Source organism: Theropithecus gelada, chromosome 5 (assembly GCF_003255815.1).
Source record: "Theropithecus gelada isolate Dixy chromosome 5, Tgel_1.0, whole genome shotgun sequence".
Lineage (NCBI taxonomy): Eukaryota > Metazoa > Chordata > Mammalia > Primates > Cercopithecidae > Theropithecus > Theropithecus gelada.
This window is the reverse complement of record NC_037672.1, coordinates 60498078-60570166: the sequence shown is the minus strand read 5'-3', so window position 1 is coordinate 60570166 and position 72089 is coordinate 60498078. Positions and strand designations below refer to the sequence as shown.

The 72089-nt window shown below is 40.9% G+C and overlaps 1 protein-coding gene across 3 annotated transcripts; it reads right to left on the bottom strand.

Annotated features, from left to right (window-relative positions):
- Window positions 1–24392: 24392 nt before the first annotated feature.
- RASGEF1B (RasGEF domain family member 1B) lies at window positions 24393–69654 on the bottom strand. 3 transcript variants are annotated; one of them, XM_025385652.1, is made up of 14 exons: window positions 69502–69654; window positions 57108–57290; window positions 55266–55388; window positions 54398–54535; window positions 45302–45517; window positions 44743–44817; window positions 42648–42743; window positions 42431–42533; window positions 39177–39256; window positions 37702–37797; window positions 32261–32356; window positions 31464–31587; window positions 29917–29989; window positions 24393–25811 (listed from the first exon to the last, which is right to left on the bottom strand). In XM_025385652.1, exons 2-14 carry the CDS (start codon window positions 57282–57284, stop codon window positions 25787–25789), a joined length of 1422 nt encoding a protein of 473 aa, XP_025241437.1. In that variant the 5' UTR covers window positions 57285–57290; window positions 69502–69654; the 3' UTR covers window positions 24393–25786. The 3 variants fall into 3 exon arrangements, with proteins under 3 accessions (XP_025241437.1, XP_025241438.1, XP_025241439.1); XM_025385653.1 differs by having other exon boundaries at window positions 45302–45514; XM_025385654.1 differs by lacking the exon at window positions 55266–55388 and having other exon boundaries at window positions 45302–45514.
- Between the last annotated feature and the right edge of the window lie 2435 nt (window positions 69655–72089).

The following is a 72089-nucleotide window of genomic DNA, read 5'->3' as shown; positions in this document are numbered from 1 at the left end:
AATGAAGAAATTTGTCTAGATAAACATACAGATGAGAGTCACTATCAACTAAAGATCAAACAGATAGTCTGATTAAACATCTCTGAAGTGAGACATTTGTTTTCAATGAGAAAATGTGTTTTCATTCACCAAATTCACTGGCATGACATACAATTTAGTACACATCTGAGTGGGACTGTGGAGACCACATGTGTGTAAAGTTGAACATGCAGGGTTGGTGGCCACTTCCAGGGTTTTGCAGGTTTCTTTTCGGATATGTGCCACCTTCTCCCTTGCTAAGCTTGACCTTCTTCTTTTAATACCACTGCAATGAGTGGGCATATTAATCCTGGAGAACCTGGTAAATGCACTTTTGGAGTCAAGTACAAGAACCCTTAATATCGCTGTATCTCTCTAAGGACATCTTGTCCTCTCATTGCCTGCTTCTCCAGATTGGTAAAAGAGAAAAGACGACATGTTGGAAGTTTACCATAATTTATGTTAAATAAATTACTTGTAAAACAAATGGAACATCCAATCAATTTAGGCTCAAAAAACTTAACTCAGAGAGCGAGACATTGGAAATCAAAGAATCAGATGCCCCGTGTCACAGAAAAAGCCGGCTACAGCAGAAGCACCACAATGTCCATGTGTCGTATAGTGTCGAGAAGATGGGGCGAGCACAGATAAACCAGGGCCCCAGGGCTGCGTTTTCACTTCCTCCATCTTGACTGTTTTGCTATTTATTTATTTATTTATTTATTTATTTATTTATTTATTTATAGATGCAATACAGTTGGGATAAAACTAGCAACACACTTATGTGTGTCAGGTTGTTCTTTTTCTTTTTAAGGGAAGCACAAGGAAGGAAATACTAACAGACAAGTGAGGCCCGGGCTGGGTTTGCCCTACTTAGTACCTTTGCCTCACAGCTTTCAGACACATAAGAGACAGCACAGTCTCCAATTGTCTGTCTTTGTCTTTAGTTCTATACAGGAGAGAGGAGGAAGACAGCAGAAATTAGCCTGAGAGAGAAAGGCAAATAAATGAAGGAGAAATAAAAGGTGTTTATTCTAGGGAGGAAGAGCCCACAGTTGAGTGAATATGCAAAGCAGAAGGAGGGGAGAGAGGACACAAAGAGAAGGGAGATGCCAGGAGTTAAAATTCAGATGCCAAAGGCCCCCAGCAGATGACACAGGATAGCGATGCAGGGGTCAGAGAGGAAGTGGTAAGGACTGCAGGAAACTGGAGAACACATGCCCCACCAACTCAGCCCAACATCCATTTATCAAGAGAGATTGTCGGCTTGGGGTTGCTAGATCTTCTGATTTTTCTTAAAATTAGTTTGAAATCCAAACTTTTATGTGAATTTTTCCAGTTTGTAAATATTAGCAAAACATTTTTCATCACAAAAAAAAAAAAAAATCTGCAGGGCAGAGTTGGCCCAGGGGCCACCAGTGTGTAACTCTGTGGTAAGCCAAGAAAGGGTGAAGGAAGGGGAAGACACCTGTCAGATGGGAATGGATTGATTTGAATTTCACAAAGCAGAAAGGTGGCTTAAGAACAAGAATAAAGAGAGACAGTTGATTAAAGAAAAAGAAAGAGAGGCCAAGCAGGACAAAAGATACTCAGAGTGCTGCGGTGGTGGCTGGGACATGAGTGTTGGAGTCTGGCAATGCTATTTTGAATGCCAGTTTTTGCTGCATGCTACTTGACCTCTGTGGGCTTCCACTTTGTGGTCTGAGAGCAGGGGAATGATGCTTCCTTGCATGGCTGGTTAGATGATTAGACGAGATATGCTATATGGGCATGTCTGGCACATACTCGATGCTGCATAGACGTTGGGCTACATTTCATTTTTTCTCTTGGTAGATGGGATAGCTGGGTCCCAAGAGGACCAAATTCTTACACTCTGGAAAGCCACTTAGTAGACCTCAAACATTTTAAGGGATTACAAATCTCTTTACGATCTCTATGAAACATGTGGACTTTCTCCTCAGAAGTACAGACATAGCAAAACACATGCACAGGCACACACACATACACACAGAGTTTACATACCATTTCAGAAGGCCACAGGTCCTCTGAAACCCAGCCGTGAACTCCAGGTCAGGATCGCTGGTTTACAGGAATTCCGCTCCAGCACACTAGAAAAGAGTAAGCACGCGGCAATTGATCTCTCGTGTTCATGACAACAGATCCTGACCCAGATTATGGGATTAAAATCTGAGGCATGTGTGAGCATATGTGTTATATGTGCCTTGCTCTTGCAGGCTGACTTGTCCCAGCCCCCGCATCCTAGGAAGGAAATTGCTTAAATGATCCCCATCTGATTGAAATGTTTCCGGAAGACAGAAGACCATAGGCTGCAGAGATGGAATGGAGTGGGAGGCAAACGGCATTTGTCACTAAGTGACAGCGATCTGAGGAATGCTTCCCTACGTGACTTGTGAGTGATGGAGACAAGAGGGGTTACTGGGTCCATGGATGGGCACGCTATGATATTTGGAATATCGTGCAGGAAGAAACCAGGAAACTGAGGCACTAATGGAGACCAGGTTTCCCTGAGGAGGAGACCACCTCTCCCTGAAGGCCATGCCCTCTATGTACTAACAAAACACTACCAGGTAACAGGTGAGAAAGCAGGACCACGACATCCACTCGCCTTGCCCAGAGAATGACTTAACCTTTGTGAAGTAATTTTCTGAGACTTCAGATATCCCACCAAAACACATTCCTTACTTCACAGAAATTGCTATACTTAATACAGAAATGGTTTTAACATATAATTGCTTTTTCTTCTGTATTTACCTAAAACTCAAGACTAAGGCTTTCTACTTTCTACATGTTCCATATACATATGAAAAGTCTACGATTGTATAGTTCTTAGATGTTGTCAGTTGAAGAGAAGCAAGGCCATGAATCACAAGGAGGAAAGATACTGTGAAAATGGAAGTGGGGGTGGGTCTAGGGAGATCCCAGGCTGACGGAAGGACTGGCCTCCTCTGCTGGATGTTTGGGTGAGGTGGAGAGGGGACATCTCCCCAGAACCTCCAGAGCCCTTCAGTACCCTCCAGACAGGGCTGATGTGGGGAACGGTGTTTCTACTTAACTGCCTAACGATGAAAGAAGGCAGCACTTGAGACCTGTGGGAAATGAGGGCAACCTTTTGGGAAAGTTCAGTCCTGGAGGGATTTCTAGGTTTTCAGTTCAGGGGTTATCATCTTTAGAGGTGTTAACTTTATAAAATTGAAATCAATGGCCCTGTTTCTTTTTTTCTTTTTTTTTTTTTTTTTTTTGAGATGGAGTCTGGCTCTGTCGCCCAGGCTGGAGTGCAGTGGCCGGATCTCAGCTCACTGCAAGCTCCGCCTCCCGGGTTTATGCCATTCTCCTGCCTCAGCCTCCGGAGTAGCTGGGACTACAGTCACCCGCCACCTCGCCTGGCTAGTTTTTTCGTATTTTTAGTAGAGACGGGGTTTCACCGTGTTCGCCAGGATGGTCTCGATCTGCTGACCTCGTGATCCGCCCGTCTCGGCCTCCCAAAGTGCTGGGATTACAGGCTTGAGCCACCGCGCCCGGCCTCTGTTTCTTATTCATTGTCAAAAACTAAAATTTCATGTGAGATATTTTTTCTGGTTTGACAATCTATTGCTCCCTTTACCACTGTAAAGAAAGAGGAGGAAAAGTAATATGTGTAAGCAGGGGTTCCATATTCTTCTTAAGTAGATCAGATTTGGACTGCGTCCTTGGCCTCTTTATGGGAAATCTGTGTTTTGTGGATATCGTGGCCTCACCTGCATTCAGGATCTGCCTTGTGTGTATGAGGAACACCAAAGGAAGTGGTGACCTACAAAACACAGCCAGCAGGGAGGAAGTAGAAGTGGAGGCTTTAAACGGGAGCTGAGTTAGATGAATCTTCAATTTGACCAGACTTCTAAATTGGGCTCAAAAAACTAGAAATTGTCAGAGAGAGGGATGAGAAGGATTCAAGGTCTAAAAAACTATGTTCCTTTACAAAAATTAAAATGGGAAATTTTTGCTGCTCTGCATTTTATGGACTGCCATGACTATGAAACAGCACAAGTCCAGGTACGGTGGGTCACACCTATAATCTTAGCACTTGGGAGGCCAAGGTGGGCGGTTTGTCTGAGCCCAGGAGTTTGAGACCAACCTGGGTAACATGGCAAAAACCTGTCTTTACGAAAAATACAAAAAAAATTAGCTGTACATGGTGGCATGCACCTGTAGTCCCAGCTGCTCTGGAGGCTGAGGTGGGAGGATCGCTTGTGCCTGAGGAGGTTGAGGCTGCAGTGAGCTGAGATCACACCACTGCACTCCAGCCTGGGTGATAGAGTGAGACCCCTTCTTAAAAAAAAGAAAAAAAAAAGAAAGAAAGAAAAGAAAGAGAGAAAGAAAGAGAAAGAGAAAAAGAAAGAAAGAAGGAAACAAAGGAAAGAAAAAGAAGAGAAAAAGAAAAACAGCACAGCAGTCACACACGCTTTAGTGTTAAAAAAAAAGAGGCAAATAATAAAGGAAAATAATACTTCTTTTGTTCTATACGTGTTATTATGCCAATTTGCACATTTTCCAGATAAGCAAACTGAGACTAACAAATTACCCAAAGTCACACAGAAGTGAACAAAGAACAATTGAAAAGTAATGTATGCCCTTTGCCTACAAAAAAAGAGGACAGAAATAATAAACAGTAATCCTGCTGGCTTGGCAATTTTGCTCAGGGATAAATTCCTACTTTACAGAGTCCAAGTTTCTCTTCACGAAGTTAATACATATTTCTCACGTGCTCTCGGGACTTCTTTTCACATCTCCCACAAGGTGGCAGCATTTCTCCAATGATATAGATGATCAACTAAGGCTACAGGGATTGGACAATAGAGCCAGGAGCAGAAATCAGGAGAGTAATTAATATAGAACTTATAAATACAGAAAAGGTTACAAAATTGTGATAACCTTATTAAATAAAGACTTTTAAACCTAGTAATTACTTTGAAGTTTAGTATCTTCCAGCCTCCCTACCGTTTAGAAAAAAATTTATATTAAATTCTTTTAGAGCTATCCTTGTTTCCACCACTTGATGGCAATAAAGACCCCTTAAATAGCGAATGTTCATTTTCTTTTTGGAAAGTTGGAAGGTCTGTTTGAAAAATTCAGCAGTCTAGTCCTTTATCCATACTTTCCAGTTTCATCCTGTTCAAGATGCTGTGTGTTCTTCTGGAAGCAGAATGCCCCAACCATTCCCTGGGTCCATTGCCTTCGCAGGAATTCACAGAATGATACTTTCTCCTTGGTTGTTCTAATACATTTAGTAATTTTCTACCTCCAATCCCCACCCTTCTGCAATAAACTAAACCTTCTTGGATTTTTTCTTAAAATAACTCTGAACTACCAACTCATTGCTGTTTGGCTCTATCCCATCCACACAGGTAACTCCTATGATCTGTCTCTATAGTCCACCGCAGGGCTTGAGACATTGATACTTTGTAAACTACAGCGCCAGCTGGGCGCGATGGCTCATGCCTATAATCCCAGCACTTCAGGAGGCCGAGGCAGGCAGATCACGTAAGGTCAGGAGGTCGAGACCTGACCTACATGGCAAAACCCCGTATCTACTAAAAATACAAAAATTAGCTGGGCATGGTGGTGGGCACCTGTAATCCCAACTACCTGGGAGGCTGAGGCAGGAGAATCACTTGAACCCGGGAGGCGAAGGTTGCAGTGAGCTGAGATCATGCCATTGCTCTCCAGCCTGGGCAACAGAGCAAGACTCTGTCTCAAAAATAAATAAACAAAATACAACTCCAAATTGATTGTCTCTAGGGGTGCAAGCAGCACCCAAACGATTCCTTGAAGATGAGACTGTGTCTTGGCACTCTGCATGACACCAGCTTTTAGACTGCAGCTAAGAACCTAGCACGAAGCCATAACTAGATGTGAGTTTATTGAATAAATGCGTGATTGTGAAATTATTATTTAATCCTTAGCATCAGTGATGTTGATGGTAAATTTCCTGAGAAAAGGGACACTTTCAGTACCTCTGCTTAGAAATGGGCTTACAACTGCCCTGGTGATCTGTGAAGATGATGATAGGAGGGGTGAGTCAGCATCATATTGGAGAAAGGGAGAATTTGTAAGGGATGGGGAGTCAATGACACAACCCTTGGTGTGCTTTTAGAGTAGTGGTGATGGACTGCACCGAACCACGCTTACTCTCTAGGCTGGTATACCTCCTCCAGGATCAACAGTAGCCTTGAATGCAATGTCAAGGCTGCTGTGGATTTTTTTTTCCTGAGTTAACTTATACATCAAGATGCTATTGTTTTAGCTTTTTTAGCAATAATTTTTTGGTTATTGTTGGAAAGTAACAATAAAGATGCTTCAGGAAGGCCACTCAGGCAGTGAAGGAAAGGAAAGGATAGAGGCTGGGGCCCCTGAGGTGTGAATGGGGAAAGCCGAAGAGCTGGTTCCTTTATAGCTGCTTAAGTACTTAAAGTTTACTGAAGAAAGGGATGGAGGATGGATGGATGGATGGATGGATGGGAGTTGTCCTAAAAATTGAAGTAGTCTTCATTAAATCATTTCGATATCTACTTATTTGGGGGGATTTTCTGTGACAGTAATTCAGGATGCTCTATTTATTTTGTCTGCTGTGTTACTGTGCAGATTGTATCTTTGTGCCGAGTGAAGCAATTTGACTTTTTGGCATTCACATCATACACGCTTGGTGTTTGTAGACAGTTATCATATCATTAGTCATTGCCTAGTTAATTCTGCTTTCCTGTTTCCACATAAATGAATCCCTCCCACTCCCTCAGTCATGTCTGTCCTTACTCTCTGATCTTCTTCCAGTATTTCTATCTCCTACAGGCCCCTGAGCATCTCACTGACAACTTAGTGTTTCAGGTAAAATACCAGAGTTACCCAGAAGAAAAAAAATATGTGCTGTGTGGATTCAGGGAAGAGTTAACACTTTTCATATAGTTCCAAAATCAGAATCAGAAACAAAGAAATTTCATAACTGGCTCCCGTATTTGTATAAGATGTTCAAACTGTTTTCTAAGTACTTGACTATTTGCTAGTTACATCCATAACAGAAATTTTGGAAGTATGCCTCTACAATATATTACAGTTCATTTAATGCCTTTGTCCCCTGTAATACTGAAACAGGGACCATAACTTTTTGTAAAAGGAGTTGGAGCAAGATCCAAGGAGACAGGAGGAAATGAGATGGCGATCACAGGAAGAGGCCTTAAGCTTGAACAGGAAGAGACTGCCCTCTGAGAGCCCTGGAAAATAGTCACAGTGGGGGCGGACAGAGATAAGGTGGAAAGAAGGGCAGGGAGTAAATGGAGGCAGATGGAAGATGAGTTGATTTACCATTGTTGACGTCAATTTTCTTCATGAATAAGGAAGCGAGATTGTTGGCTGAGAGTGAGTAGCAATGAGGTTGGGAAGAGTTGAAGAAAGTGAATGCTGGAACAGCCATGGGCAGAGGGAAGAATTTAAGACCTAACTGAAACTGGAAGCCCTCCCTTTGGGGTGGATTAAATCTGAAATTCTAGTGGTTTTTTGGTTTTTTTTCCAGCATGCCGACTATATTATCAATATGTATTCATTCTGTTAAATATTCTTGGTCATCCTCTCTTCTCCATCCTACTACTCTCTTGTTATAGATTTCATTATTTTTTGTCTGCACCTGATTTGTCATTACCTCCAGTCTCACCTTGCCAGTCTTTCTTCCTCTAGCTACTGGAGTGACAATTTTCACGAACAAATATTGCAGCCAATGCCATCATCCACCAGTTAAACCCAGCTGAGCACAGACACATGAACAAGCCTAGTATAGACCAGGAAATGAGGCTGGAGAAGCCGCAGAGTTAGTTTACAGGGCCTTAGATTTCACTGGGAGTGAGAAGAACTGACCAGGTGAGTTCATCCCAAAGTACTAACTCACAGGTCCATGAGCTAAACTATTAAGTTTTGAGGCTGAGACTATATTGAGGGAGGTGAAGCACCTAGGGTGCAAAATTCAAGGAGGCCTCATTTGCACTTCCATGGCATAAGAGTAAATGTCTCTTTAAATTGTATGCCCCTGTTGCCACACTCACCTCACTGGCCTCACCCTACTCACTTACCACTTGCATGGCCCTATGAAGTTGGTTCCACAGCCATGGATGACTGATACAAGGATTTTTTTGACCTGGCTCCAGAAAAGCTTATTCTGGTCAATCATGGCATATGGACTATGGCCACTACTCCCTTTCTCCCTTTAATGTCCCTGTTATATCCAATAACATATTAATCTGTATTCCCAGTAAGAGCTGATGGCCCACAGCCCCATAGTTTTCCAGCAAATTAAGAAATGTGCTGATACAAAATGTTCTGCTCAGACTAGGTCAGTGATGGTTTGCTAGGTCAACCTCAGATTTTGAATCAGAAAATGTGGGAAAAAAATCTTCCAGAGAACTAAAATGATAACCCATTGGTCCTCTCATGAGATACCTACAGCACCTAGACCCTGAATCACCATCCAGAAAAGCCTCCACGAAGTATCAGTGTACCATAGATTTTTTCCATAAGATTTCCATGGGATTCCTGTCTCTCTTGAGACAGCCTGTTGAAGGAGTTTTTCCTGGGTACCACAAAAGTCAATCACTTTAGCTCTTTAGCCTTTTTCTTCCTATTCACCGTATTATTCCAGTAAAATTGCACCTATCCCTCTAAGCACACATCATATTCCACACCCTTGCTTGGCTGGTTCTTTTGCTAGAAAACCTGTCTCTTTCTCTTCTTTCTCTTCCTTTTTTTTTCTTTCTCTTTCTCTTCTTTCTTTCTCTCTTCCTTCATTCCTTTTTCTTTCCTTCCTTTTCTTTCTTCTTTTCTTTTCTCTTTCCTTTTCTTTTCCTTTCTTTTCTTTTTCTTTCAAGACAGGGTTTTGCTTTGCCACCCAGGCTGGAGTACAGTGGTGTAATAATAGCTCACTGCCTCCTGGGCTGAAGAGATTCCCCCACTCCCTCAGATTCCCGAGTAGCTGGGACCACAGTTGCATGCCCCTACACCTGCCTAATTTTTGTATTTTTTTTTAAGAGACAGAGTCTTGTCATATTGCCCAGGCTAGTCTTCGGCTCCTGGCTCAATCAATCCTCCCACCTTAGCCTCTCAAAGTGCTGAGATTACAGGCATGCACCACGACACCCAGCTAAGGCTCTCTTTTTCATGTCCCCAGTAAAGGACACTGATATGGTGCTTTCACCAGATCTCTTTAAGCATATCATGTATTCATCCTCCACCTTCTTCATGCCTTGCTGCTAATGCCTCCTCACATCCTACACCTAAGACCTTCAGAGCATTGCTCTGGAGATGCCCTGCCCCTCATATGCCTGGGCGTTTTGTATTCCAGTCCTCCTCCATCAGGGTAGCTCATAACCATGAACAGACTGGTGTGGGAGTACAAAAGTTCAGCTCCTTTGCTTCAAGGGGAACAAACTCTGAGGTGTAAATTATGCTACAGATTTCCCCAGGGGATCAGGCTGAGTCTGGGACTTCATCTGAAATTGTACCCTGATAGAGTTTGGGTCTGTGTCCCCACCAAAATCTCATGTCAAATTGTAATCCCCAGTGTTGGAGGTGGGGCCTGGTGAGAAGTGATTGGCTCATGGGGGTGGATTTCCCTTGGGTGATGTTCTTGTGACAGTGAGTGAGTTATCATGAGATCGGTTGTTTAAAAGTGTCTAGCAATTCCGTGCGCTCTCTCTCTCTTCCTCCTGCTCTAGCCATGTAAGACGTGCCTGCTTCCCCTTTGCATTCTGCTGCGATTGAAAGTTTCCTGAGGCCTCCCTGGCCATGCTTCCTGTGCAGCCTGCAGAACTGTGAGCGAATTAAACCTTTTTTCTTTATAAATTAGCCAATTCCAGGTATTTCTTTATAGCAGTGTGAAAACAGACTAACACACCCTTACTTGGCTTCTTCACATCCTTATAAGATATCCTTAACTATTTTACTAGTTTCTCCAGGGAGCATTTTTCTACCACTTATCCCCCTTAAAAACTCTTACTATGCTTCTAAGTTATGCTTAATTATCACTTTTGTGAAATATCCCTGACCACCCAGGGAGAGAGAATTAATCACTCCTTCCTCTGTGCAACTACAGACTCTTACAGCTACTTCAATGATTGCATTTAAACAGATCGACATTTATAATTGAGCTGTCTCTCTCACTGGTCAGAGAGTACTTTGAAAGTAGGGGCATGGTTTTGCAACTATTCACTGGAATATCTTCTGTAATCATTAGGGATGCAGGACATAATTGCTGATTAGAAAATATTTACATTGACTTGAAATCTGCTTCCTTGTAATTTTCACATATTGGCCTCAATTGTTCCATTTTACACAGTAGAGTAAGCCTAAATAAGACAATGATTAATTTTCCAACATCCTTCCTTCAGACTTAACAACTCTGGAGCCAGGAAGAGGCTTTCATATGGCTTTAGTTCCTCCAATTCACCACCCTTATCACTGTCTTCTTTGTGCTCTTGAGTTTGTCAGTGTTCCCTTTAAAGCTTGTTATTCATAACTGAAAGCAATAGGATGACAAAACAATGGGATTAAATAAAAGAGATAGGGTTTAGCAGCCCAGTTCACCTCTATTCTTCCTCAATCTGGATAAGGAGTTTTTCTTAATGAGACTAAGATCGTTCCTAAAAACACCTGTGTGGTGTCACACTCTGGGTCCACATGAAGAGAAGGGTCAGTGAAAATCACTAGGTTTCTTTACATGAACTTTTGTAAGAAATGTTTTTTTCCTGGCCAGGTACAGTGGCTCATGCCTGTAATATCAGCACTTTGGGAAGCCAAGACTGACCAATCACCTGACATCAGGAGTTCGAGACCAGCCTGGACAACATAGCAAAACCCCATCTCTACAAAAAAATGCAAAAATTAGCCAGGGATGGTGGTGCACACCTGTAGTCCCAGCTACTCCAGAGGTTGAGGTGGGAGGATCACTTGAACCTGGAAGGCAGAGGCTGCAGTGAGCTGAGATAGCGCCACTGCACTCCAGCCTGGGTGACAGAGCGAGACTCTGTCTCAAAAAAAAAAAAAAAAAAAAAAAAAAGAAATGTTTTCTCCCCACTGAATTTACAAGATTGAGTTTTGAACCTAAATGCAAAGTTTAACTTCAGTCTGCCAAGCTTTATCTGGTTTGATTTAATTCATTATTGCATCAGAATATTTTTTGAATATTGATGCCACATCAGTTTTTTGGCCTCGCCAGTCTTCATCCTGGTCAATAACAGGAGTGAGAGCAAGACCAGGCCAGAGCCAGAACACTGCCACACCATTACAGACCTGTATGGAACTGGGTACTGACTCTGTGGGAGCTGTTGCTCAGCAAGCTCTGAATTCTCCTAACTGTGCTCTCATACCGTCCGAATTTGTTTGTCAATAGGATGATACAAATAATTATTATTAAAAATTGTGAAAATCAAGTTTTACTATGTCTTTGGAATCTTCCTAATCTATGGAGCAGACTTACATAGCAATTAAGAGGATAGCTTAAGAGTCTGGCAGACGGATTCATCTGAGTTCTGCCGCTTACCAGCTTTGTGAACTTAAGCTCATTTTAATATCCCTAAGCTGCAGTTACTGTACTCTTTAAATAAGAATAATAGTTCCCATTTCATGGGATAGTTGTAAGTAAATGAGGTTATTTATTATATATCAAGAGTTCAACAGAGAACCTAACATGTAATAGTAACATTTTCTCTTATTATTCCAAACTAATGGGAATATTGGAAAGAGAGTAGCTGATTTAGAGGAGACCAGAGGCCTCATGAAGAAGGAAACATACGAGCAGAGAGATGAAGGAGAGGGAATGAGCCACAGAGCTGCCTTGGACAGATGTTCTAGGCCAAGGGAATGGCAAGGGCAAGGTCGAGCATGTGCACGATCTAGCAAGGGGAGTGTGGCTACACCTGAATTATCACAAAGCAGGATCACAGGGGATGAGGCTGGAGAGGCAGCAGGGTTGGATCTTACAGAGCCTTGGGTTTTACTTGGAGAAACCATTATAGAAATATGAGTAATGGGATGAGTGACACAAGTGGACTTGTGTTCTGAACAGCTGTCCTAGCTGACATGTGACAACTAGACCATAAGGAAGGCAAGGCTTTAGAAGACTGTTGCAATAATCCAGCAGAAGATGACAGTGTCTTTACATGGAAGTGGCGAGAAGTGTCAGTTTCTAGATACATTTGAAGGTCTCTAGGACTATTGATATGCAGTGAAAGAAAGAGAAACCAAGGATGAGACCATGTCATTTGTCCTAAGCAACCAGAAGACTGAATTTGTGTGTACTGAGATAGAAAGCCAGGAAGAGGCACAGCTTTGGAAGGTGTATCAATCAGGGTAAGAGGATACACTAGGTTATGCTGTGGTAACAAACAACTCCTAAGTCTCAATGGCTTAACCCCCAAAAATCTCCTTCTCACTCATAGGACATTTCCATTGCCAGTTGGCTGGGGCCTCCACTCAGAGGATTCACTTAGGAACCTATAAGGTCTGAGGCTTCACTTTGACACTGGTTGCTTCACCACCACAGCAGCGAGAAGGAGCATAGAGAATTGCACTCTGGTTCCCAAAGTGCCTGATGGGGAGTGAAGTTCCTTCCACTCACATTTCATCAAACAAAGCAATCACAGAGCACTGCCTAACTTCAAAGGGGATGAAAGGAATCACAACCTACTGCATATCTGGACATAAAGTTGGAACTATTTGATGAATAGCACCAGTGACTGCCACCGATTAGAAAACCAGGAGTTTTCTTTCTGTGTTTTGGATGTGGCCATTCCTGTGGGGGTGTAGTGTACTAGTCTGAAGTTCAGGGCAGGACAAGGAGTGCATCCAGGCTTGTGGAAACTGGAGTGTATATATTCTGGGGGGAAATTCCTTTAAGATAAGGAATGCCAGACCCTATAAAAACTAAATACAGAGTCTTAGGAGAGCACATGCAAATGAAAAATAAAATACTTAGAAACATACCTAACCAAGGAGGTAAAAGACCTACACAAAGAAAACTACAAAACACTGCTGAAGGAAATCATAGATGACACAAATGAATGGAAAACATCCCACGCTCATTGATGGCTAGAATCAATATTGTGAAAAAGACCATATTGCCAAAAGCAATCTACAAATCAATGCAATTCCCATCAAAATACCATCATCATTCTCCACAGAACTAGAAAAAAAAAATCCTAAAATTCATCTGGAACGAAAAAAGAGGCCTCATAGCCAAAGCAAGACTAAACAAAAAGAAGAAATCTGGAGGCATCACATTACTGAACTTCAAACTATACTATAAGGCCATAGTCACAAAAACAGCATAGTACTGGCATAAAAACAGGCACATAGACCAATGGGTTCCATTGGCCAAATACTTACAAATACTTACAGCCAACTGGTCTTTGACAAAACAAACAAAAACATAAAGTGGGGAAAAGACACCCTATTCAACAAATAGTGCTGGGATAATTGGCAAGTCACAAGTAGAAGAATAAAACTGGATCCTCATCTCTCACCTTATAAAAAAATCAACTCAAGGTGGATCAAAGACTTAAATCTAAGACCTGAAACCATAAAAATTCTAGAAGATAACTTCAAAAAAACCCTTCTAGACATTGGCTTAGGCAAAGACTTCATGACCAAGAACCCAAAAGCAAGTGCAACAAAAACAAAGATAAATAGATGGGACTTAATTAAACTAAAAAGCTTCACACAGAAAAAGAAATAACCAGTGAACTCAACCAAATCAACAAGGAAAAAAAAAACAAAACAAATAATCCCATCATGCAGTAGACACAGGGCATGATAGATTCTCAAAGAATCTTTTGATAAATTCTCAAAAGAAGATATACAAATGGCCAACAAACGTATGAAAAAATGCTCAACATCACTAATGATCAGGGAAACAAAAAACAAAACCACAATATGATACCACCTTACTCCTGCAAGAATAGCATAATTAAAAAATAAAAAATAATTGATGTTGGTGAGGATGTGGTGAAAAGAGAACAGTTTTACGCTGCTGGTGGGAATGTAAACTAGTACAACCACTATGGAAAATAGTGTGGAGATTTCTTAAGGAATTAAAAGTAGATCTACCATCTGATCCAGTAATCCATTCCTGGGTATCTACTCAGAGGAAAAGAAATCATTATATGAAAAAGACACTTGCATACACATTTGTAGCAGCACAATTTACAATTGCAAAAATATGGAACAAGCCCAAATGCCCATCAATCAATGAGTGGATAAAGAAAATATGGTATAAATATACCATAGAATACTACTCAGCCATAAAAATGAATTAAATAATGGCATTCACAGCAACCTGGATGGAATTGGAGACCATTATTCTAAGAGAAGTAACTCAGGAATGGAAAATCAACATCATAGGTTCTCACTTACAAGTGGGAGCTAAGCTATGAGGACGCAAAGGCATAAGAATGATATAACTGACTTTGGAGACTCAGCGAGGGGGAAGGATGGCTGGGAGGCGAAAGATAAAACACTACACATTGGATACAGTTTATACTGCTTAGGTAACGGGTGCACCAAAATATCAGAAATCACCACTAAAGAACTTACCCATATAATTAAACACCACCTGTTGCCCCAAAACCGACTGAAATTATAAAAAAGAAGAGGTTGTGCAAATAAGAGGCCCTAAAGTTTAAGCTCCATACATTTAAAGGTGAATTCACCTCTTGGTGAGAAGGCCTAGTGCTGTAAATGGAAGTCACCAGGAAGTGGAGAATTTTAAAGCCATAGGAATGAAAGAAGTCATCTATAAAGTGGATATAAATAAAAGAGTCCCTGAATCCTGGGAGAATCCTATGTTTCAAGATTTAGGTGTAATCAGAAATGGAGATTGAGAAATGACCGGTGAGATATACTTGATAAAATAATTTCACTTTCTCTTTACATTTACCTCATGCTTGCTGTCCCATAGGCTGCTATTTATTTTTATTCCACCTTTTAATCTACTGCAGGATGGAGAGTCTCTGATCATTTGACTTTCAACATCTGTGTTTAAAAACTGGGAGTAGCATCAAACTAACTCAGTTCATAGTGAAATTCAGCATTAAATCAGCAGTATAAGGAGAAAAAACTGTCTCCAGGTCAAGAGATTAAATCTTCACTTCTAGCCCTGTCACCAGTTTTTTAAATCACTTGCTCAAGGTCACATAAATTCTCAAGACCTTTTTGTATGCATCAATAAAATGAAGAAATATATTATTTTCTCTAGAGTCCTTTCTGACTCTGCCATTTGGCCTAGGCATTCCATCTTGAGATGGGCTGGGCCTCAGGACTAGATCACATCAGTTTCCAGGATATGTGTTTAATTGCATTCATTGATTTAAGTATACATTTCAAATTCCCTATTTGCTTTACATTGATTAAGATGTGATACAATTGAAGGTAATAAAAAAATGAAATATGAAACCTTCAAAGGATATTTGGCAATAAAATGGAATGACTGTAGTTGAGGAGCTCAAGGTCAAGTGTGGGAAGTATTGTTTAATCCCCTTACACATCTCCCCTTTATTAAAGGGATTTAATTAATCCAAGATTTTAGGTAATGAATAATTTAATCATAAAGAAAAAAACTGTATTAGTTTTTTAGGGCTGCTGTAACAAAGTACCACAAAGGAAGTGGCTTAAACAACAGAAATGGCCCATCTCCCAGTTCCGGTGCCAGCCGTCCCAGAAGGTGTCTGCAGGGCCGTGCTCCCTCTGAAGGGGCTGGGGAATTATCTGTTCGAGCCCCTCTTCTAATTTTTGGTAGTTCCTTGGCTTGTGGCAGCATAGGACCAGTCTTCACACGGGTTCTCCCTGTGTCCATGTTTATGTCTAAATATTCCCCTTTGTTAAGGTCTCCAGTTACATGGTTTTAATACCCACACTAAAAATCCTCATTTTAATTTCATTACCTCTGTAAAGACCTCACCTCCAAGTGAGGTCACATTCAGAGGTGCGGGGGTTAGGACTCCCACATACCTCTTTTGTGAGGACGCAATTGGACCCACAGCACTGCAGGCTGAGAAAACGGCATTCCAAGCTGAAGGCCTCAGAAGCAAAGTTTCCCTCTGACCTCCCGACCTCTTATCTCTCAACTCCCAGCCTCCCACCAAGGCAAGCATAGAAACCAGAACCCTTTTCCCCAAAGCTAGCCATAAAACCTAAACATACTACTCTAACCTTCCCCTTGCCTTTCTGTGCAACAGCTGACCGTAAAGACATCCAGACCCTCATTTCAGAGACCGCATAACTGAGAGGAAGAAACGCTGCACAGAAAGGCGAGAAGAACCTAAACAGACGGGCTTTGCTGGCTTCCCGGCCAGTCTATTAGATCATTCCTTTTCGTCCAGTCGCATTTCTACACCACTCTCCCTGCTTCATCAAGCTGAAGCGTAAAATCCTGTACCTTTGGGTCTTCATTCTGAAGGCTCCTGTGACGTGTGAAACTATAATCAGGTAAATTTGCTATGCTTTTCCCTTGTTAACCTGTCTTTGTTATGGGGGTGTTAGTTGTGGCCCTTGTGGTGAGGAGGGAAGAGATCACCTGCTTTCTGCCCTACAACACAAACCTACCTACAATGGCTGCTGCCCAGCCTCAATTCCTCTTCTTCCACAAGGGTGTCCACATGGTCCTTCACCCAGGGCTTTTATCTCTACTGTCTTAACATTTTGCAAATCCATTTCCTCCTCTTCATCCTCCCTGCTTTAGCTCAGAGCCTCCTAGTTCATTGTCTGGTCTAAGACAAGACTCTCCTATCCAGTCCCTCTAATTTATTCCATGACCCTCCTTCCCCAACTACCACTCAACCTCCACTGGGCAGCCAGTGCTATCTTGCTAAAATGGACCTCTGACTTTGCCACTTCACTGCAAAAAACCCTTGGGTGGTTTTACATTGATCTTTAAAATAAAGTGCAGTTCCTCAGCATAGAGTCAAAATCTGGCTCCTAACCACCTCTTAAGCCTCAACTTTACCCTGTTTTCAGCCATCAAAAACACGAGGTAATTCTTTAAATAGAGCATTTAGGTAGTGTCCTTTTGCAGGGCTGCTGCTAGCATATCAAAAGCCTTTGTGCCAATTAGGAAAAGGAGCCTCCTCAGGGAGGATGAATTACAATCAAGTACCCTTCCCTCTGGTGGAGGCTGCCTCAGGGCAGGCTCAGTACACAGCTGGAGGACTGGGGGACTGGTTGGATTTCAGTGCCTAGTCAGCCTCCTCCACCTTGTGCAGGATAAACCAACATGCCAACATGTGGCTGCCTGGCCCTGTACTTACACGCAGAAGGAGTTCCCCAGGAAAACATTTGTGAAGTCTCAGGTTTGCATCCACCGTGAGAAATCCCTGACCTTCTAAGCCAAGGAAGCTAAGATTAGAGGATTCAACAACAGCATGAAGGAGAGATTGATTCTGAACACCTGCTGCACCGCAAGGGCAATTTCCTCAGGAGAAGGTGAGCTCCTTCAACACAGGAGCTGGGTGTTCATCACATCTCAATAGCTCTGACGCGATGCGTCGTATGTATATTTAGGTACTCAGTCAATCTCAAACGAATTCCATTTTTCCTTGACAATTAGAGAATCTGTGAATTCAAAGGTGCTAGAATAGCTGAAAACACTAAGAATTGCTTAGGAGAGTGAAACTGAGCAGAATCCCAGGCAGGCTGGCCTACTTTGTAGGGAATCTGCTTAGTGCAGGAGAGTAGTTCCAGATTGTGGTTCTAGTCCCAGGCCAGTCACCAACCAGCTCAATGGCTAAGTGAGTCAATCACTTGGTAATACCTTTAAACCTCTCAGAGTTTAGGGCTTTACAAGGTCCTTCCATATACACTTCTCCCCTTGCTGCCTGAATTTTTAATTTCACTCTATCATATGCTCTGAAACTCTAGCAGCTAGAAAGCTGACATGAAAGGATTCTCAATCACATTACAGTATGAATTAGATGAACAATTTTAAACCACCAACTTTTTCAAATTCCTTGCTAAGATGGGTAGACCATGAGGAAACAGAAGTCTCGATTTGGAGAGAAGACTGGCAGGAACTTTCAAAACATAGAGCATGTTAGGAAGTAGGATGAGAGCTGGGAACTTACCAGCCTCATTGGAAATGGTGTCGTCAGTTATTGGCAGGGCTGAGTTTTCTCTCTTTATCCCCCAATCCTCTGCAGATGCGGATAGGTACATGCCCACTGACCTCCCTGGGCCCAGACCCAGGAAGCAAGGATAATAGATAGGACTCTTCGTTAAGGCAAAGAAAAGAGAGGCTCTCTAGATATCGTATCACTTGGGAGTCATGCTGTAAAGGGTAGCCAATCAGCATTAGAACTCTCCTCCTTCATTCCTTTCACCTCTTGTAGAACCATAGTACTGCTAGTTCCATTGAGTAGAAAAAGAACCTGGAAATTGAAGGTCCACAGCCTACACCTGGGCCTGCAGGAAAGCAGAGTAAAGACCTCTTCAGGCTCATTCAAGATTGACAGTAAACCTTTAGAGAAAAACCGAAGAATTGCCTTCACCGTACTGTGAACTCTCTGAACACAAGAAGTTCTACTAGTAAGAATATTTTGGTAATAGACCTGCACTCTCACCTTCCTATAAAATTTAGTAATAGACCTGCACTCTCATCTGCTCTTATAAAATGTAAGAGCAGAGCTAAGGGATCACATTTATTCCACTATAAACCTGGGCCATTGTAGGTTGGATTAATCTTTAAGCCAAATTTTGTAAAAATATCCTAAAGGAAAGAGCATTTTACAATTCTGGAGCCTTTTGGGGGAGGTACTAAGAACCTCCTAGGTTATTCTTTGTTCTAAGTGTGAACTGGTTGAGAAAGCAAGCACTCCATCTAGTTCCTCTTTGCCCTTCACAAAGGCCTTGCTAATTTTTGAATACGTAGAAAGGGGTTGGTGATACCTAGTTTCCAGAATTTTATGAAATTGATTTTATTGAGTCAGTTCAGTGAGTTACTGTAATTGAAAATAATCCCCCTAATTATCTAGTTCAGTTCATTTACCTAATATATATTTTATTAGCAAATAATTTGTGATCTCCCAAGAGAACATATTTCCTAGCTTCATTGTTTTCTTATTAGATTTTACATGAGTTCAAATGTTTCAGATGCTTGGATACTGCTGTCATACCTCCTCTTAAACTCTCCCTTGTCAAAAGCCATTTAATTTGTTATTTATATCTCCTCAACATTTTTCCTCCTCTTACTAGTTTTTGTCTTTTTCCTTTGATCATTCCTCTTTTGCAGAAGAGGCCTACCTGGAGTAGGATTCAGAGAGTATTTATAGCCCAAGGAAAGAAGGTATTCACCCACTTGGGACTGATATATGCCCTGGTTTCTTTCACTGCAGGACTTTCCCTAACATGTATGTCAAATTATTCAGCTTACCCTGGCTGGACAGCCTTCAAGGAGGTCCCCCCTCTGGCCTAAGAAGTGAAAGTTGACAAAATGCAGACATTGGCTCTGACCATCACTTCTCTAAGTCTTGGTCCTTCGAGCCAAGTAGTGACTCATTTGCAAATGACTAGGTGTGACCAGGCAAGTTATGTGTTATTTTATCTGTGTCAACAAGCACAATTACAACAGCTGCTATGACAAAGATATAGTCTACACAACAAAGCTATTTTTGCAGTCTTTACAGACTATGCTTTCTTAATCTAGCACCTTTGAAATCATACAACTGACCTTTCACAAAGGTTATTTTCTAATTCCTGGCCTGGGTAACAATCACTCTTTACCATGAAGAACTACATAGAGTTGTGTGACTGCCTGCAACTGGAGGGGTAGGGGTGAGTGAAGCCTTTATCACTCCATTGTGTCCTACCGAGTAGCAATTAGCCTCTTATCCCTTCCCTCTTCAAGTACAATTAAAGCACAAAAGAGTCAGACAGGAAGAGGTTGGAGGCACACATGTAGGATGCTGCATTTACTTGCTAATTTACCTTTTAATCCAGCAAACTGAGAAAGTGCTTTCCCAAACCACAGACCCCTGAAGCCCATTCCATCTCAATTAGTCCGGACCCATTACTCACAGATGAGGACCCAGAAGTTCAGAAAGGTGGGAAGGTTTCCACAAAATTCTAGAAACCTGGGGAGAGTGAGGTTTAGCACTTCGTTCTCACATTCTTAGACAAGAGTTCTCACAGGGAGGGACTTCGGATTTATCCCATGACTCTAAATCATGTTGGTCCTAGTTTTTTTTTTAAATGATGGCTTTTTATATTATTGTTAGAGATGGATTTATTGTCTTGATTATTGGTACTAAATATAAACACAGAAGAGTGTAACAATCTAGTTAATACTCATAATTTTTTAAAAACCCTCAGTGGCTTGGATTTCCATTGTTGATTTCTGGGAATAGTGCCACCCACGGCAATGGATTGGAATCACTTAAATTTATACTCATTTTCAAAATCCAGATGTTTCAGGGGCACATTTGAGATTTGTTACAACATATAAAGTGAAATTTGTGAATCTCCAATGATAACCAGATTAATAACTGCCTTGCTTATGCATTCAACACATATTTACTGAGCATACATTAACTCCTCACCACAGCTCACCTGCACTTAGGACTCCTAATTACACTGCAGAAAATTTAATAATGTCAGTCCTCCAACTGCCTTATCTCAACCAAGTTGACAGCACATTCTGCTAAACTTATTTTCCCACAATGATTCATCTGGAGAAAGGTGATTTTTGCTCACTTTCATTTTCTCCAAGCAGTGTGGGTGGAGAGAAGGAAAGCAAACTTCGTTTCGTTGTAGAAAACCCACTGGTTTGACACCCATCAAGGAGTAGATAATTTTCCTTTTTATTCTCAGAATTATCAGTTTCTTTCTTTTCTTTTCTTTCTTTTTTTTTTTTTTTTTTTTGAGACAAGGTCACACTCTGTTACCCTAGCTGGAGGGCAGTGGTGCAATCTTGGCTCACTGCAACCTCCTCTTCCCAGGTCAAGCACTTCCCTGCCTCAGCCTCCCAAGTAGCTGGGATTACAGGCACACGCCACCACACCTGGCTAATTTTTTTTTTTTTTTTGTATGTTTAGTAGAGACGGTGTTTCTCCATGTTGGCCAAACTGATCTCAAACTCCTGGCCTCAAGTGATCTGCCCACCTCGGCCTCCCAAAGTGCTGGGATTATAGGCATGAACCACTGTGCCCAGCCCCTTCTTCCTCTTTAATTTTCTAAAGTATAAGCTACTATAACCTAGAAATCCTAAATTGGGTGATGTGCACATTTTAAGTATTCTAATAGTTAAGATTATTCCAAAACAGCTTCTTCATACTGTCCAGAATGTGATTATACACATTTGGATGTTTAATCTCCTGTTAGTAGAATCTTAGAGAAGTAAAGCAGGGTTTCAGGTTTGCAGGGCAGAGTTTAAGCTTGCTGAAGGCTGCTAGCACTATAAAGAAAATTGGCTACTTGGGAATTTCCTCATTGCATGAAGTTTAAAAATGCATCCTTTAAGAGGAATTGATTCTTAGTACAACAAAGGCAGTAGTCTATTTTGCATGGGATCAGCCTTGTTTGCAATTTTGAATGACAGGTCCACAAACTGAAAGGTTTGGTTAATAAACCATGAACCCCAACATCTCTTTATTAGCACTGAGTAGAGTCAAGTGATTTCAATTACATGGAACAGAGAATTGAGGCAATTATCCAATCATTCAAACCCAGAAAAAAAAAAAAAAAAAGTCTTTGGCTTGAATTATACAGAAAGTGCCCCAATTTCCTATTAAAACTTTAGAAGCCCAACTCTGACAAAAGTCTTCCCTTTTAAAATGTCTTAGGGGTAAAGCTAACAGAGTCGCCATCAGAGTATTGAGTTTTATATGTTGTTAGTAGTTTCCAGGTCACTAACCACATTTTTTTTCCCCCAGGAAATGAATTCAGGAATTTCTTTGAACACTTAGCTCCATTGGAACATTAGTCTAAGCTTCTTTTTTATTCCCAGACAAGCATTCTTTATCGGAATAGTAAGACACCTTTGGAACAGGGGCAGGTATTGTTTTTTGTTCGGACTAAGGGGTAAATAAATGGCACCAAAGGAAGGTAGAGGATGTTAAAAATCTACGGCTCAAAATTCTTACATAGTTTAGCAACTAAAATTCTAATGGTGGGTTATGTTTTCTTGGGATTCTACACACAGGTGGCATGTGGACAGCAGTTGGAAAGTACAAAAAGAAGTTAAAAGTATGCTAGGAAGAAAAGTAAATGAGGAAATGACAGAGGTGCCAGAGCCAGGTGAAGTGAAGAGGTAAAGCAAAAACCCTTCAAAGATAAAGATCATCAGATTTCAATTCTCTTGTCTTTGTTAGATGAAAGGTAGGCCACTCCTGTGTCCTCAAAATGAGGGGACATTTCATAGAAGGTGCACTCTCCTGGTACCTTCCTAAGCCCAACCAGTTCTGAACCTTGCCCCCCACCTTCCCGGCAGTCCCAGCTCCAAGCCTGCAGCTTTGAAATGCAGGCCTTTGGAATGTACGGCAGGCCTGGACAGAACACATCCTGAATCGTAGTCTACCGACTGGCATTGCCTGATGCTGTTTATGCTTGTATTTACCCAGGCTTCCATCCAGCCACATAAATTATAAACTCATCTACACACCCACTGGGGAATCCAATGCACGCACGGCACAAAAGAGAGAATATGAAATATTTCCACAGGTAAATAAATACAAGATTTAAAGCTCTGGCTTACGTAGATATTAAAATTAGTATGAGGATGTAACTCTTTCTGTAAAAACTTCTTGTTTAGATAGCCCTAGAATCACTTTTTTTAGGCCTAATACCACTTTAGGAAATTTATTTCAGCTGCTACATTTAGCTATCTAATACCATAATAGAGCTCTCATAGCATTTTTCCAAACTATCTTTGCAATGCTTAAAAGAAACACTTAGATCAGGGGTCAGTAAAGTTTCCATCAAGTCCCATAAAGTAAATATTTGAGGCTTTATGGGTCATACAGTCTGTTACAAGTATAAGACGCTGCAGCTGTAGCAGAGAACAGCCACAAGAAAATATATAAATAAACGTGTGGCCATGTTCCAATAGAACTTTACTTAAGGACACTGAAATTTGAATTTCAGATAATTTTCACATCATGAAATCTTCTTTTGATTTTTTTTTTCTACCATTGTTACCCTGTGGGCCATACAAAACAAGCAGGTGGCTAGATCTGGCCATCAGCCCATAGTTTGCTGACCCCTGGTGTAGATGGTTGAAAGATCAACCTTGTTGCTGTCACAGTAAGCAAAGTGGTAGAGGGATCAGGGAAAGGCAGTGCAAGGAGAAAGGAGGCAATATTGTGAAGTTGCATTCATCATGGTTTTTCTGTATCTTATGATGTTCTGGTATCTTATAAATTTTACTGACAGGGAAGAGACTCCCAGGACTAGCTAATTCTTAGAGACAGCAAAGGACTTGGCCCTGAGCATACCCAACTATTGTCAAGAACATAGCCCCAACCTTCCCCTTTATCTAACTCTCACACACCAAGCCAATACAGAAATTGCTCTAAGTCACCCGAGGGTCCAGGTACCAGGCAAATGGAGACCACCCCTCCAGCCCAGAGGCTGCTGGAATTATTCAGACTTGCCAATCTGTAACTGTTGACCTTGCTCTGCCTTGCCTCCCTGCAGAAACCTCAAAGCCTATGCTTTCTTCTTGCTCCTGCTTCTGCCCCCAGCCGACACCAGTGCTTCCCCTGTGGCCCTGCATGGCATGGCATGTGCCCTTTTCTCTCGGGAAATTGAGTAATATAAAGATTTCATTGTCACTGGCCTCCCTGTATCATCACTTAGCTACTCCCATAAATTAAAATCTCAACAGGTATCAAGAGGCAGAAGTGCCTTCCTACTCTCAGTGGGACCCCAGGACCAGCAGCATCAGCATCCCCTGAGCCCCATCCCAAAGCCACAGAATCTGCATCTGCATGGGAAAAAGATCCCCGGGTTATTTGCAAGGATATTGAAGTTTGAGATGCTGTGGTGGTGTGGTTTAAAGCTTCAGGTCTGCAATTAGAAGGCCCATTTCATGTATTTGTGCCTCCCATTAGCTATGTGGCCTTGTACAAGTTATTATTATTTCCACCCCTAATAAGTAGAGATGAATCTATGCTAAACACTTAGAAAATGCCTGGCAAATACTACTATCATTCTTTTTTAAAAAATAAATGCCCATGCACAAACTGTTGAGGCAACTTCCTCCGATACATTCTTAGCCAGTCTCTTGAACTGATCCACTGCAATTATAGCCCATGCCCGCCCCCAACAACTCCACCCATAAAAGAAAAGAAAGACGCCACAACTCCTGGCCGCAGAGTGTAAAATATATTGATGGTTGTAAAGGGACAACTTGGGGATATTTTAGGTCTGCTGAGATGATGCACAGCATACATACATGCTCTAGTTTTTGGAACCATGTCATTAAGTTTTCAAATACATCTGTTTTGAACATGGTATTTTTTTCTTCATTAGCACGAATTACTACTCTACAGTTTCTTCTAGAGTAAATAAATATAATGGCTGTTTGCAGAGCAACTACAGACTTACTCAGATGTTTAACAAGGTGAACAATTTCACAATTAGATCAACCATTAACAGCAAGGTGTTTTTCATCTGTTTTGTTTACTGCTACAGCAGGGGGGATGGTAACTTTTCCAATTTATTCTTTGTTGACATCTTTAGTTACCAACAGACTCCCAAAAATAATGAAAAGTCAGTTAAAAAAATTAAATTGTAATTATGCCATGGGCTTTCCCAAGATCCTTAAAGTCAGCTCATTTAAATTTACAAGAGAAAAAAAAAAGGCATCATGGAAAACTAAGTAACAAAAAACTACTGAAAAATACATCTGTAGAACACAGTGGTCAGTTGTAAACAGCTCAGAAGGGGAAAAAAAAAAAAAAAAAAAAAGTCCTTCTAGTATGTTAAGCAGTCCAATGACAAACTCTGCTTTTTTTTTTCTTTCTTTCTAGTGGCTATTTTCCTACCACAGTGTTGAGCTTCATTATTATATTAAATAACTTATATGGGTAAAAAGGAGTTTGCTAACCAGCAGCCAACTCAAAACCTTGTAGGAGGAGGGAGGAGAAAAATTTACAACACAGCACACACTAAGGGGAAACCAAGTCTGCAGTCAGCTTCCAACCAGTCTTACCCCTCTCTGGCAATACTGATTGAGCTGAGGTTTGGGATCTAAACGTGGGGGATGGGGGACGCGGGTTTAGATCCCCTCCCTCCACTCCCTTCTTCATTTAAGTTAACAAAAGAAACACGGGCTTCCTCAGAGCCAGCACTCAGCTGGGCAAGTCCCATTAGCAGCAAATGTTCAACCAAATAAAAAAGAACACACACACACACAAAAGAAAACTCCATCCAGGTGCAGAGCTGTGATTCACATGGAAATTCCAGGAGATGAATCATGTGCAGAGCTGGGATTTTTAGAGGATTCTTTCTCAAGTGTCTTCAGTGAACATTTCAGTCTCACAAAATCGGAGTCTGTCAGCTGCAGGAAATAAGTTCTCCATCTGGTCTTGAGTGAGCTTGCATGCTTTGCTGACCGGGGTGCTCCAATGACTGCAGGGTCTTCATGAGTGTTCTGAGTACGAGATGCCAGAAAACAAAGGCCAGCCCCTCCATGATCTGCAGGAAGCAGCAGCAGCAGCAGCAGCAGCAGCAGCAGGCAGGCAGCTCCCACGTGTTAAACTCTGCCTAAGAGGCTCGACCTGAGTAGTAAAAACAACACAACCTAAGACAGAATGTAACAGACTACTTGAACTAAGATGAAAATGCCTTGTGTAATACTAATTTATCTATCCTGTGTTTTAAGTTTGATTTTACAAAGTTAAACCAGGAAAAAAAAAAAATTCAAGCTTTTAAGTTATATTGGCTCTCTGGGAAAACTGCTAGTCACTTAAAAAAACAAACATTTATTAATGGAGATGGCAAAAGCTTAAACAGATAAGTCTGTATCTTGAGTAGGTTTATATTATAACAAAAACAAAAAAAAAAACCAAAGATCATTAATAATAAAGAGCTTTTAGGTATAGGTTATCATAGGTGGGTTTACTTGGTAGATATAAGCATCTTCACAACACATTCCATGAACATTGGGAGAGTTTAAACAATAGTTGACAATAAGGGTGTCTGCCATCAGAGGTGTATTTGTCATTGCCACTGATGAATCTACGTGTCTGCAATGAATGGGTCTACGACCGCCAAGAAAAGCATCTACGTAAAAATATCTTACTGCCTTCAAAGCTAATGTACAAAAGTTTTCAGGTAGGTACAATGATTCCAGAATATAGTCAGCCCACTCTATCTGTGGGTTTTGCACCTGTGGATTCAATCAACAGCAGATAAAAAATATTTGAAACAAAAAATATGTCTGTAATGAATATATACAGACTCTTTTTCTTGCCATCATTCCCTAGGTAATATGGTATAACAACTATGTATATAGCATTTACATTATATTAGATACTGAAATTAATCTAGAGATGATTTATGGTATGACTATACAGCATTTACATTATATTAGGTATTATAAGTAATCTAGAGATGACTTAAAGTATAAGAGAGGATGTATGTGGTTATATTCAAGTATTATCTATTGATTATTTTGAGTTTACCCTAAGAGGTTATGTTTTCTTGAATCAGTAAGATTGATGGCCACAAGAAAAGAGTATTTCTTCAAACAACAGCAACAGAAAGTTCCATTTCATTATACCAGGGACTGGAGCATCCTCAGATTTTGGTATCTGCAGGAGGTCCTGGAACCAATCCCCCATAAATACCAAGGGATGATTATGCTTAATCTTAGTATCCACTTAATGTATGTATTTTGTAAATTATAATAGCCTGTTTTATTTTGTTTTAACTTCTTCGTGGTTGCTATGCTTTGGCCAACACCTGTGATAACCCAGTACCATTCAATGACACTACAGGAGCATGGGCTGAGGAATAATAGAGAGCAAGACTCCGTGTCCAGAGCTGGGGGAGACATTAGGGGAAGACCCTGTGCCTGCCCTCAAGGGGCTTACATAGCAATAGGGAAAAGAACCACAAACACTACACAAAACTGCATGGCTGGTAATGAGAGAGAAAGACTACCTCCTGACTGTATGAGTTCTGGAGAAAGTCTTTCTAGGGAAAAACCAGCCAGGGACGGGGGAGGCGTTGGAGCTGGGCCGTGAGAACAGACAGGACATGGAAAAGGCAGAGTGCATGGCTTGAACACCAACACAGATGGGAGTTGTTCTTCAAAGCTCCTTAAAAAACAATTTTAATGTAGAAACTGTCTTTTATACCAACTTTCATTTCAACCAATTGATATGGGAGTGCTGGGAGGGGAAGAGCACAGTCCCTTTAAATAATACAGAATGGGAGAAGGGAAGTGCTGGGTAGAGAAAGGCGGGTCCCTGGCTAGGGCTCCACTCCCAAGGACCTAGGTGAGAACAGACATTTCCTGCCCAAATGTTGCATTTCCCAAGACCACCCTGGCCCACCATGCCCCCATCCTGGGCCTATAAAAACCTGAGACCCCACTAGGCAGACACACAAGTAGCTGGACGTGGTGAGGAACACATCTGCTACAGAAGACACAATTGGCTCGTCATCGAGAGGACACTGAGGGAAGCACACTGGTAGAAGGGCATGCCGGGAGGGCACACCGACGGACGCCAGCACACCGGACTGACTGGCGGGATGAGGCGGAGTTTGGCAGGGGCCGTCTGAGGAGAGGTTGGTCATCGAGAGGACACTGAGGGGAGCACGCTGGCAGATGGGCACACCGACAGACGCCAGCACACCGGAAGGCCACTGACTGGCGGGAAGAGGCGGAGTTTGGCAGGGGCAGTTGGAGAAGAGCCCAGGCCACTGAGTGGCCCCACTCCAGTGTTAAAACATCTCCCTTTGGGCTCGCCCATCGGCGGAGAGCTACTTCCACTCAATAACACTTTGCACTCATTTTCCAAGCCTATGTGCGACCCGATTCTTCCAGTACACCGAGGCAAGAGCCCTGGGATACAGAAAGCCCTCTGTCCTTGCCATAAGGTAGAGGGTCTAATTGAGCTGGTTAACGCAAGCCACCTATAGATAGCAAAATAAGGGAGCACCCTCTAGAGGTCTGAGCAGCAGGGCACTGAAGAATCGAGCCACACCATATCCCCATTGCATGCCCTGGGAGAGGCACAAGGGAACCTTTCCCGTTTCACAATCAAATGTTAGATGTCATATGTTACGTGAACAGTACAGACGTGGGAAGACATTATACAATTCAATCTTTAGCTTTTAATGTCTAACCTCTGACTTATGAACCTCTCCAATCTAACCACTAGTTAATAGGAATATGTCATAAAATAATAAGAACTAGAAAATAATTTTGTAGGTAGGTCTGGATTGATTTAAAATGTCTGGAGACCATAGGTAATGCAGATACCAGATACCAGTCATGTGTAGCCAATCTGCTTACAAATTTTTTTAAAAATCTACAAGAAAAGTAACAAAAGCTAAGCTATACCCAGGGATCCCACCAAACTTACTGTTTTTAAAAATACAGAAAGGAGGGATTAAAAAGGAGACATATGGAAGGCAAAATGTATCAAAAAAGGATAACTAAAAGGAGTGATTCTCAAATCTTTTATCCAGCAAGATATGCACTCTGAGGCCCATGTTTTGCACATGAATAATATTAAATAGCACAGTGAAATATTTTAATACAAACACAGATTAATACAAAATTTTAATTGAAATGTGCCACTGCCAGGCACAAAATTATATATATATATGTATAATTAGTCAATGCATTTGAGTTCTATACATATATATATATATAGGCATCAGCCCAACAAGCCTGTTATATCCCATAGCTTTAGGCATTGGCCAAACCTTCTTTATGTTTGAGTCTGGGGATACAAGAATCATCTCCAATCCTTCACCAATTACTATGATATCCTAAGGATAAGAATTCCAATGCCTTCATACCTTATCCCTCATCCCTCATCACTGGGAGGTACAAAGAAGGCCTAAGCTTTCCTTTGAAACAAACACAACCACCCAAAACCAAGTATATCTTAGATATCCTGGTTCATAAAATCTAGCCTAATATCAAGTATAATGAAGGCTCTCAAATGATTCTGGGACCACAACAAGAAGAGAAAATGTGCTTGTAAACCCTAGTACAAAAAGGTATACATTCTGAGTTTCTCAGTAGGACTATAATGATAACAATTTTGATTATATTACACCCTGGGCTGCTTGTGGCTATTAAAGTATCTCAAATGCTTAAAATACAAATTTAACCCTAGTTTTGTTCAAAAATACTCATAGAATAGCAAAAGTTGTAAATCTGAAAAATCTCCAGATTATGTTTAAAGTCCCAACTCTCTCAAACAAAGAGAGGACTGAGATCCACTTGGAAAGTGGCAAACGCAACTTTATAAAGCCTACTGGTACCTCTTTTTTTATCTCAGGTTAAATAAAATTTTACTGTTAGAAGAACTATTCAGAAATGAAGTCTGAACTGATATTTTAGACAAAGTCAATGCATTTTTTTTTTAACCATACTTTGGTTCAGCCCCTCATTCTATTAAATAATGGGAGAGAAAAAGAACAGTCTCTGTATATCTGCCAGTATAAAAAAAAATGAAAGGCAATAAAGCAGAATGATGGTAGTGAGAATTCTGAGCCACAAAGATTTGGTGTACAAGAGATAAGGTGCAGAGGACTTGGAACAGATAGACAGCAGCTCCCTACAAAACGCATGTGGCTTTCTTCAAGTAAAGCCAATTTCCTTCAGACTTGTGCAGCAATGAGAAGAATGAGACCCACCTTAAAGACTTCCACCTGTCTTTCTCTATATGATTTTCAGGTCCTTCACTCTCATAAGAAGCCAAGTAGAGAGCTACAATCAAACAAAAGGAAGTGCATTAACATCAAAGCCTTCTCCTGATATATTATCTACCACCATCCATCCCTTGTTCAACTTGAGCCAAACTCCATAGCAAGATACTCTTCAAAATATCAAGTCATGACCAAGAAGCTTCACTGTTTCATGAAGAACACAGATTATCACTTTGCCTCTGACTGACCATCTCAATGAAAACCCAAGGGCTTCTAAGCCAAAAATGCACCTAATTACCTAAGTATGTATAAGGCAAAAAAAGCTTATAAAATGTAAGCCATATGACGCTGCCATACACTTAAGACTTAATGTTCTTCACAAAGAAAGGGCTGAGGGTTCTTTCCTCGTAGACTGAGTTGTTTTTTCCTTTTTTCTTTTTTTTAAAACTCTTTACTAGGTAAAAAGCCAGGTTTTCTAGGCCAATTTTCCATCCTTCTAATATTTTTCTTTCTTTTCAAATCAGAAAGACTCTTCATTTGAAAATTCAACTTTGTTATTAATCCTCTTTATAGAGATTAAAAACAATCAAATCCCCTCTGGCATAGGTGATATTAATTCAAAATGTTCTCCCGGTTGGGCGTGGTGGCATAATCTCAGCACTTTGAGAGGCTGTGGGCAGATTGCGTGAGCCCAGTAGTTGGAGACCAGCCTGGGCAACACGATGAAACTCTGTCTCTACAAGAAAAGAAAAAAGAAAAAAGAAAAGAAAAAAAATTAATCGGGCATGGTGGTGCACGCCTGTACTCCCAGCTATCTGGAAGGCTAAGGTGGGAGGATTGCTTGAGCCCAGGAGGTCGAGGCTGCAGTGAGCTGTGATTGTGCCACTGCGCTCCAGCCTGGGTGACACAGTGAGTCGCTGTCTCAAAAAAAAAAAGTCATTATTGTAAATACTATCAATCTACTATGAGAAATTGTTAATAGGTGCTATTAATTCCTGTAATATTAGGATATATCAAATCAATAAAATAAATCTCTAAATATTTTATGAGCTCACTTCTCTTCTGATGATTTTGTTCTGTATCTAATCACTTGTTCTGCTTCAAATTCCCTAATGTTTTAACAGGTTAAAATGTTCCAGTACTTTTTTAAACAGCAGGGGGTAGCAATTTACTGTTTTTGTTTTTTTTTCTCCAAATTACATGGACTATCAACATGCCACAAAACACCTTTTGTCTATTCAAGTAAGTTCAAACAAGAAAAAAAAATTCTTCAATAACCCCATTTGTGCCCATAGCTTTGCAAATCTGGTATTTTAAAGAATACTTAAACACAGAAACATACTGTTTGTAGGTGAATATTAAGTGCAAATATTTTAGGGACAAATCATACATTTTCTGTGAAACAGAAAACTCTTAACATGGAACAGATCAGAGGACAGGCCTCACTACTGTGTGAGTAACCAAGCATTTCTGTACTAATATCCTAAACAAAGGATTTGGGGATGCTAGTGGTAGCTCCCACTGAATGGCCTTACCATCTTCACTGAAGACTGGTACTGTGATCAGATACTGCAAGATCTTCCGGTCCCTCTCAAATGGACACTCCACTTGTTTCCATGTCATAAATTCACTCACTTGTTTGGCCAGTTCCCAAAATTTCTGGAAGATAAATAAATAAAGAACATAAAGGTGATCATAAAAAAATAATTATGAGCTTGGGAGAGGCAATTCCATTCGAAATGATTCCTTCTTATTTTATTAAAGAGACAGGGTTTCACTCTGTCACCAACGCTGGAGTGCTGTGGTACAATCATATAGCTCACTGCAACCTCAAACTTCTGGGCTCAAGCAATCCTTCAGCCTCAGCCTCCCAAGTAGCAGGGACTACAGGTGCGAACCACCATGACTAGCTAATATTTTAATTTTTTGTAGAGACAGGGTCTCACTGTTGCCCAGGCTGGTTTCAAACTCCTAGCCTCAAGCATTCCTCCCACCTTGGCCTCCTAATGGACTGGTATTACAGGCATGAGCTACTGCAGCTACTTTCTGGTCTTTGCTCTTCTGAATCATATAGTTTTCTTAATTTAATAAAACTCTATTTGTGAGGTATAAAAATTTTCTCAAGCTTCCTCAAACAGTAATAATCATCATAATGGCTCAGTTACTCTCTTCTACTTGGTATTGTTAATTTCTTAAACAAAATAACATGGAAAGAGATAATTTGTTCTGAAACCGCAGAATTGGCTTTGGCTGCGTGGCCTGGAATGCAGTGCTGGAGAAGCCGCCCCTCTCCTTGTGCTCGGATTTTTGTATCCTACTTTATCACACTCACCTCAAAATTGACATGGCCATTGGGAAGGCGGTTGGCACAACCCTCATTGAGGAAATAAATATCTTTGATTAAGAGACTGAAGAATGGTATCACAATCTAGAGGAAACAAAAGATTCTGATTTGTCTGGGCAAACAAATATTTAGTCTCTCATAAAAATACACGAGATTAATGAACAACATTAACTTTTGATTATATGAAAGGCCACAAAGAATTAAGGTACAGTGTTTTGTTTCTTACACAACAGTAATTTCTTCCTTTGCATAATTTTGCTTACAATACAACTGCTATTTATAACCAAAGCACAGCAAGGACAAGTAGCATTGGGAAGTGAATAGGTTAGTACTTTTATTACAATTTTTCCTGTTTTTCTCATTGCAGTAGTATGCAATAAAATCTGAAAACTCTAGCTATTAAGAAAGAAAAAATACCTAAAAGAACTCTTGCCTTTCATTTAGCAACCCCTTAGCAAAATGTTAATAGAATACCTATCACTGCAGGCACCATTTTTTTTTAGAGACAGGTCTTGCTCTGTCACCCTGGCTAGAGTATGGTGGTGCAATCATGGCTTACTGCAGCCTTGAACTCCTAGGCTCAAGCAATCCTCTAGCCTTAGCGTCCTATGTACCTGGGACTACAGGCACGTGCCACCACATCCAGCTAATTTTTAAAAATTTTGTGTAGAGACGGAGTCTCACTATGTTGCCCAGGTTAGTCTTGAACTCATGGGGGTCAAGCAATCCTCTTATCTCAGCCTCCCAAAGTGCCCAGATTACAGTCATGAGCCACCAAGCCCAGCCATGTACCAAGAGTTTAAGATGCATGACCCATCTCCCTGCTAGAAGCTGTACTGCTTATTATTTAGATGTCTACATTTAAGACAGATGTCTACATTTAACTTTTTCTTTTAGATAAACATTTCTTCTTGAAGACATTCCTCAAGATAATGTGAGAGCGCAAGGTTTTAGAATAGTTGCTACAAACTTTCTATTGTAAACCTGGCCTGTATATGACGAACAAGTTAGCACCTGCTCATGGGAAATCACCTAAGAAGTACCTTGCACAATATGTTTTGAGACAAATGTGCCCCAGGTGAAGGAGGAAATATGAATGTATAAATTAAAATTAATAGTTGTTTAAAAACAATAAACCTTTAAAAATACTTTCCCATCTGAATCCTTTGGCTTGATGAGGTGGTATTTAATTAATTAGCCTAAAGCAATAATCTCTCAGTAAGTACCCCAAATCATACTAAACCCACAAGAAACAGAGAAAAAGGCTCACATACAGTAATTTCCATTTTCTCTCAAATGTCAAAATATTTTTAAAGATTCTAAATTTCCTACAATGTAAAAAAATCCATTAAACACCGATTGTGGGTCTATCTTGTTTGCCCAAGATCAGATCTTTGAAGTTTCCTAAGCTTCACTCAGGTGGTACTTCTATATTGAGTGAACAGGAAAACATACTTTTGGGCTCCCACACAAAAATATTAAGTATCAATTCCCTTCTAAGGAAAAATTCAGATTTTCACCAAAGTCATTTAAAAAACAAGTTTTGATTATTTTTGTTTCATTGATTTCTGAAAATAACCAAAATGAATCTTCCATTTTCACATCTTTGGACATCTCACCTAAATATACTTTTAATCATTTATTATTATCTCTGAAAGTCTCTAAAGCCAAATTAGTAAAGATCTCATTACCTTTCCTTCTAATATGATTGGCTATTTTCCATTATGTTAGAACTAAACAACATAGTAACAATAGTAAAAGTACAACTGAACCTTGCTTCTTTGAAAGACTATTTGTGAATGGGAATGCTGGACTTTGGATGCTGCCAGACAACAGTAAAAAATTTGGCTTCAGAATTTACTGGTGGTATAAGCTAGGAATTGGCAAACTGTGGCCCTCAGGCCTCTTTTTTATGGCCTAGGAGCCACACATTTTACATTTGTAAGTAGCTAAAAAAATCAAAATAATAATATTTCAAGATGCATGAAAATTATATGAAATTCAAATGACAGTGGCCATAGAGCTTTAATGGAAGAGAACCATATTCATTCATCTTCATATTATCTATGTCTGCTTCTGTGCTACTGTGTCCAAGGTGAATATGCACTTAGAGGATAATAAGGATAAATCATCGTAAGACGGCCCCAGGGAAATAAGAACAAAATTATAATCAAGATGTAATATTTGTATACTGTAGCAGCTTTTAAACAAGAACTTTATTTTTGTGCTCTATTCTTTGGTGCTGAGCTGTGAGATTCATGAGGTGTTGATCATTGACTGTTTCTTATTGATATTTAAACTTCTCGTACATTCACACCAAGTGCCTATAGCTGGAATAGAAATTCTAGGTGGCAGAGGCTATACCTTACATGATTTTTGCATTCAGGGGTGCCTGCAAGATGCTCCACTACTGACTATCCCAATCACTCTTCCATAAAAATAAAAATATAACTAATCTTACTTATGACACTTTACTGCTCTGTTCCTTATGCCTGTATACAAGAAAGAAGTCTTGCAGGCTTCAACTTTTCATTTATTCATGGATAATTCCCTTCAGATCTGTTGCCCCTATACAAATCTAATACAGTGAAAATCAGATTATAAGGACTTCCATGAGCTAAGTGAATGTACACATTATTAATAGGACAAAGCAAAAGTTTATTTTCCTCAAGGTCTTGTCAATGATGTTTTTAGCAGGAGAACTTCTCAAGTAATAGCATTTTTGAATTTCCTTTCAAAATATTCTTAGTTCAGAAACCCAGCAACTACACCATAAGGGTTTTGCCAGTTCCACACCTAGAAATGAATGCTGATAAATAGGACCAAGTAAGTTCACAGGAGCAGAATTGGAATGGCAAGAGGATTTAAAGCCACGTAATCATATGAGGAATGGTTAAAAACCTGGAGACACAGGTTCTATATTAGGTACCTAGAGATGTGCCACTCTGACCACACAAACTTGAGATTTAAAAGGATACAAAAGATTCACCATATTGGTCAGGCTGATATCGAACTCCTGACCTCAGGTGACCCACCTGCCTCAGCCTCCCAAAGTGCTGGGATTATAGGCGTGGGCCACCACGCCTGGCCAAAAATCCCAATTTTCTTGAATAAAAGGTGGATTTAACTAGAAATGCTTTCACTCTCAGCCTTTGAGACCAACTGTAAAAAGAGATGGCAGTTTTTAAAATGGCTGTGAGTTTTTTTTAATTTTACTTTAAGTTCTGGGATACATGTGCACAATGTGCAGGTTTGTTACATAGGTATACATGTGTCATGGTGGTTTGCTGCACCCATCAACCTGTCATCTAGGTTTTAAGCCCCACATGCATTAGGTATTTGTCCTAATGCTCTCCTTCCCCTTGCCCCCCAGCCCCCTTCTGGCCCCAGTTATGTGTTGTCCCCTCCCTGTGTCCATGTGTTCTCATTGTTCAACTCCCGCTTATGAGTGAGAACATGCAGTGTTTGGTTTTCTGTTCCCGTGTTGGTTTGCTGAGGATGATGGCCTCCAGCTTCATCTGTGTCCCTACAAAGGACATGATCTCATTCATTTTTATGGCTGCATAGTTTTCCATGGTGTATATGTACCACATTTTCTTTATCCAGTCTATCATTGATGGGCATTTGGGTTGGTTCCATGTCTTTGTTATTGTAAATACTGCTGCAATTAACATACGTGAACATGTGTCTTTATAGCAGAATGATTTCTATTCCTTTGGGTATATACCCAGTAATGGGGTTGCTGGGTCAAATGGTATCTCTGTATCCTTGAGGAACTGCCACACTGTCTTCCACAATTATGTAAATTATGTTGAACTAATTTACATTCCCACCAACAGTGTAAAAGTGTTCGTATTTCTCCACAGCCTCAGCAGCATCTATTGTTTCTTGACTTTTTAATAATTGAATGGCTGTGCTTTCATTTGTTTAATGAACTACAGAGTACAATTTATATGTTCACATAGAACCTGTTTAAAACAAAACAAAACTAAAGCAGACACAATGTATTAAATGATGTAAAGGGTAAGTACTTGGGACTTTTTGTAGAAAAAAACTTAGAATTCCACAACTGAGAAATTTTGGAGGGATTGCACTTCAGAATTTCTTTGGCCAACGCTGTAGCTCCCTACTCACAGATATGATTCCACAGACTTCTGGGGCAGAGCCCACCAAGCCCTCACTGAAGCCCATGCAGAGAGAACCTTGCCTGCCCTGCAACACAGAGAAGGTGAATGAGGCCACGTACAGCCCCTTCGGTGGGCTTACTCTTCAGTGTGCTGCAATTCTCCCACATGTGCTCATTGTTTGAAGCTTAAAAGACTTCATATTAGATTCTTTTCTCAATCTAATCGCAAGCGTACTGGGATGGAGCAAGTAAAACTTAAAAGCTGGCAAACCCTGTCAGGCTACAGTAAGACTGTCATCTCTGCTTCATACCCCCTCTGATGTTATAAGTTTCTTTATTTAAAGAAAAAATTTGAAGGATTTACAATATCCCTCAAACATTTTTAGAACTGATATTTCAGATCTGATTGAGAACCAACTTACCATTTACTAAAGGTGGGGTTGTGTGTTTATTTTTATTTTAGATCATTCAGGCTGAAGCTTTTTCAAGGGACGTGATTGGGAAGCTGTGAAAGGTTTTTTACCTCATTTTCTTTTATTTGTGGAAGATATAGTTTAAGTTAAAAGATGGATGGAATTGAAACCAAAAATAACCTCTATCAGGCAACCTTCATTAACCCAGTTACCATAACTAAGCATTCACTTCTCAAATAACATGACTGCCAAATGTTGCAACAGCTTACCCTTCCTCTGTAAAGAAATATGACACCAAAACGTGCCAAGGAAGGACCCTCAGAATCAAGAATATGGTAGAAGAAGGATGGTACTAATTTGTTTAAGAGTAGGGTAGAGTGAGAAAGGACCATTAATTTCTCAGACATTACCCCTGTACTTTTTCTGCTACCCCCATAATCCAATTAGTAACAGCACGCCTAATGCTACAGCAACTAACCTACTTTCTGAAAATAAATGACTTAACCATGGGAGGTAAGCTAATTCTTTTAAGAGAAAAGGTTACATTAAGTCAGCTACCTTGTGCAGAGCTTAAATGTCTATTTTCCATTAAACTAAATTACTCTTTAATGCTATTAGTCATCTTAACATATGACTTAATGTATTGCTTGAAACACAATTAAGAGGCACTACAGAGTAATTATGTAAGTAATGTAATAATAACACAGCAATATCCAGTCTAACAAACTTTCTGGTAGCACTCACCGTCTCTGTGTGGCAAGTGGTATCATTTCTAGAGTACATGTCTCTCTTAAATCTCAACAAGTAAAAAAGCTTCAGTGTAGTAGTTCACATAGCATTTCAGTAGAAAACACAGCAAGTCTACCGTAAGAAAGACTTTAAGTGCATACCTTTTCTCTACTACTATGAGCAGTTAAAGACCTTTGTGCTGCTCCACGAAGAGCTGTTCGATAATTATAGAAATTGCTTGAAGGGTCCATCTGATGCTATAGATAAAAGACAGAAGAATATTAACTCTTTATTTATTGTAAACTTCTGTAGGAAGTTTATGAGATCACACATTAATTACATATGAAATTCAAAATTAGTTAGGAAACTCAGTAGGAATATGATTTATCCTTCTCATACACACAAATGCACATGACACACATTGCACAAGTGTTTTCTTTCCTGAGGTTTGGTGTAATTATGTGAGCTGATGTCAGCTTCAATAATGTTAAACCTAAACTACATTCTTTCTAGGCTAATTGTTGAGCTTAGACGTAAAACTAATAGGAGTCAAACACCAGCATTAGAAAAATTTCCTGTTTGCTTCTGAAGGTCAATGGGCCCACTGATAGTTAGCCATGTATAGTGATCCACCACTTTGTAGTGACAAATCATGCACAAATAATTGAAGCATATCATTTGCAAGAAGGAAAAGAGATGTATTGGGTTGTATGAATAGATCATAAAATAATAGGTATAATGATAATTTCCAATTTGGGAGAAAACTTGGGAAAGAACGCTTTCTTCTTATCTCCAAAGATAGTAATTCAAAGCACTGGCACACCAAGGTAGTGCTCAGATGAATATGATTCAAATACACATACTCTGGCACACGATTTTTTTTTCTTTTCTTTTTTGTTTTTTTTGAGATAGGGTCTCACTTTGCCACCCAGGCTGTAATGTAGTGGTGTGATCTTGGCTCACTACAGCTCCCACCTTCCAGGCTCAATCAATCCTCCTGCCTCAGCCCTGCAAGTAGCTGGGACTACAGGCACGCGCCACCACACCCGGCTAATTTTTTGTATTTTTCATAGAGGTGGGGTTTTGCCACGTTGCCCAGGCTGGTCTTGAACTCCTGGGCTCAGGTGATCCTCCTGCCTCAGCCTCCCAAAGTGCTAGGATTACAGACATGAGCCACTGCACCTGGCCACAATTCTTACTATCCTCAGAATTGTATGGGAAGGGCTTTTTCACAGATCAGCTAAATTGCTGAAAGGATGAATAAATGTTACTCTGGGGATGGGGAACACTTCCCCTGAGACACTGAAGATAAATGAAGCTAATAGGCTCACAGTGAAGTAAAACTCTCAACTGCTCAGGACCGAAATTCCATTCTGGCATATAAGGTGATATGACTGACAGCTCACTATTTCCCCAGTCAATTAACCCCAGAATGGACATCTCTACCTATGAAACAACCAGTACATAATCTGATTTATTTTCCTCTCCAATTCTACCCACTCTCCTTTCCCGGGGTCTGTAAAGATGGATGGGCTTTTCCTCTGTCATAGTCTGAAGGAGAGGCAAGACCACATAAAGGAATTCCACTTTCCAGGTGTCAAGTGTTACTTAACAGCAAAACATCGGCTTCACATACCTCAAGAATGTCAAATTTTGCAGTCTTCACTTTGGCCCAAGTTTTTTTTAGTCGAGAGACTGGGCTCATATTCATACCAGCTTCCCATTTGAAATGCAGGGGGAGAAAAAAAGGAAAATTGAAAGAGAGAAATAAGAAAAACCATAAACATATACTTCTAAAAAGCATTCATTACTAAGTGAGAATTCTAAAATTAGTAAGTAACAAACTCCAATTGTATAACTTTTTTTTTTTTTTTTTTTTGCAAATTCTGAGTCGAGAAACAGCATAAATGCTACCATTGACTCTGTGCAGAGGTGAACACATTTTCTCTATAAAGGGAAAGAGAGTAAGCATTTTAGGCCATATGGTCCATGTCATCACTACAAGACACTATCACTGTCGTGCAAAAACAGCCATCATCCAGTTATGCAGATAACTACATATACAAATGGTTATGGTTGTGTTCCAGTAAAACTTTGTTTATGTGCACTGAAATCTGAATTTATATTACAGTCACATGTTAGAAATGTTAATACTATTATTTTCATTTTTTTCAATCATTTAAAAAGATAAAAACCATTCTTAGCTCGCTGGTCATAAAGAAATCAGTGGTGGGCCATATTTGACCCACGGGTCATAGTTTGCCGACCCTTGACCTAGAAACTAATGTGTCAACCACGCTTTGTGTGTATTATCTCATATAATCCCTCAACATTCTTAAAAAATATGCTACAGTTCCAAGGAGTAAGACATTTTCCCAAGGATATCCAGTTAACAAGTAACAGAGATGGAAGCTCACACGGAGCTAACACCATAACCCACACTCACTCCAACAAGCCAGGCTGCCTCTCCTGAATGATACTTTACGTACTATAACTATTCAGCAAAATATTACAGTGGCTGTTGTACAGAAAAGGAACCCACGCTAGCCTAAATGAGTACATATATTAATTCCACATCACCAACATTCATATTTTAAGGACGAGAAGTGGGAGATTGCTTCCTAATTGAGGTACAATTTACATACAAAAACTACACAGACCTTAAACACATAATTAGATGAATTTTGACTAATGTGTAAGTCCATGTATTACCACTCCAATCAAGATAAAGTAGCACATTTCATGATCCCAGAAAGCTCTGGGGCCTCTTCTGGTCACCTTTGGACCCTCTTCTGGTCACCTCCCCACCACCACAGAAATCAGAACACTGGCTACCTAAAACCACAGATTCGTTTTGTCTGTCCTAGAACTTCGTATCAATGAAATCATACGGTATCTACTCTTGTCTCTGGCTTATTTTGTACAACATAATGACTCTAAAATTAATCCATGTTACTTATACGTATCAACTGTTCATTTTTATTGCCGAACAGTATTTCATTGTATTAATATGCCACAATTTATTTAGCCATTCATTTGTAAACAGGCATTTGGATTGTTTCCAGTCTTGGGCAATTATGAATAAAGCTGCGTTCTTTTACAAATCTTCCTGTGGACATGTGTTTGCATTTCCATGGAGTAAATACATAGGTGTGTGCAATCTCTGCATTGCAGGGTATAAATATGTTTAACCTTATAAGAAACTGCTGAACAGTTTTCCAAAGTAGTAGTACCATTTTATACTCCTGCCAATAATGTATAATAAGAGCACCACTTGTTCCACATCTTCAACACTATTTGGTGTAACCAGTTTTTAAAATTCCAGTCATCCTAGTGCATGCAATGGTATTAATATTTTGCTGCAATTTAATTTGTATTTCTCTGATGACTAATGATGTGGAACACCATTCCAGATACTCGTTAGCCATTAATATACAGTATCTTCTTGCATGACATATCTGTTTCAGTCTTTTGGCCTTTTTTTCACTGGGTTATTTGTCTTTTTATTGATTTGCAGGGTTCTTTATAGATTCTGGATACAAGTTATTTGTCAGCTCTATGTATTACAAACATTTTCTCTGATGCTATGGCTTGCCTTGACATTTTCTTACTAGTAGAAGAGGGAAATTAAGTAATCTATTATCTAGACTGTGAGCCTTTCAGTCTCTGATTCAGATCATCTTTCTGTTTGCTATTTTCATGGAGTTAGTCAGATAAATAATAAGCTGAGACTTGGCCAGTATTTTTCTGGGGGGAGAGAAAGAAGAAATGGTATGTAAACAAAATGGAAAAATAAATTGGTGGAAGGGAGAATTTATTAGATTAAGATTCTTGAATTAAATTTGGTAGACTCTCTAGCTTTAAACTGATCCTTCAAAAAGACCTCAACTCTCTTCTTTTTTTTTTTTTTTTTTTTTTTAAGACGGAGTCTTGCTCTGGCGCCAGGCTAGAATGCAGTGGCATGATTTCAGCTCACTGCAACCTCCGACTCCCTGGTTCAAGCGATTCTCCTGCCTCAGCCTCCTGAGTAGCCGGAATTACAGGCATGCACCACTATGCCCAGCTAATTTTTGTATTTTTAGTAGGTAACAGGGTTTCACCATGTTGGCCAGGGTGGTCTCAATCTCCTGACTTCGTGATCTGCCTGCCTTGGCCTCCCAAAGTGTTGGGATTATAGGCATGAGCCATTGTGCCCAGCCTATTCTTTTATTGAAATGTTTATTGAGCACCTACAATTTGTAAGATGGCCATATAATTGATTATACAAACTAGGATACTTTTAAATGAAAGAATTATTATCAAAAGCTATTATCAATAATTAAGGCAAGACGACAGGTATAAATTGGAACAACTAAGACATATTGTTACCACACATATTTATAGAATGAAAGGAAAGAAACACAGTCTCTGATGTTAAAACCTCCATAATATAGAGGAGTGAGTTTGTACACTAGAGTAATAAGGTCTGCGGGTGATAAGTACTAGAAACCTGAACAGTTAGAAAATGTGCCAGTTCCTTAGGCCACCCTCTTGTCCAAGGAATCAGATAATTGAGTCTTGGATCATTATTTCTATAATACTTGATATGCAAGCTGCCAAAATGCTTTTTAAAACTCTTTATTTAGACAAGTATCTTACCTACAAGTCTTTGTAGATGAATATTTAGCTAAGGTTAACTTAAAACATTCCAAGAATTCTTGCATACTTAAGAAAGATTACACACATACTCGCACCCATTTGCCTATTTAAAGCATCTTGGACATTCTCAAGTAACTCAGGATTAAAAAACACAGTCCGTACTGACAAAACCATACTATTTGCAAATTTTCTGTGGGTCACTTTACAGGATTCGTAAAGATAAAGGACATGTATCCTCCACAAAATACTCACAGATTATCGCCATCAAGGAGTTGAAGTTGCCAATGTTAAAACACTCCCGAGCTACGTCAATGAAATACTCAATCATTCTTGCTCGGTGTTTTTTCTTAACAGGCTATATAGTAAAAGACAATAGAGGGCAGTTATCCAGTATAAAGGCCCAACAGTTCTAAAATAAGTAGAAAAAAATAATATTGAGAGCTAGGAGACAGAAAATTCATTTCCTCACCATACAGATTTCTGTAGCAACCAAGTAGCTGAGGCGATTAAACCATTCCACATAAGCTTCTAAGTTTCGTGTTTTCTTCCGTTCACTGTAGCAACTCTTTAGAGAAAACAAAGTAGACGGATGAGTTAGAGGAAAAAAAGAACGTATTGGATTCTCATTTTGTGAAATATGAGCCTTTATTCTCAGTTTATGGATTAGGCAAGCTTTTTAGAACAACAGAAAGAGAGGGAAAGACAATCACTGGCATTCTTGATTATCCTTACAGAAATATCGAAGTCCTTTAGGATAGTCCAGTGAAACACCTGAGGTCTAGAAATGTACTCTGATGCATTTATAAAAGTGTCCTTAGGCCGGGCACAGTGGCTCATGCCTGTAATCCCAACACTTTGGGAGGCTGAGGCAGGTGGATCACCAGAGGTCAGGAGTTCGAGATCAGCCTGGTTAATATGGTGAAACCCCATCTCTCCTAAAATACAAAAAATTAGCTGGGCATGGTGGCATGTGCCTGTAATCCCAGCTACTTGGGAGGCTGAAGCAGGAGAATCGCTTGAACCCGGGAGGTGGAGGTTGTAGTGAACTGGGATCACGCCATTGCACTCTAGCCTGGGTGGCAGAGTGAGATTCAGCCTCCAAAAAAAAAAAAAAAAAAAAAAAAAAAGTGTCCCTAACCCCTCTTCCCGAGAAACTAAGTTAGTCTGGATTGTATTTTCAGAAACACAATTCAGAGGAAGAGTTCTGGCTGCATTCCAAAACAATCCTGACTCAGTTAATGGAGTGCAAATACCAGCTGCTATAATCGATACAGCAAAAAAGTGGCTACCAGTACAGAGGAGTAGAAATTTTTCTCTTAAAATGAAGCATAGGACAACATTTTACAACATAATGTTGCAACGAACTAAGTGTCTTTCAAGTAGATAAACAGAAGTCTACACCATCATGGTCTTTAGTAGGGTGAGTAACACATTGTTCAAAGGCAAAAAAGTTCATCTCATCTTGAAGTTCAAGGCCAGCTTGAAGAGGCTAATTACACCCCTCTTTCCTTCCTTCCAAAAGAAACAAACAAACAAAAAGTCCACTAGCCTTCTATGGCAAAACAAATTCTTCACTTCCTGTATTAGGAGACACTATTCTAAGTCCGGAAAACAGCTGTTGTCCCTACTCCCAGAAGGGGGCTTTCATCAGCGGGTGTTGTAGTCTTTGCCTAACAATTCAAAATGCTTCCAGGTCACTGGAAGAAAAAAAATTTCTTATATGTGTACACTGATTTGACAGTCCACCCCCAGCATTAATTTCTTTAATAGTGGGCTGCACTTAGGCAATAAACCTCCCATGAGAGATTCACCTTAAAACAAGAGGCAAAGCGGTCAAGCCCTTTACTCAGCAAGCTGGATGTGCATCCTGTCTTTCCTGCCCCTGCTATTGTTGAATTATGGGCAGAACCTTCTCAGCAGATTCTTTTTTTTTTTTTTTTTTTTTGAGACGGAGTCTCGCGCTGTGTCACCCAGGCTGGAGTGCAGTGGCGCGATCTCGGCTCACTGCAAGCTCCGCCTCCCAGGTTCACGCCATTCTCCTGCCTCAGCCTCCGAGTAGCTGGGACTACAGGCGCCCGCCACCACGCCCGGCTAGTTTTTTTTGTATTTTTAGTAGAGACGGGGTTTCACCATGTTAGCCAGGATGGTCTCGATCTCCTGACCTCGTGATCCGCCCGTCTCGGCCTCCCAAAGTGCTGGGATTACAGGCTTGAGCCACCGCGCCCGGCCTCAGCAGATTCTTAATCTGCTAAAACCATTATGCTTTCCTCTCCTATTTTCATCACCACAAATGCCTGCATCTACTTGCTGTAAAGGTCCTACTAAATTTCCCAATAAGGAGGAAGAAGAGGCTACAAGTTAGTGATGGAGCAAAATTGTAAAGGAGCTTGGAGACCTCGCTCAAGAAAACTGCAATGAATCAGACATGGCTGATGGAAAAAAAAAATTCTGATTTTAAAATCTAAAACCGAATATAGGTCTAACTTCTGTCCCTTATACCCACTATCACAGACTGAGAAATCCCATTTCTGGTTTCAGCATTGACCTTTGGGTAGACTGATTACCTTGTCATTATCCAAAGGGCCCTTCTGCACGAACGCCTGAACAAATTCTTCCGGCCCAATATAATTGAGCCTCTCCTGAAACACAAACCCAGAAGGTCAACAGTATTAAAGAAAGTGAAAAGAAATGGACTGTCAACTCCCTCTATGACTTTTGGCACCACCTCCCATTTCTTAATGAAGATTATAAAATAAGCCTTTAACCCTAAATACTTTCATCATCTTCAAGGTCTGTGCAGAGGCAATTTTCTGCTTGGGTCAATACTCCACAAGATAGTGAAAGGTTAGCAGGTTTTGGAAAAACCGATTAGAGGCAGAAGGTGAGGAAGGTCAATAAACTCTTTGCTCTTCAGCCTTGTTTAGTATTTATTTACAAGTGAATCCCCAGAATATCAGAAGCATTCATACTCAAATCCATAAACATGGTATGTTTCAGCTGTCTCAGATGATTTCCCACTTGGATTATTCTAACCTCTCCTGTGACATTACTGTTGACAAATATATTGTCTGGCTGCCAAAGCAAATCCGTGGTTGTAAAGGGCAAAGATGATAACGGCCTTACCAGCTCTATATGAGTCAGCTGCTGCGCCAACGTGTAAGGGTCATTGCAGACAGTAATGATATCCCTTTGTATGGACTGTGGCTTGGTCTTGAGAACTGTGAGTCGATCTGTGGATGTGGAGCTGATTTTTGCCAGGACTTCTTCGTACTGGCTGAGTGCAGCAAGTTTGCGGATCAGACACTGCATCATCTGCTGGACATTCTTTCTGTATGTCTGCTAGGGAACAAGCGAAGAATTACATCCGTGCTCTGCATGTCTGGTTTTGCCACTATGCAAACTCAGAGACTATGTCCTCAAATGATTTTACCTGGACACTGGAGAATCAACTGGGTTAAGGGAAGTTACAGGAAGATTTGGCTAGCTCTAACAGTTTGAGACACACGCATAAGGCGTTTTCAAATCTGTAAGGTTTAGTTCTTCTTTGGGGTTGCTACTGAGAGTACAATTCAGGTTGGGCCATGAAAACACTACAGTGACAATTTAGATTACCTCTTGAGGGAATCCAGTATAATGAGTACTAAGTATAACTGAATGTCCTCTGTTCCAGCAAAGAAATGTACCTACCAGTTTACTGTTGGTGGGTTGGAATACATTGATCGCAAGTCAGTGCATCCTTTTCCTAACACTTTTTCTTTAGGGCCACCCTCTTGATTTCTCTAGCCTACCTAACAGAAATATACCATTACTTTCCACTCACCCCCTCGAACCACCTTCTTTTTGTTTTTGTTTTGTTTTGTTTTGTTTGAGACGGAGTCTTGCTCTGTTGCCTAGGCTGGAGTGCAGTGACATGATTTTGGCTCACTCACTACAACCTCCGCCTCCCGGGTTCAAGTGATTCACCTGCCTCAGCCTCCCGAGTAGCTGGGATTACAGGCATGCACCATCACGCCCGGCTAATTTTTGTATTTTTGTAGAGATGGGGTTTCACTATATTAGCCAGGCTGGTCTTGAACTCCTGACCTTGTGATCTGCCTGCCTCAGCCTCCCAAAGTGTGGGGATTACAGGCGTAAACCACCACGTCCAGCCTACTACCTTCTTGACTTACACATAAAATGTGGATTACCATGAGGAAGCAGTAGATATTCATTTCTGGCATCTGACCTCCATTGGGCTCATATTCATTTCTTTTGCACTCATGACTCACTATTAATGTTCACAACCGAACTCTTCCATGTGGCAATTCTCCCTGCAACACTACTCCCAGATGCCACTTTGTTTGCTACTTCATAATGCTGCAGCCTCATGCATAAGATAAACTGGTTTAAAAAAGCACTGCATGTAGTTTAGATAACTGTCAACTTCCTGACTTTTAAAACATTTGTTAAATCAAGAAATGACTTCACAATCCATCAATCCCAGGGCACAGCTATAACATAAGTTGCAGAGTCCATTTAGTCTTCCTTTTCTAGCCAAAAATTTCCAAAACAATATTCTTCCAGGTAAATTATGATGCCTGTATCAGAGAAAGGCACACAGGCTGATTCAATGCTAACACGGTCCTTAGGTTAAATCTCCAAAAGAGGATGGCCCCAGTAAACCTACAGATGTAGAAAGGCCTAGGTTTACGGCTCCATTGCCTTTTAAAAAAATACCACAATATCATTTGCTGAGATTAATTATCTGAAAATTAAATGGCATTTACCTACAAGTATAAGAGCCACAGCTTTTTTTTATAGAAGCAATTTTGTTTATTACAGTATATTACAAAAACCCAAACGAAGAGATATTTGCTTATGAGGAGAATAACAACATATTTGGAAATGGTTAGTTCTTGCATAGTCAAGGTGTAAAAAGCATACACAGACTTCTTTTCCTTTTCTTCTCTATTTGTTAGTGTATATTCTGCTGAGTTATTTAAACTGGTCCATTAGATGACCTCTATTTTTCTCTACAGTCATGGATCACCCTGAAATCACTAATGAAACACCTATGTACTTAAAAATTGAACCGTCAAAAATCCCACCTTCCATACAGCATTCAGGTTATCAGTTTAGAAAATGCTATTTGGTAGTATGTTTGTCACTCAAAAGAAATGTCTCTTTTTTGGAATTCAAAGCAGTTCAAGGATGAGTTGAGGGTTATTTCAAATCTCTCATTCCTATTTCCCCCTTCTCTTTTACTTTTATAAACTTGAGTTACATTAAAAATCTATGTCCGGGCATGGTGGCTCACATCTGTAATCCCAGAACTTTGGGAGGATGAGGCAGGAGGATCCCTTGAGCCCAGGAGATCGAGACAACATAGTGAGACCCTGTCTCCACAAAAACTTATTTATATATTGACTGAGACAGAATCTCACTCTGTTGCCCAGGCTGGAGTGCGGTGGTGCAATCTCAACTCACTGCACCCTCCACCTCCCAGGTGCAAGCAATTCTCGTGCCTCAGCCTCCTGAGTAGCTGAGATTACAAGTGTGTGCCACCACACCCAGCTAATTTTTTGTTGTTGTTGTTGTTGTTCTTGTTTTGTTTTGTTTTTGTTGTTGTATCAGTAGAGATGCGGTTTCGCCATGTTAGCAAGGATGGTCTCGAACTCCTGACCTCAAGTGATCTGCCCACCTCAGCTTCCCAAGATGCTGGGATTATTAAGCATGAGCCACCATGCTTGGCCTCTACAAAAATTTAAAAATTAGCTGGGCACCTGCAGTCCCAGTAACTTGGGGGAAACTGAGGTGGGAGGATTGCTTGAGCCAGGGAGGTTGATGCTATGGTGAGCCCTGATGGTGCCACAGCACTCCAGACTGGGTAAGAAAGCGAGAACCTGTCTCAACAAACAAAGCAAGCAAACAAACAAAATCTATCAACTTCAACTGTTTTATTCAGTCCTTTGTCCCAAATGTCATAACAAATGACTACATGAGAGTTAGATACTACTTCTAATAATTATGCAAATATTTCCCAGTGTATTACTCAAACTGGTTTCTGAACACCTTCTTGGAGATACCTTAGTTATAGCATATACTATCCAGGGTAGAATCCCTTCTCAGCCTTTTGGCTAGAACAAGTGCAGAGTAGAAAATACGTGTTACAAAGTTGAAGTTTCACAGTCCGTAAAGCCTGTTTACAAGAGCAACTCACAACTATATGTTACTACTTTACTAAACAGAGCTTGATATGAAGAAGGGACTTAATCTTCTTTGCTAAGTCTTTCTCAGAAAATGCTGAGTTTTCGGTATAAACAAATTTAACTTGTTTGTGTCCAATAGAATAGTTATTAAAAAGAAAAAGAAACATGGCCCAATCACATACCAGACTACTGTGTAACAGCTGAAAGAAGATACAGCTACCTGCACCAACATGGAAAGGTTTCCAAGACATAAGAGAGAAAACAAGCAGGGTGAAAAATACTAGGTAAACACACACGGGAACAAAAGCCATACACACTACTTTCTATGAAGACCTGTATACGTAGGAGCAGCTCTGGAAGGATACACACAAAATTGACAACAGCTGTTACCTTTAAGAGAGAAGTTGGATTGATGGAAGTTTTTTGGCCTCTTTTGCTTTGTATGAATTTTCGAACAAAATCCAAGTGAATATATTCCTATATTACTTGACATGTTAAAAATAAAATGTTTTAAAGCTTTCCCACAGAATGGGATTTCTTGGATAACACAGGCATGAGACATGCACAAGAAAGTTATTTTCACTTAAAAAAACCCAACAACTCTAGGCCGGGCGCGGTGGCTCAAGCCTGTAATCCCAGCACTTTGGGAGGCCGAGACAGGCGGATCACGAGGTCAAGAGATCGAGACCATCCTGGCTAACACGGTGAAACCCCGTCTCTACTAAAAAATACAAAAAACTAGCTGGGCGAGGTGGCGGGCGACTGTAGTCTCAGCTACACGGGAGGCTGAGGCAGGAGAATGGCGAGAACCTGGGAGGCGGAACTTGCAGTGAGCTGAGATCCGGCCACTGCACTCCAGCCCGGGCAACAGAGCAAGACTCCGTCTCAAAAAAAAAAAAAAAAAAAACCCAACAACTCACTTTAAAATATTCATTATTCTGTGCCTCAGCTGCTATTCCATGCATGCTATCATTCCTACATCATGCACCTTTTCCTCACCCCTTCCCGGGATCCACACAGAAAACACTTTAGCTAGAAATTATTACTTCTCTTCAGGGTACCACACAATTGTACCAGCTGGGAAGCAATGAGCAGAACAAACTGCTGAATGGGGGCAGCCTGGGTTCCACCCCAGAGATTACGATCGACTTGGTCTGCAGTGCATTTGGGTCACATGATCTAGATGCGTCTCAGCTGATCCTTGTATAAGCCAAGTGTGAGAAGCAATACTTTACTGGCATATCTGCTGAAAGATTTTCATTCTGCAATTTTTTTTTTTTTTTTGAGGTGGGGAGTTTCACTCTTGTTGCCCAGGCTGGAGTGCAACGGTGCGATCTTGGCTCACTGCAATCTCTGCCTCCCGGGTTCAAGAGATTCTCCTGCCTCAGCTTCCCGAGTAGCTGGAATTATAGGCATGCGCCACCCCGCCTGGCTAATTTTGTATTTTTAGTAGAAATGGGGGTTCCTCCATGGTGGTCAGGCTGGTCTCGAACTCCCAACCTCAGTAATCTGCCTGCTTCAGCCTCCCAAAGTGCTGGGATTACAGGCGTGAGCCACCGCACCCAGCCTATTCTGCAATTTTAAAAAAATGTATTGGGGGAAGAGGCAGAGGAATGTACAGTCAGGTTGTTAGCAAAAAACTGCCTCAAAATATCATGGAAAAATGTACGTAATAGAGTATGGGAGAAAGCTATTCAACAACTAGTGTGTGAGCATGGGAGACAGTGTATGCACGCCACCTCTTTTAAAAGTTTCCTGCTGCCATTTGATTCCATTTGAGAAATCAAGCTTTGTGTTGTTAAGCACGGTTCCTCACTGAGTCATGAATTACTAAATATGTACTTATTCTTTTTTATAACTTCAAATGCCAGTGACAGTAATTACCTGGCAAATAAAGATAGAAGTTCTTATTATAAAGACCAGCCCCTTAAGGAAGAGAAAATTGCATTCTATCCACCACAGTCATTTGTCATGTAATTCAATCATTAGTTTCATTTCATGTTTCTTGCAGGCAAGCCCTAATAAACCACTTCATTTTGGGCAAATCCCCAGGGGAGAAACATATTAAGCCAAATTATGTAGAACTGTCCTGGCAGATTCAGAAGAACCTGACTAAATTATATATAGGGCACACCTGGATTCACTGACTGCCAAAAGGAAAAAAAAAAAAGTCCCAGGCAAGAAGCAACAAATCCCAACCCAGGCTCATATTCCTTCCAGTAGAGGGAAATAATTTTTCCCTATTCCAGTAATTCATTTGTTCATTCATTCATTCATTGACTCATTCATTCAAACACTACTGAGAGAATACTAGGTGCCAGGTACTGAGCTAGGAGTTAAGGAGGCCAAGGTGAACAAAGAGGGCACAGCATGGGGTCTAGAGAGGAAATCAAGCAACAAAAATGCAAGCACAGTCATCCCTCAGTATCCTCGGGAGATTGGTTCCAGGACTTCCCTGCAGATGCTCTCACATCTCTGCTATAAGATGGTATAGTATTTGCATACATCTGCACATCCTCCTGTATACTTTAAATCATCTCTACATTACTTATAATACCTAATGCAACATAAATGCTATGTACATCACTGTGATACTGTATTGTTTAGGGAATAATGACAGGGGAAAAAAGGCTATGTATATTCGGTACACACTTAATACTTTTTGAATATTTTCAATCTGAGGTTGGTTGAACCCATGGATGCAGATCCCACAAATACAGAGAGGGGGCCAGCTATACTGACTCATCACAGAGTGCTAGGAATCACTATGAAGGGAAGAGCAGTGAAAGCCAATAATGGGAGAGGGAATGATCATAGTTGGGGTGCTGAAGGAAGGTCTCTCTGAGGGGAGACACCTAAGCACATGACTGATAAGGAGCCTGACAGCCAAAGAACTGGAGGAAGGACATCGATCATACAGTTTCAGAGCTGAAAGGGCATTAACACAAGGCAGTTACTTCTATGATTTATAGAGACAAGGAAGGAGCAAGGATTTAGAGGACTAGCCAAAACACACTCAGATAAACCAGCTGGCAAGTGTGGATTTGAATTCTGAATACTGAATAGAATACGGAATACTGAATAGAAGCAACTAAAGAAACAGGTTCCCTGTGAAACCCAACCTGATCAAGGCAGGTGACATCTCTCCACTCAACCCTTAGTTTAACCAGTTCCTCAGTTAGAACTGGCTTGTCTTCTTATCTCCTCTTTTCGTGCTCAAAACCATCTGAACTTCACAAGGTTTCTATCAAGATTGTTATTAACACAGGAGTGTTGAAAAGAAGCCAGGGTCACAAGGCTGTTTGGCCCTTCTCTCTGTTCTACCCAGCTCTCGAATAGCTTGATTCTGTTAAACAAAAAGACCAATTTTCATCTGGTAAACACAGATAGAAATGATTTCCCCTTTGACTCCCGCAATAAGAAGGACCATCCATTTGGTATTTTCAAAACACCAACATTTTATCTTAAAATAAAAAGATTTTTAAGGTGTTTCTTTTGGAAAGAACTAAGTTATAAAGGCAATAGAGGGAAGATAAGATGATTGACATATAATGTTAAGTAGCTAAAGACAACCTAACTGAAATGAAAACTGTCTGACTTAGGTCTCAGCCTTCACACAAGAAAAAGCCCTTATGATGTCACTAATCTTTTGAGCAGCTTCAGATACATAAACCAAGGTCACTGAGCCAGCACTGACCCTGCCGAGGAACTCCCTGGCTAACCCTTCTAATATAAGATTTGCTACAAAACTGCACCATGATGCTTAATTTTTGCCTTTGTAAGCAAGGGACCTATCAATTCATACCTGGCTGGAACCTGTAATAGGCAAACTGGCAAAATGATTATAACCGTCATAACTTGCACAATGACTCAGGAAATGACTCATTCAGCCCGGCAGAAATAATGGCTGTCTCGAGCACTTGGGTTCATAACAATATAATGTCAAAAAGTAACAGTAAAATGGCTAATTCCATTTTCATGAGAACATAATATAGGAAAGCCCATACAAATTTTTCAAGAGCTAGCCTTATATAATTTTAGTCTGATTTTGTAAAATTGGGAGAAATTGTATTAAAATGTTTATATCTATTAAGATGCCATTTATTATTATCTAACTAGCTGTGTCAAACCTTTTTGGAAGGAAAAAAGGTATAAGTAAAATTAAAACACACTTGCAACATAAATCCTGTGCATGAGTTGACATGAACATAGCCCCAAAGTTATTCAGACGAAAGTTTTTAAGTTTTTCACTTAATTCCCTCAAGAATTAATACACTTCCCCTTTTCTCACAAAAATTACAGCTGGGCGCAGTGGCTCACACCTGTAATTCCAGCACTTTGGGCGGCCAAGGCCAGTGGATTGCTTGAGACCACAAGTTTGAGACCAGCCTGAGCAACATAGTGAGGCTTTGTCTCTACAAAAATTAGAAAAAACTAGCCAGGCACAGTCGTATGCACCTGTAGTCCCAGCTACTAGGGAAGCTGAGGTGGGAGGATTGATTAAGCCAGAGAAGTCAGGGCTGCAGTGAGTCATGATGGTGACACTATACTCTAGCCGCCTGTAATTCCAGCACTTTGGGGAGGCCAAGGCCAGTGGATTGCTTGAGCCTGAAAGTTCGAGACCAGCCTGGGCAACATAGTGAGGCTTTGTCTCTACAAAAAATAGAAAAAATTAGCCAGGCACAGTTGTATGCACCTGTAGTCCCAGCTACTAGGGAAGCTGAGGTGGGAGGACTGATTAAGCCAGAGAAGTCAAGGCTGCAGTGAGCCATGATCACAACACTCTACTCTAGCCTGAGGAACAGAGCAAGGCTCTGTCTCAGAAAAAAAGGATAGGGTATCAAGTTATACGCTGCAGCACACCACTGAAAGAGTTCTCAAGGAAGGTTATTCATAATGGAAAATGCATTTTAAGATGAACGAAATGCACCATCATTGCCAAATGCTTCATCTACTTTCTCCAGGTGAAAGTGTATCTGTGCCTAAACGACTTGTTCCCAGAAGTTGACCTGCAACATGGAAACTACAAGGACATCCTTACCCAGCAAGTCTCAACACAGAATACCAGCCCTCCAGACGTGCTTCCAAAAGGATAACCTTGAATTTGCACAGCTAGTAGTTAGTGCTTATCAAAGGCTCAACTGAGGGAAGTGATAGTTAGGAAAGACTATCTAAGAGACTTCCTTTTAATCTCCACCTATACTAGATTCTATCCTTAAATCAACTTCTGAGCGCTGGAAGACTTGCCTCATTTCCTCAGTCTTCTCCTCCCCCAAGAATTACCTTTGCTCATTCACACATGAATCTATGAAGTCAGTTTCTGTCCAGGAAGGTGTTGTAAACACCATAAAGAACAGTTTCTAGGATCTCATTCTATGACCCTATACAAAGTTCTTCAGAAGAAAGTTTGTAAATTTTTCATTTAATTCCCTCAATAATCACTATACTTCCCCTTTTCTGACAGTGAATATCACATGACCAGCTGTATTTCCCTTTTACCTGGAACTTAAACTCATACCACAGCAGTCCTGTCCTCCTCTACTCATTCTCAACAGAAGCATATTTGTTTGCTTCCTGCCACAGCCCAGAATGTCTATTTCTATTTACGATTTATTAATCTACCATTTATCATTGGTTAATACATTAATGTTATTTACTGTGTATCCACCAGTGTTTATATCTATTAACATGCCATTTATTATCTAACTAGCTGTGTTAAACCTTTTTGGAAGGAAAAAAGGTAAAAGTAAAGTAAAATTAAAACACACTTGCAACATAAATCCTGTGCACGAGTTGACATGGACATAGCCCCAAATTAATCACATAACACTCTGGATCATATCCCTTTGAAGTGGGATGTTATAATCATTCTCACTTGACATACTAAACAGACCAATATGTGATGTGGAGGGCTTGCCCAAAGGCAAAACAGAGAGGAAGCAGTGGAGATTAGGATGCATAATTCAGCACCATTTCCCACCCAGGCTCTGCCTGGGAATTCCAGTGGCCGTGCTAAATTCAGGTTACCAACCTCTTCACCACTGGCTATCCGGTGAGCCAGATCTTTTAAGTTTCTCATCATTCTTTCATCCCGAAAATCATAGGGAAATGTTTCCGTCCATTCCGTGAGAAGTTGAAGGATTTTGGGTGCAATTTTTCTCATCTGGTTCTAGGGAAAAAAAGCAAATCTAATTCAGTGATATTTATCACTATGGACTACATCAAATAAATAGTTACAAACAGTGTCACTGAGAAACTTCTAGTGCAAAGTCTTTAGGGATGAAGAAGAAGCTCCAGCCCCTCTCCCTCCATGTCAATGCCAAATGCCACCAACTTAAGGCAGGACCTAGGGATCCTCAATTGCATTTAATTAATTTATTTTTTTCAATTTTTAAATTTTTAATGTCTTTGATTTTTGAGACAAGAGTCTCACTCTGTCCCCCAGGCTGGAGTGCAGTGGTGCGATCTCAGCTCACTGCAACCTGCCTCCCAGGTTCAAGCGATTCTCCTGCCTCAGTCTCCGGAGTAGCCGGGATTACAGGCATGTGCCACCACAGCCAGCTAATTTTTGTATTTTTAGTACAGACGGGGTTTCACATGTTGGCCAGGCTGGTCTCAAAACTCCTGACCTCAGGTGATCTGCCCACCCTGGCCTCCCAAAGTGCTGGGATTACAGGTGTGAGCCACCTGCACCCAGGCTGCATTTGATTTATTCTGTATTCTTTATTCTTTATACCATTCACAATTCCCCTTGCATAGCCGCAATGCTATTTATGCACTTCAGCCTGGGGATAAGCCCCGGTTACTTAATGAACCAACTTCACAAAAATCTAAGCCATAGAGTCAGCATTCCTAATAAAACAAACTGTAATATTATAATATTAAAAATGTACCATTACCTTATCACTATCAGGATCACTTAGTCTCTGGTGCTCAACACATAAGTGGCAAACTTTGGCCATTAGCTCATAAGGATGCATAAATAACCGAGAACTGAGTAGGAAGGTAAATATGTATGTTCTCTGCAGCAAGAGAAAAAAGTCATCATTGTTACATTCTCTCTAAAATTAATATCTTGCCTTTATACTATATATCTTATTTCATTAAGTTCTCCTGATCAAGTTAATATGCTGCAGTTTCAAAAGTAATGCCTACTAGCAGTAAAACGGTGTAAGATTAATGTCTCCTTTACCTTCTGATGTATGTTTTCCCTTAAACCATACTAAAAATAACAGAAGTACAGGATAAGTTTGGCTCCTGGAATTATTCAGAGCACATTTTCACATCCATCCTCAGGGAGCCAGGATACCAAGACACATAACTCACTTTAGTAAAGAAGAATGAAATGCAGCCCAGAGAGATAAATCTTACTCAAATATACTACCCACACAAAACATGGCTGTGTGTCCAAATACTCTGTAACTCAACGGAAACCAAACAAAAAATAACAACAAAAAAACCTACCTACCCAATGCACATAACACTCAAGAATTCTGCAGGGTGTCTAGCATGTCACACTAAAGTGTTTGTGTCAGAACATTCAAAGGCAGGCTTTCAAGTAACCTATTTATTTGCTTAAAGGCAAAGCAATTTAATAAAGCACAATATAACACTCTATACTTTTCTTTAACCACATTGTCTCCCAAGAAGCCAGTAATGAAGTAGTGCTTATTTGTTATAACAATTTCAGACTCCCATTGAAAAGATAAATTCCATGGGATTTTTCTTTTTTCCTTAGGCGCCTTTACTAGCTCATAAACACTTACAGGGCTGAACAAGGGATTCCTTTTACTTTTGATTACAAGTTTTCCCTGTGTGGCAACATATCTGAAAATGCCATGTAACAAAATACACAGAGAGATAACTCAGTAAGAAACACTATGGTGAATTACTGTGGCAAGCACGAACTATCCTTTGCACACCAACGTTATCATTAAATTTATAAAGACAAATGAATGCAGTCTCTAGATATTTTCATGAGATCTTTATCAATGACCAGCTGCTCAGCAAATCTCCTACTACTAAGCTCAATTCCATAGAGGTAGCTGTAGCACAGGGAAGGGGAAAAAGTCATTTGTCCCAGAAAGAAAACCTGTGTTTGACTGCTGATGCTGGAAGTGAGACCATGAGCAAATACTCAACACTCTGAATTAGTTTTCTCCTCTCTTCCCTCTTGGAATTACTGTAAAGACTAAGAAAACATATAACAAATTCCCAAGATTAGAAAGTGCTAGCTATATAAGTGTAGGTTACCAAGGTAAAACAAAGCAACCATGTCATCTGATGTTGAATCTATAAAGAATTACATCTTGAGCATAAATCTTGTTTTCTCTTCCATATACTTTCCTTGGTTACATTCACTTTTCTTAGCGTAGTGCTGGTCTTGGAAACAAAAAAAGGCATTACATATTCTGGGAGCATGCAAAGTTCTCTGACATTTCTATTTAAGGACTAAGCTATATGCATGAATCAACTCTACAGATACTTCATTTAGATGGTATCAGACTGTCTACAATGTAGTAACTAACCTGAAAAGAAATTGATATGCACAGTACACCAAAATCTGATCCTTATCCAGGCTCAACTTGATTTCAATGCACTTGATAATCAATATGCAATTTCTTATTAGAAAAATTCTCAGCAACCTAGAGATAATTCTGTATTATCTATGGTCCCTGCCTCCTGTACTGTAATTTCTACTCGTTGCCAAGGATGTGTTTCAGAGAAACATGAATACCTACATCTGGATAGTAATCCACATTAGGTACTAAGTGCTGGATGAGTGCTTCCAGGGATCCGGAGAGGAGGTTGTTGTCATGGTAATACAACCCTCCACAGCTGTCCTCTGCAGACTGATAGAGGTTTCGATTGTAACCACTGCTGTCAAACATTGCTGAAAAGGGAGGAGTCTGAGGCATACTTTCCTAAAAGGAATAAAAAAGAAGAAAACATAATGTCAGCAATATGCAGTATGAAAATAAAGGTAAGCTTTAATAGGCACTAAGATTTAACAGTAATGAGAGAATAGGCAATTAAAATAGTAGTTCAGGTTCTGACACAATATCAGAGCCCATCAAGAATCAAATTGCTCTCTGAGTACCACATGTAAGCATACTTTTGAGTACCACTCCCCTTCAATCAAATATCACACAACGCTTAGACCAAGGGGCCCACTCTGGACTTAAACTCAAGTCTCTGGCTGTCATATTTAGATGTCACTCCTTCAGATCAGATTGTGAAAGGGGCAACGGAACTGAACTTCGATTGCTTTATCTCATGGAGTCAACAATTTTCCTAAGGTGGAAATGTGTACACCTTAAAATTTGGTTGGGAAAAGTTACCTAACACTGAAGATCTATCTGAAGGACCTGAAAGACAACCAAAATCGAAGCTGAAAACACGAAATTGCAAAGTAGGCCTAGAATTAAAGTACACTGTGTGCGTGTTTATATATGCATACGTGTACACACAAGATTTCATGTAGACTCCTCAGTTTTCACTGAAAGATCAGATGCTGTTGACTTTCTCCCCTTTGTGTTAAATTCTCCTGGGGCTGTGGGGTGGTATCTTGTAAAGCCTCAGTTCTCAATAAACATGCAGGCTGAGAAGGCACCTGATTTGGGAACAAGGAGCACTGTGACAGTCCTGAGATAAGTTGCTCCTCTCCATCTGTGTACTTTGCAATTCACAAAGGCCTTGTCAGAGGGTGCTCTGCAGACGGCAGAGGCTATTAAGTTATTACTTGAATTCCTAGGGACGGCACCCGGCCCTGAGAACAGACTCCCAGTCTCTGGCACCACGTCTGCACAATGGAGGCATTGAAGAGCTGCAGAGACTGGGGGCTTCAGAAGGCAAACAACGAGGGGGAGCCATACTCCAAGTCATGGACTGACGGGGACAGGGCGTGTGGAGGCAGCAGGAGGACACAACCTGGACTAATCTTTCTTTTCAAGATGCCAAAAGATATTTGCATCTCAATGTGGGAGGGGCGTGGAGCCCTGTCTGAGAAGTCACATCCATCACTCCTTGAGCATCTGTTCCAGCTACAGCTGATGGGTATACAGAGCATCACAACCTGTGCACGTGCCTCAGCAGGGGGCGGCCAGGGGTGGGGCATTAAGAGAAAACATCCATCATCAAAGCCAACCTGGCCGGTGAAAACAGAATTAGAGAAAAGAAACATCAAGAGAAATAAACAGGAAATAAAAACCAACTTCATTTCTGGGTACTTTGTCCCCTCCACAAACCAGTGCTGAGGGACAATTTAAAGGGATCCATGAAAAAGCCACAAATGGGAAGAAGGTGTTGACTGAGAACCACTCTATCCACAGGGATTTGTGACTACCGGGGTCATTGGCTCCATGGCTCTCCTTTAGGTAGCACATAGTCATAACAGCCAAAGGGTCAGGCACTATGGGATACAACATTAACACAAATAGTCTGCACACACCCTTAGTTGGCAAGACCTCACGTGTAGGAACTGCAGTTAAATAAATAAATCATTCAATGTTAACATTTTATAAGGCAATAGACAAGGTACATTTCTTTCCTCTTCAAATTGCCAGGTTTCTATGAGGACAACTCCTGTGCAATATGATCATTGCAAACTGGCCATCCTTGGTGGGAAGAAAAAGAGCCAGTCTGTCCTTGCCCTGAGAAACTCATAATGTCCTCAAACTAGGAGGCAGGGACCTGAGATTAGAGGCACCTAAAAGCTCCCTCAGATAACTGAGAGAGAACTCTTTGTCTGGATTTGGTTGCCTCTGGCTTAAAAAAGCTTTAAATGGTTATAACCACAGTGTCCTTCACATACAGCATGAGGAACCTCATGCCCTTGGAATCGGGATTTTTTCTTTCAGGAACCACACAGTTTCCTTCATTGGAGCACTTACTCATTGCTAGTACAACCATTCTAACAAAGCACTTTTGGGAGTTGGTTGGCCAGGATTTGGAAATTCCAAAAAATCAGAAAATCATATTCAAAGGAACCACAGAAATCACCTGGCCCAGGATCTGGAAAACATTTCATTTCACTTTCCAACTGCTATCAATTCAAGTGGTTGTCTAAAGGCCTGAGGATGAGCAAGGAGGATATGCAAGCTGTAACTCAGTGGGAGAATGCAGGTTCTAAGTGATTGGCAATGACTGTCAGACAGTCATGGAAGGAGACGCAGCCCATGTGCCATCACAATCTAGTCCAATCTCCTCTTCTTATAAATGTGCACACTGAGACCCAAGGGGGTAAGGTGACCAGGCTAAGATGACCCAGTAATGAGGCCACAGCACATTGCTGCACTCCTGCTGGATAGAACTCCCCTGCATCAAGTACTCTCTGGCCATGGGCTAATTAGCAGTAAGCAAAATGGTCATGGGCCACTCAGATTTTGTTTTCAAGGAATCAGCACCAAAAGCCACCAAGTATTTGCATTTCTTAATTATTTACTCCTGCAGAGTAGACAAGAGCTCGGATCTGGACAAAGATTCAGATTTAATGAAGCCCTAATTCTGGCACTTAATGGCTGTGAAATCTTCAAACCCTCAACACCACCAGGTATGTTTTCCATCTGTTATTTCCAATTTTGCTTATCCCTTCCAAAATCCTAAATAATAACAAAACTACTTATCTTCTTTAGCGCAAGGTTCTTCTTAGAGCATTATGATTAGAGCAATGACAAAAGACTGTGTATTGTTTTTTGGAACTATATCACTCGTAGTATTTCTTTGAAGAGGTGCAAAGTATCAATACTTAGAAAACTCCCTCCAACAAGGGACCAAAAGCAAATAATGCAAATAGCGATAGAAACCAAACTGAGGTAAATGAATAAGGGTTATGGCTTACTGTACTTAAAAATCAACTGTAAGAAGAGAGTTATGTCACAGGCTATTTTCTGCCTTCTAACAAGCCCAAAGTTATGCTGCTAATTAGCTGATTTCATTTTCCCATGAAACCACCTTGATTGCTGACCTTGCACATAGCAATAACCAACTCCTGAGATTCAAGTCACTTCAGTCCCTTATTTATTACGCACAATAGTCTTATTTTTCTACCTCCCCATATACTCCAGACAGAACCTTTTCAATTCCTTAATCCCTTCTCCCTTCGTTAGTCATAATTCTTCTCACTATGGGATACTGTGTGCTGGAGAATGTCTTCACATGTCACAGCCCTTTACTCTCTGAAGCCCCCCTCCAGGTCTCTCTCACGACATCCGTGATGCAGAAGGCTCTGAGAATTTCAATGGCTCCATTTGCGTAATTGTTTACTGACTACAAATGCCTTCCTGGATTCTACAACCACCTCATCTGGCAGGCATCCTCATCTTTTTTTGACTACATAAGCAGCTGAGGTTCAGAAAAACTGTAATAACTAGCTTGGGGTTAGACATGGAGTAAGGGACAAGTGGGGTAGGGTTTCAGAGTTAGGTCTTCAGATTCCAGGTTCAAAATTTATTACACTACATCACGATATGCTGCAAATGGTCTTCTTTGAACTTCTAATGTTTAATCATTAAACGAAAATCCTGTCAGTCTGTCTCAAATTGTAGGCTATTAGGATAATTCACACGTTTTACATGTTCTACATAAATCCGTGCTCCAAAGAAGTATTAGTACCATTAATTACTCTTACTAAAAAGTTCAACTGTCAACAGCAGTATTTAAGCTACTGGCTTTTGCCATCAAAGCATGGTCTCATCAAGACACAGAGATTCCAGAGATTCTAGTGTGGACTTTAAAAAACATTAAAATATCCTCAAAACTGGGATGTATGTAAACAGTTGAATGGTAAGAAAACATGTTTACTTAACAGTCTTTTTAAGTGATATATGCAATGACAGAGCATCTAACAATGGATAGCCTCTTAGACTCAATGAAATATAGTAATATTTGCTCATGTGTATTTTATAGATTTCCAGCAAAAAAAAAATTTAATGAAAGAAATGACCAAGAGAAAAATTATGGCTCACAGTATTCATCACACATTGCTGGACAATGTCTAACAAGTGGCCAGTCTAGCTGTTTTTGGAAGGATCAACTGCCTGTGTAATAGACGCGCTTGATAATCACAAGGAAAAATCAGCAGAATGGTACAGAAAGCACTGTTTGTGGAACAGAATTCTAAATAGCTAAGAAGACAAACATAGTAGTCTGTTTTCTCTAAAGTATCTTCCCTCTTGTTAACCACACACCAGGAGCCACTGTTTGTTCTGTATTCCTGACTTGATATCTGGGTCTTTTGTTTTAACTGCTTCGGTTCTGGAATTGAAAAGTGAGGACCAAAAGACTAAATATTGGTTTAGCTCTTGTTAAGGAAATAAATCCAATATTCAAAGCACTGGGCATGAGAATCCAGACAAGTATTTATCCCTGGGCACTATTAACTCCAAGAATCACTTCCTAACGATTTCTCCAGGGGAAGAAAGGCTCAGGGTAAGGTTGCTCATAACCCGAAACTTCTATTTATTTCATTCAGTCAGTGCAGCTCTCATGCCTTCCTTACTGGCAGCAAATCTTTTCCTTTCAGCTTCCACAACTAATATTTTCTGTCTCTGAGATCCTATAAACTCTCAACTTACTCCTCTCTACACTTTGCAACACAGCCTCAAAACTAGCCTCTCCACTGTCTGCCATCTGTCGTTAGTACAAATTTTGCCTAACTCAATATACCTATCAATGGGGACCAGCTAACGAAAAGTTTTGTTTAGGAAAAACTGACTCTTCTCCAAAATTAGAATATGTGGATGGAACAGCAAGTTAAATACTGGCATTAATTTACCATAAAGTCCAACTTCAAAGTAGCTAATTCCTTCAGAAAAAAGAGATTTGTATGAGACACAAGAAAAAGCTGCTGACTTTATTCAAATCCTACCAATAATACATAAAGCAGAGAGCAGGTTCATCTCAAAAGCTATTCTCACCTTATGAAGTTGCATTTGTAAGTCAGTTCTTTACAGCTCAGAATATATTCAATTCAGTCAGTGGCTCTTAACTTTTTAGGGAGATCACAATCTCTCCCCATCACCACCCCCAGAGATATTTACACACCAGTTTTCATATACTTTCAGGGAATTTACAGACCCCAGATTTAGAAGTTCATGTACAGAACCTAGATATTACTTCTCTACGCCAAGGAAGGAGAACATGGTGGCTCTGACGGTAACCTTGGTCTAACACTTTCAAGACTGGCTCCTTAGAAATCAAGAAATTCTTAGGCCAGGCGTGGTGACTCACACCTGTAATCTCAGCACTTTGGGAGGCTGAGGTGGGCGGATTACCTGAGGTCAGGAGTTCGAGACCAGCCATGGAGAAACCCCATCTGACCAACATGGAGAAACCCCATCTCTACTAAAAATACAAAATTAGCTGGGCATGGTGGTGCATGCCTGTAATCCCAGCTACTCGGAAGGCTGAGGCAGGAGAATCACTTGAACCTGGGAGACAGAGGTTGTCGTGAGCCAAGATAGTGCCATTGCACTCTAGCCTGGGCAAAAAGAGCAAAACTCTGTCTCAAAAAAAAAAAAAAAAAGAAAAGAAAAGAAAAAAGAAAAAAGAAAAAGAAATCAAGGAATTCTTGTATTTTCAGGTAGTACCAATCAAACTGAGTTAAGAGAATAAAATAATCATAATTATTTTGGCTTGGGTACAGCTATTGAAATGGGCTTTTTCTTTTCTGCATAAATTGAGGCAGCACTTTAGGATGTGAGGAGATGCAGGGAGATAACGGGAAATAGATTCTGGTTTTAAAACAATGAACCAGGGGAAAAGAAAGTGTAGAGCCATCAAAATTAGCATATAGATTACAGGTTATGCTGGAAAATCTTCCAACAGGAAGTCAAGATATACCCAGCCCAGGTATACAAGATGAATGTTCTTTCTTAAAATTAATTTGGGAAGTTGAAAAGTTAGTTGACAGACAAGACATCTTACAGAGGCAGCTAATTTGGTCACAAAGATAGATCATGTTCTTCCAAGGACCCTGAAAAAGTTCAGCCTGACATTGATCCAGCAGCAAGGAAGCAAGCTCTGGGTGATTTACGATATGAATGGATTTGAAAGGCATGCCTAATGGTTTCAAACCCACTAAAGCGCCAGATGAAAAGCTGCCTTTTTCTAAACAGCAGACTGTGTTTGAATTAGCGACTGCTTTTGCACAATGTTATTTATGATGAAGCAGGTGCACCAGGATAGGGTGGTTTCAGGTGACAATTCAAATTGGAAAAGAGGTTGAGGAAAAGATGGGTATGGGAACTAAATCAAAAGCTATCCCTCAATGTCTGCAATAGGTGCTTTGTAAATCTCTACCAGAATGTCGAGTCAGCATTTCCTCTACACTTGAAATGAGACAGAAAATGTAAGAGTCAGAGAAAAAAAGGTTTATTTTTTTTATCCCTATTTCATCATACATAGAGTGCTTCAGTGAAATACCTAATAAATCCAATGCCTTGATGTTGACCATAATATTTTAGCTTCTGTTCAAATATTGGGCATGTGTTCCAATTAAAGAAAAAGAAAAAACACTTAAGTAGACGAAGGCCTCCGTATTACAGCTGAACTTTGAAAGCATATTTGTTTAGTGGGGAGAGGTTTAATTTAATATCCTGGAATTACTGGTTCCTGAATACCCATCTAGATGCCAGAAAAACTTTGCCCTTTGGTGAGATTCATCTTCAACAATTTGTTTCTTCCTTTTCTCCCTTGAAGCTGCATAGATCTGAATTAAGAGTTCACATATTTCAGCTTTACTCCAGCTGTTGTCTCAAGTACTTGCAGCCTGCCTCCTTTTGCCCTGCTAGAATACCAAGATTGACTGCACCTTCATAGGGTGTATCTAACTATGGATTTGAGCCAGGGTGAAAGGTAAAAGTCAAGTTTCTGACACTATCTAAAACATGACTTAAGTTTGAAAATGTCTAGATTGCCAGGTGCGGTGGCTCACACCTGTAATCCCAGCACTTTGGGAGGCCAAGGTGGGCAGATCACAAGGTCAGCAGATCGAGACCATCCTGGCTAACCCGGTGAAACCTCATCTCTACTAAAAATACAAAAAATTAGTTGGGCATGGTGGCGGGCGCCTGTAGTCCCAGCTACTGGGGAGGCTGAGGCAGGAGAATGGCGTGAACCCGGGAGGCAGAGGTTGTAGTGAGCCAAGAACATGCCACTGCACTCCAGCCTGGGCAACAGAGCGAGACTCTATGTAAAAAAAAAAAAAAAGAAAAGAAAGAAAAATTCTAGATTATCTTCTCATTTCTGTCCTCATTCAGAGGAAGTCCTAAATCAGAGATTTCTAACAGCATCTCTGGAAACTGCAGAAATGCTACACCTCTGCTTACCTCCTTTACAAAAAAAAAAAAAAGGTATCATATTGAGAGGGTAAACAACACAGAGAAGACAACTCAGAGTCAACTCACATCTTTGGTATGTGAACAGACAGAAACTCCAAGACTCCAAGATAAGTACCTTCTTTGAAAGTAAGTCCCACAGGCTTAGTAGATGTCACAGTTAAGGGAGAAAAAGAAAAAAAAATCAGTATTTTTGAGGAAGGAAGATCCTATTTCTCTCTGCAATGAAACAGTGATATTATTTCCTGATTTATCGGCATCCATACAAAAAGTGAATTTGCATTCTGCTTGATTTGTCTTAGATGCTACTTAAAGATTTCCTTACTAATTCCTAATTGATGGAGGAAGGGGATTCTGACTCAAATAGTTTACTATCTTTGGTTTCCTCGGAAGAAAAACAAAGCTAAGATTTGTCATCTTTTGTCTTGGGGATATGTTGTTAGCAGTTTATTAAAACACAAATGACATTTCAGCACATGACCTGGAAAGTCAATTAAAGCTCTTCTATGAAGTAAATCTTTACTATGTGGGAACTGAACCCAGGACATATTGAATGTAAAGAATGTAATGCATACATTCTTTATGCATTAACTTTTTATCATCTACATCTTCCATGCAGTTCCTAAACTGGACAGTAGATGGCTCCTCGTTCCTTGTCTTTCAAAGGGTTGGCACTTTGTAGCAGTAACAGTGCTGGTTTAGAAAAGCAAAAGGATAACTAGAGTTATGGGGAAAATATATTGAGAAACTGGTATTTGTGATCTTGGCATATTATTGAACTATACAGCTCATACTGTACAGGTGAAGACATACTGGCTAATGTTATTTGGTCATAATGCCTTACATTGTAGGTGCTCAACTACAATGGGAATTAAATATTTCCTTTTCCTAGAAGAATAAAAATGATCTTCTGGATAATCAAAATCATCATTACCTAATTGAGTGCCATCAAAAAGAACTTTCTGGGATACTGAAAATGTTTTTCTTTTGCACAATGCAATAGAGTAGCCACTAGCCACAAGTGACTACTTAGCACTTAAAACGTGGCTTATTGCAACTGAAAAACTAAATTTTAAATTTTGTTTAATTTTAATAAACTTAAGTTTAAATATTCCCATATGACTAGTGGCTACCATACTGAACAGCACAGATACGAGTAGCTGAATCATCATTTATACATGGTAGATCTCAACACAAATAAAGTAATATCATATGGAGAACATTCTTTAATAAAAGGTTTTATTTTTCTATACCTAATTCATCTCAAGAAAATGATCTGATACCTAATGAGGATGTTTATTAAAAAGTAGAGTTTTCTATTTATATTTTAGTATGTAATAGGTTACTGGGATAATTTTCCAGCTGTGAATTTTTGAAAAACTGTATTCATCCCTCCCCATTTTTCTCTTTTAGAGCAATAGAAAGATGTTGGTATTCCAGGCGAATTTGTACTTTCTCTGGGTTAAACTAATTTTCTAAGCAGGGTTTCCTAATAAAATTTGAATCAACTGAATCATTTCCAGACACAGGCATACCCTGAAATGAAATAATAAATATAAACCTAAGAAAAAATGGTTGTTCAAAACAAATTTAAAAATTTAATGGATAGTAATATTGATTTACTAGGCCAAAAAAAATCTGACACCAACCTTTTTAATAATCATTTTTAATATTCATACCTAGAGAACAGAAGCAAAAAGCAGTTTAATATTAAACTTCTACATAAATTAATCAATAAAAAGAAATTTCACTCTCCTCTCTTCATTTCCACATACCTAGAAAGTAGGTGAACATCTAACTGCAAATCACTTCACCCTTCATTAGTCCACCCCTAAGACAGGGTGTAAATGCATGAAGCAGTAGTACAACAAAATAAAGCAGTTATGACAGACCTAAAGAAACTCATAAATCACTCCATTCAACTCCGCACAGTCGTTTTACAGAAACTGCAGGCATAGAGAAAAAATACATCACTGATTAGGGCTCCAGATCCGCCAGAACCCAAGTCTCCTTATTTCCAAAGCAGAAATATGTCCACAGCACTAGGCTACAACATCTGTCACTTTAGGATAAGCAAAAGTTGCATGGGTCTTTTTTGTAGTTTTAACTGGAGAACCAAAAAGGACAATTATAGGTCTGAAAAAGTGAGGGGAGTGGGCTGGCAATACCCAAATTCAACTACCACTGATACAAATCCCATAAATCTTAAACAGCATTTTCAGTGCAATTGGCCTCTTTAAGAAGTCACAAAATGTTTTCACAGCTTTTTCATTTATTATGTGTGGCGTCAGAATCAAGATTCCTAATCCCTGCTTCAAGGATTCGAGATTCTTCTCCCAAGCAAAGGAAAAGACACTCCTTTCACCCATCTCCTTTCCAAGGAGGTGCTCTCCTGGGGCCATCCCAATGTTCCTCCCAAGTCCAATTCTTCCAGGTACTCTGTGGCTATTGACAAAGCTGATCCCAACACTCTTGAGTCATACTAGGGATCCCAGTTTCTCCCCTTCAATTTTCTTACCATGTCTTTTTCCCTCAGAAAGGTGTATTGAATTGTTTTTATTTGGTCTACTGTACTCTATTAACTAGTAGTTAATTTTAGGGTCTAAGAATAAAATGTTATATAAGAAGTATGTGTTATTAAAATATTTTGATTTATACATTTGAATACATATGTGTCTATATATACATTATGTGTATACACACACGTATAAAAAAACCATTAATGCTAAGCTGTAGCGGGTTAGCGGGAGACAATATATGTGAATGTTTTCTGGTGATTCCCAGGTATTAGATGTGGTAGTATCAGATAAAATATCCAATGCAGCACATAAAATGAAGCAAGACTGAAAATGCACCATAGGAGAAATAAATTCTAAGAATGTAACACTTCCTTAGACAACTGGAAAGTGCAAAGCCAGTATACTTAGTAGTCAGAAATGTTGCCACCTCCAAGAAAACAAAGGATTGACCCGACATGCAGTGGAAGAATGCCAAGAAACTTGTTAATCAGTGGCTGATCTCATCTTCACCAGAAAATCTGCTTGAAAGGCATAATATAACGTTGTTTGTAAACCCTGATGTCTGTCAAAAGTGCCCTAAGGTCCTCCTCTCTAGCTCCACCACTGCCCCTCACTTAAAAAAATAAAATTACCTTTAATGATAGGGTTTAATAAGCTGCCATTCTTTTTTTTTCTGTTATGAAAAACTCAACAGCAAAGAATTTTTATTTTTATTCCTTTTTATAAAAGAAATCAACTCTACTTTCGTTCTAAATCTCATGGGACCAGTTATTTTCACCCAAATCGCCAACCAGGTACACACGCTGCTTAACTGTTAACCTCCTTGTTTCTTAGAAGAGGCTTATTGCCATGGTCCAACTATGTTTTAAATTAAGGCACAGCCGTCACATGCCAAGCTCTAGCTACTGTTTTCAGGAGGAAAGGGCAATTATTCACCCCATCTGAGTGTGACTGTGCCAGACATCATTCAAAAGTGCACCACCCTGATCCCTAGACTCTTCCCCTTTATGCACCCAGTTCAGAGACCCTCCCCTCGGCCATTAGACCATCTGAGCTAAATATAGATCTACACACACCAGCAGTTCCTGATCGTCGTCACATGGTGCTGCTGACGAAGGACTCCTTGGAGACGCGTTCGGCCCAAACACATACACAAATTTGTGTGCATATTCATCGATATACACCATATCCACCGAATTCATCAGGGAGGATGGACACATACATCTACATTCCGAAGAGAAAATCGCAGTCTAGACAATCTCCTTGTGTTATGTGCCACACTTGTGCCACCCTCGGCAGTGTCAGAGGACTAAGCTACGTTGCTTTTTCCTGAACTGCGCCGATTTGGCTGGGGCAAGACAGCAAGCCGTATTGAAATGGTACGTCCATACACACACACAATGGCGCGCGCACCCCAGCCCCCGTCTCGCCCTTCTCCCTGGTGCAGCACTGAAGTTGTTTTTCACAGCTCCCTTAGAAAGAGCCTCCCTCAAGCTGATCGCCCGCGAGGCTCCCAGATACCTCTAGCTCACCTTAGATTCCCCAGGCAGGTGACCCGAGGCTATTCAACTGAGCTCTGGCAAAAGCAATACGACTCAGTGTCTCCCAAGTTTGCCAGGTGAACACCGAAGGATGACAGAACATCACCTTGTCGGTGGGGAGTATGTGACTTCTGTTCCCTTGTCCCTTCCTACGAGTCAGACTTTAGATTACATGGCACTGACAACAAAAATCAACAGCTCCCCCTACACACACACACACACACACACACACACACACAAAACTAGTCAAGAAGTGGAAGAATCAACCTAGGTATGCACACGAAGGAAAGAAGGGATGAAAAAAATGATGGACGCGACTACAACTCAAGACAAATCCTCAAAAACCACCGATCTCGAGACAGAAGGCCTGGCTGCAGGATCAGGGAGAAACAGGGAAGGCACAACCCAACCCAAGCCTGTCCCTACCCGGGTTCCAGTGGCTCGGCCACGCACCTGTTGGGGCCGCGGCAGTCCCAGGTGCCCGCAGCGGCCGGGCAGGGGCCCTTCCCCGGTCCCGGGCTGTAACCCGGCTCTTGGTGCCCGCGTTCGCGCTCACTCGCCTCGGGATCTCCCGCCGCCTCAGAGCGCACCCAGCCGGTGCAGTCTCTGAGCCCGGCTCGCTCCCCGCGCGGCCCCGGGATCTCCAGGGAGAGCGCAGCGCTCAGCAGGGTCCCGAGTTCCCGCTACCGGGCTGTGGTCCCCCGGCCGGGAGAACAACCCAGCCAAGGAACAACCTACCTGCAGGTGGACTCTGAGTCCTCCGCCTCCCGGCTGCGTGCCGCGCGCCCACAAATGCGACCAAAGGACAGGGAGCGAAAGCGCGCGGGAAGAAGAAAAACAAAATCTGCCTAACCAGTCGGGTTCCTTGTTTATACTGAAACTACGGCAGCCGCCGCCGCCGTGCACGCCCCCTTTGCTCGAGCTCCGGCCTCCTGCTGCCAGCCCCGCCCCCCCGCCGCCAGCCCCGCCCCACCCCGGCAGGCACGGGCCAATCACCGCGCAGCTCACCGCCCACGCCGCCGCCGCCGGACCCAGCAGGCGAGTCCCAGAGAGCCCTAGACTCCCGCAGCGCGGGGACCTGGGTGCCCTCCCACGCGGCAGAGGGCCGCGGAGCCTAGCGCAGCGGTGTTTAACAGAGCTGGTCGGGCTGGCTCCGACTGTGCGCGTTTCCTCTTGAGTGCACCCGCCCCGGGCTGTTGTACAGTTGTGAGTGTGTGTGTGTTCATTCACCTGTATACTATCTGTAAATACCGGCCCGACTCGTTACACAGTATCTATTAACATAATCGTGAGCTAAAGGTTACTGTCCATGTAACTTTCAGAAGAGAGCGGAGAGGAACCACAGAACATTTGCTCAGCAAATATCACGTAGATCCTGGTGCTAAGCACTGTGCAAAACGCTGGGGGCATACTGTTGGCAAAGTAGGCTGGTCCCTGCCATTGTGAAGCTTACATAGTCTAGTGGAGGACATACATTCAGCAAATAACCACCCAAACAAAATGTAGAATTACAGCTCCTAGAAGTTCCACGGAGAGGAACCTGTTCCGTGAAACATGATTCCGGAGGCAAAGCAGGGAGGCTAGTCCCCAGTGAGGGCTGTGTTGTCATGGTAACCACATACTCCATCACGGGATATTTGATAACTATTTCAGAAAAAAAGTAAAAACCTCAGTACTTAGGAGGCCAGAGGGAATTAATGATGGAAACAAGTGAAGAGAGAGACCTATAGAAAGAAAAAAAATTACAGAATTAGGAGACTTACCAACAGTATGTCTTGAGTAAGTGATACAGCTTTACTGAGTTTCGGTTTTCTCATATATAAAACAACACTATTCATACCTGTCCTATACTACTATAATTAAGATTACTGAGGGGGAGGAATCCTTTTCCCTCCTGCTCCATGGGCCCCTCCCCCTCTCCTTCCTGGGGTGGAGTCTCACTTTGACACTCACTTTGTCCGTTCTTAGGAGATTCCTCCTTCATTTTCTTCATTTATGCCTCCGTTTACTTTTCTTCCTCTTTATCATACTCCTTCCCTCCTTTCTGTAAATAGGACTCCCCTGATTCAGTAATTCACTCTAACCTAGCTAAGCCTTTGACTTAACCATAGCTTCTCTGCAGTTTAAATGAGAAGCCATAAGGCCAACGGAGTTTGGTGGGCCAGCCATGCAGAGTGAAACACAGAGGCTGGGTGGCCCTGCCTTGCTGTTGTGGTTGTGCTGGTTGGTTGATTTTTCAAGCTCAGTTTTCCCATCCTGGTTCTGTAGCAAATGAGCCATATGACATTAGGCCAGTCACTTACACTCTTGACATTACTGGTCCTGTAGCAAGAAATTAAGAGTTGCGGGGGATTGCTGGCAAGATGGCTGAATAGGAACAGCTGTGGTCTGCAGCTCCCAGGGAGATCGAGGCAGAAGACAGGTGATTTCTGCATTTCCAACTGAGGTACCCAGTTCATCTCATTGGGACTGGTTGGACAGTGGCTGCAGCCCACGGAGGGTGAGCCGAAGCACAGAGGGGCATCACCTCACCTGGGAAACGCAAGGAGTCAGGGAGTTTTCTCCTCTACCCAAGGGAAACCATGAGAGACTGAGCCTGAGGAACTCCGGCACAGATACTGTGCTTGTCCCCCAGTTTTCGCAACCCACAAACCAGGAGATTCCCTCCAGTGCCTACCCCACCAGGGCCCTGGGTTTCAAGCACAAAACTGGGCAGTTATTTGGGCAGACACTGAACTAGCTACAGGAGTTCTTTTTTTTCCATACCCCAGTGGCCCCTGGAATGCCAGTGAGACAGAACCGTTCACTCCCCCTGGAAAGGGGTGCTGAAGCCAGGTAGCCAGGTGGTCTGGCTCGGTGGGTCCCACCCCCATGGAGGCCAGCAAACTAAAATTCACTGGCTTGAAATTCTCACTGCCAGCACAGCAGCAGTCTGAGATCAACCCGGGACACTCGAGCTTGGTGTGGGGAGAGGCGTCTGCCATTGCTGAGGCTAGAGTAGGCAGTTTCATGCTCATAGTGTAAACAAAGCTGCTGGGAAGTTCGAACTGGGCAGAACTCACTGCAGCTCAGTAAGGCTGCTGTGGCCAGACTGCCAGGTTTCCCTTCTCTGGGCAGGGCATCTCTGAAAAAAAGGCAGCAGCCCCAGTCATGGACGTATAGAGAAAACGCTCATCTCCCTGGGACAGAACACCTGGGGAAAGGGGTGGTTGGGGGCGCAGCTTCAGTAGACTTAAACTTCTGCCTGACAGCTCTGAAGAGCAGCGGACCTCCTAGCACAGCGCTCCAGCTCTGCTAAGGGTCAGACTGCTTCCTCAAGTGGGTCC

Excerpts from the sequence above, each read along its gene's own strand:
- RASGEF1B (XM_025385652.1), bottom strand. The coding sequence starts at position 57,284 with ATGCCTCAGACTCCTCCCTTTTCAGCAATGTTTGACAGCAGTGGTTAC. Across the intron at positions 45,518-54,397 it reads GGATAGCCAGTGGTGAAGAG|CAGACATACAGAAAGAATGT; the intron begins GTTGGTAACCTG and ends CTTGTTCCCTAG. Across the intron at positions 37,798-39,176 it reads CAAAATTTGACATTCTTGAG|CATCAGATGGACCCTTCAAG; the intron begins GTATGTGAAGCC and ends TTTTATCTATAG.